This window comes from Leucoraja erinacea, chromosome 5 (assembly GCF_028641065.1).
Source record: "Leucoraja erinacea ecotype New England chromosome 5, Leri_hhj_1, whole genome shotgun sequence".
Taxonomy (NCBI): domain Eukaryota; kingdom Metazoa; phylum Chordata; class Chondrichthyes; order Rajiformes; family Rajidae; genus Leucoraja; species Leucoraja erinaceus.
The window spans coordinates 20,068,513-20,129,772 of record NC_073381.1 but is presented as its reverse complement, the minus strand read 5'-3'; the positions used below and the strand labels follow the sequence as shown (position 1 = coordinate 20,129,772).

Here is a 61,260-nt window from a genome sequence, read left to right as displayed (position 1 = left end):
GGGGTGTGAGGGGTCTTTGATGATCAGCTTGAACCCTTATTCAGCATTGCGGTAAACCTCCATACCGGCATCTAACTGTTGGCAGCGGCCAGTTCCTCATAAATCAATGCCTAGGCTAAGCGCTGAGACTTCGGGCAGCGCTGGACGGGATAACGCGTCAGCCACAACGTTCAGCTTCCCTGCCACATGCCGAATATCGGAAGTGAATTCGGAAATGTAGGCGAGGTGCCATTGCTATCTGGCAGACAGGGGGTCAGATACCTTGGTCAAAGCGAACGTTAATGGCTTGTGATCTGTGAATGCAGTGAAAGCGCGCCCCTCCAGGAAATAGCGAAAATGGCGGATCGCTAGGTAAAGTGCGAGGAGCTCCCGGTCGAAAGCGTTATACTTAACTTTGGGGGCTCGCAGCTGCCTGCTGAAAAATGCCAGCGGCAACCAGCGACTACCTACACACTGCTCGAGGACGGCGCCTACCGCGACGTCGGAAGCGTCTATGGTGAGGGCCGTTTGGGCTGACGCTCTCGGTTGTTCCAGCATAGTGGCATTGGCCAATGCGATTTTAGCCCCCTCGAATGCACGGACTAGAAGGGTCGATATGGCCTGTTTCCGTGCTGTAATTGTTTTATGGTTATTTATGAATGCCCTCTGTGCCTCCTTAGACCAGACCAGGTCTTTGGGCTTACCGGCCTGGCATTGGAATGGCCGCATGATGGCGGTTGCTGACGGGACGAATCGGTGGTAGAGGTTAACCATCCCGATAAACTCCTGTAGACCCTTGACCGATAGGGGCCTTGGGAAGCGACGGATAGCGTCGACTTTCTCGGGCAGTGGCTGCGCACCGTGGCAGGTGATGCTATGACCCAAGAAAGAAATGGAGCGAATCCGAACTGGCACTTCGCAGGGTTGATCACCAACCCGTGTTTGCGCAGCCATTCGAAGAGTAGGCAGAGGTGCCTGAAATGCTCCGCCAGTGAGCTGCTGGCTACCAGGATATCATCCAGGTAGATGAAAATGAACGGCTAACCCCGACCGACCTGATCCATTAGCCTTTGGAATGCCTGAGCAGCATTCTTCAAGCCAAGGGGCATTCTGAGCCGAAAGGGGTAATGGTGGCCATTTTAGGGACATCGGCGGGGTGGACCGGGATTTGATTATACCCGCGAATAAGGTCAACCTTCGAGAAGAAGGTCGCACCTTCCACATGAGTCGAGAAATCTTGGATGTTCGGGACTGGGTACCGATGGGCTGTGGTTACCGTGTTCAAACGCCTGTAATCACCGCAAGGTCTCCAACCCCCGGACGCTTTGGGCATCATGTGTAATGGGGAAGCCCAGGGGCTATCCGACCACCGGATGATTCCTAGGTCCTCCATAAGTTGGAACTCGTCTCGTGCGATGTGCAGTTTATCGGGCGGGAGACGACGCTCACGGGCGTTCTTTTGGGGCGATCGCATTTGCCTCTATGGACGATCGGCCTGGGCATTTCCCGGTTACGAACAGGGGTTCCAACATCTTCGGGCTTCGGGTCCGTATCGTTGGTGGTAGTAGCACCATCTGCGTTGACTGTAGACCACTGGCCGCGGCGATTCTTCTTCGGCGCTGGGCTGGGCTTCTTCCTCCTCTCCTCGATGTCGGCTCGGCTGCACCCGCGCCGTGACCAGGGGGCAGGCGAAAGCAAAAACATCCCGCTGCCTGTGCGCCCACAGTTCGTCAGCTTTCTCCGCGAGTTGTTGCGGGACGCTGAAATCAGCTCCGGCGAGCATTAGCTGGAGGACTTCGTCAGGCATCTGCTCCAGGAACGCCTGTTCGAAAAGCAGACATGGGCAGTGCCTGTCCATCAGGGCCAACATCTTCACCATGATGGTTGATGGTTGCCGGTCGCCGACACAGTCCATGTGCAGCAGCCTTGCTGCCCTGTCTCTGCGGCTGAGACCGTAAGCGTGGAACAGCAGGGCCTTCAGCCCTTCGTATTTGCCGATGGACGGCGGGTCCCTGATGTTGGGCAACAACCTTGAGGCACAGTCCTGCGGCAAAGCCCCCACCACATGGAAATACATCGTGTCGTCCGTCACGATGCGATGGAGGTGGAACTGTGCCTCAACATGGGCGAACCACACCTGAGGTTGATCAGGTCAAAAGGCTGGCAGTTTGAAGGCCGGTGAGCCCTGCCTCGTGCTGGCTGATTCTGCGAGAACACTCTCTTCCTGCATAATTCTTCTTGTCCAACGACGGCTAGACAGGTCGGGGTCACCAATTTGGCGGTCTGAAGAACGACAACTGGGGTTTCCAACAGATCTTTATTCAAAAGATTTCCAGTATACAGGTTCTTCAGACACGTCTGCCCACACCGGTGGTCAGCGCCGAATTAACGCGCGCAAGCATAAACCGCGCTAAACAAGCGGCCCCTCACGAGTCACGTGACCGCGGCTTCCGAACTCCGGGTTCGATCTTTGCGTATGCCAGCAGGCGCCGCTACAGTGGTATTGTATCAGGATCTTGATCAATTGGCCAGGTGGGCGGAGGCGTGGTTGCATTTTGGGATGGTTGCATTTTGGGATGTCTAACAAGGACAGGACCAAAGATCCTATAGCAAGCTCCGCTATAGGATCTTTGGACAGGACCTTCAATGTGAATGGTAAGGCTCTGGAGAGTGTTGTAGGGCGGAGGGATCTGGGAGTGCAGGTACATAATTCCTTGAAAGTAGCATCCTAGGTCGATAGGGTGGTCAAAAAGGTTTTTGGCATATTGGCCGTCATCGCCAAGGCCAAATATAATTACTGTAGGAAATCCTTATTCGTGTACTCACATCCTATTTTACTTCCGACCGAAAAAAGACTAAGTTAATTTAAGACCTTGTTTGAAAGCTAGTGTCTCTGGTATCTACCGCGCTTGAGTGTCAGCCCAGATCTATTTATGGTCAATTCGCTGGAGTGGTTCCTCAAACCCAAAAATCACAGACTCAGAAACCAAAACTAAACGTTGCCAATTGAGTCACGCCTGACAGTTACACAACAAGGGTATTCATTCAGAAAGTGGCACTTCAAGGGAAGCTACACAAAAATGCTGGAGAAACTCAGCGGGTGCAGCAGCATCTATGGAGCGAAGGAAATTGAAATAGGCAACGTTTCGGGCCGAAACCCTTCTTCGAAGCTGTTCGGTTATACACATGTGGGACAACGGGATAGAAAGAGAGGGGCTGGGATGAAAGTTACTTAGGAAAACAAAGATTCGTGAGGAGCTGAGATGAGGTTTCTTGAGGGGGAAGAAAAAGATTCGTACGAACCTGTGAGGACGAGTGGCAGGTTTCACTTCAGTACAGCACGCACATGCCATGTTTAATCCCCTGTCACAGCCGCCTGCATCCAGTGTTACTGTCCAAGCCAAAGATCCTAGAGGAGCTCCTCTAATAATACCTTTGGTCCAGGCGAGCAGTGCGCTGGGAGGCTGCTGTTGCCGGCATGGGCAGCAGGGGGCGGGCGGGCCGGCTGGCCGCGGCTCCCACAATGCTCCTGCAATGCCCTGTGTGTGTGTGTGTGTGGACGGGCTTCAACAATGCGGGTGTGCTGAGCCTCACAGCGATTCGTGCACCCACATACCAGCCAGCGCCCCCACCCCCCCTTCATGTACGTGCTTTTAATGTACAAAACAGAAGCTTAGATGTTGCATTAACATCTATTCAAAAAAAAAACTAACGACCGGATGCCTTTAAAAAAGACAACGTGATTGGAACACGTAAGTAATTTTCTTTTTCTGTAGCCCATGAGTGTGGAAGCCAGGTTATGTGAGACACGCAAAGCGAGAGAGTGAGAGTGAACCGGGGTCTGAACACAGGCCTTCCAGGATCAGCAAGCAAGAAGCTGGAACGGGTTTGTTTACTGCAACAAATCCGATACAATGTTGCGACCAGGCTTCGGCTCGGTTGCGGATCTGCACCTTAATTGCTTTTAAAATGCACCCTCTCTCTTGTCATGTTCATCCACTTGGGGCCTGGCCATTTACATCTTCAGGTAAGCTGTCTTCGTGTGTGTGTGTGTGTTACTGCAACGTCAATTTTGATGCAATCTTTGAATTGTTTCGCAGACTCTGTTTTGGGTTAGTGGCGATTTTGAAACAAAAAAATCCAACGCAAGTTCCCAGCAGCTCTTGTTTCAACAGCACGCAAACCCCAAGTGCTTGGTGTTTTTTTTAATTAGTGTTTGGTTGAGGAATGTGGTCGACTGCAGTCTCCTGTTAGCCAGTTGTGCGTTATGGGCAACAAGGATAACGGCAAAAATCATTGCACAGTTTGACTATTTCTTCTCAAACCTCCAGATACCAAGCTAACCATCATGAGTTAAAAGTTATTTGAGGTGGGCCTGTTATTTTACTTAGGCCATTGCTGATCAGCTCGTTCATCCTTCCACAGCTGTATAAATAACACAAATGTTCAATGTCAAATCCTGAAATCGATGTTGAATGATTAGGATCACTTGGGTACATCAGCAAAATAGTCAGTGGAAATATACATTTATTTTTGCCAGAAGTGTTATAGCCCAGTTCTACCTCCCGTAGAAAAAATGCACGAGAGAAGCTGCAGATGAGCATTAACAGAATTGTGAGAACATAACTAACAGGCTAGAGCTCTTCGAAAATAGTGGCTGTATCATAACCTGACAAGTTCTTTAGAATTTTAAATTGGCTGAATGTTTGAACCTGTGCACATTTTTTTTTAACTAATTGGACACAGGTATGTGAACATATTAGTGTAGATGGGTGCTTGATAGGCAGCATGAACTCTATGGCCTGATGAGCCAGTTTCTGTGCTGTGCAACCCCATCTTTATCTTGATTGGTGGTAGAGTCATAGCGTGATACAGTGCGGAAACAGGCACTTCGGCCCAACTCACCCACACTGCCAACAATGTCCCAGCTACACTTGCCTGCGCTTGGTCCATATTCCTTCAAAACTGTCCTATCCATTTACCTATCTAACTGTTTCTTAAACAATGGGATAATCCCAGCATCAACTACCTCCTCTGGCAGCTTGCCCACCACCCTTTGTGTGCAATAGTTACCCCTCGGATTCCTATTAAATCTTTTCCCCTTCACCTTGAACCTATGTCCTCTTGTCCTCGATTCCCCTACTCTGGGCAAAAGACTGCATCTACCCAGCTATTCCTCTCATGATTGTGTATACATCTATAAGGTCAGGTCGGGTGGAGTCCCCCCCCGCCACAGGTACCATGTAATCCCGTGCTTCCTGCTCTATGGCCGGATAGTTGGCGACTAAACTGTCTCTCCACCTGGTTTGCCAGGTGAGGAGGAGGCTGTGGACCCCCAGCAGGACCACAAACAAGACCTGTCAAAGGGCAAATGAGCTGCAAGCGAACCAACGGCCATCCACACTTCAGTAGAAGTTGCGATAACGGCCGTACATAGCATTGTAAGGAATGATGATAAAGCACACACACCAAAATCCTATACTTCCAGCGGCGGAAGTCCGCAGGAACTAGAAGACAGAAATGTGTGGTGCATCCGTCACTGTTTTCAACGATGATGATTAGTCTAGGCGCGGATTAGGTGTGAGGTGTAGTTTAGTTGTGAGGTGGGAGATTTAGTTAAGTTGAGGTAGGGTGAAGGTGTGAGGTGAAGTTTAGTGAGGTGTGAGGTTTATTTGAGGGGTGAGGTTTAGTGAGGTACTTTTTAGTCGAGGCGGGGTTTAGGTATGAGGAGAAGATTGGTAGTGAGGGATTGTTGAGGCGAGGGGTTTAGTCAAGGTGCAGGTGAGAAGTGAGCGTAGATGAGGTGAGGAGAAGTGTGTGTCTGACCTCAGGAAGGGAGACCGAGGTGCTGCCGAAGCAGACAAGACCATTGCCTTCTGAGGCAGAGAATTCCACAAATTCACAACTCTGGGTGAAAAGATTTTTCTCATCTCAATGCTTGGCAAAGAGACATTTCAAGTAACATATCTTTTGTAAATATTTCTTTAGCTGTATGAGGTCATTTATTGACACTTGTAAGATTATTAAGGGTTTGGGCATGCTAGAGGCAGGAAACATGTTTCCAATGCTGGGAGAGTCCAGAACCAGGGGCCACAGTTTAAGAAAACGAGGTTGGTCATTTAGAACGGAGATGAGGAAAGACTTTTTCACACAGAGAGTTGTGAATCTGTGGAATTCTCTGCCTCAGAAGGCAGTGGAGGCCGATTCTCTGGAGACTTTCAAGAGAGAGATAGATAGATAACTTAAAGATAGCAGATTATCGATTTCATGATATATATATTTTGGGGGTTATTTTACTGCTTATGTGTTAGAAAAATTCTAAGCTTAGGTTATGTAAACTACCAGCAGAAAGCTGTAGAATCACTTTCAATTTATTGAAAATGCAGGCGTTTCAGGGGGTGTTGCCCCCTGAACCCCCACCGGGACGCTGCCCCTGGACTCCATCGGGGGCCTAGCCAGCCTCCTGGACACCCGGCTAATACTTCCTACTGTTTTTCTGGAGGTGAATATCATGCTTGTGCTTATGAAAACTCTCCTGAACATTTTTGAGGAATTGCACCCCATCTCTGGTGAATTTCTGGAACTCTCTGCCACAGAGGGTAGTTGAGGCCAGTTCATTGGTTATATTTAAGAGGGAGTTGGATGTGGCCCTTGTGGCTAAGGGGATCAGGGGGTATGGAGAGAAGGAGGTATGGGATACTGAGTTGGATGATCAGCCATGATCATATTGAATGGCGGTGCAGGCACGAAGGGCCGAATGGCCTACTCCTGCACCTATTTTCCATGTTTCTATGTTAAACCCTTCACGCTATGATTTTCCCAGTCTATATTGGGAACCTTTCCCACACCACCCTTCATACCAACTTCTAGCCTCTCAAGTCAAGTCAAGTTTATTCGTCACATGCACATACGAGATGTGCAGTGAAATGAAAAGTGGCAATGCTCGCGGACTTTGTGCAAAAAGACAAACAAACAAACAACCAAACAAACTACAAACAGACCCACGTGCCTCTGTCCTGCACGAGATCCCACCCCCCTGCCAATCTAATTTAAACCCTCCCATGTCGTATTGGCAAACCTTCCCGCTAGGATGTTGGTCCCCCTCCAGTTGAGGTGCAACCCGTCCCTTTTATACATGTCACCCTTGCCCCGGAAGAGATTCCAATGATCCAGAAATCTGAATCCCTGCCCCCTGCACCAACTCCCCAGCCACACATTCATTTCCCCAATCTTCCTATTCTTACCTTCACTAGCACGAGAAACTGGAAACAATCCTGAGATCATTGCCCTACAGGTCCTGCTTTTCAGTCTTCTGCCCAATTCTGTAAATTCTTAACATACGTTATTGAATGAGGGGCAGGCACTGGGGGATGGGGGGGGAGAAGATGTGTTCCTTGTCTTTCTGTTTATGTTCTTATGTTTTCACTGTGGGGAGAGGGAAACCAGATCTAGCATTAATTAATATAAGCTCAACATAAAGCCAGGTCTGGATTTATTTATGTACAAAGCATTGAGAAAATTAAAGTTTCATCCCAGGAAAGTTGCTGAAATGAATAGTATAGCTCCATTTATGGGGAAGCGAGAGAGAGCAACAGAAGTTATGCTGATTGAAGTGGGAGGAGGATTATGGAGGATAAACACAAGCATGGATCACTTGGGCAGGGCATTTCTGTGCTGTGAGTCCAATGTGTAGCAGTGTCAGAGTTGCTCCCACGTTGGTCACAGCCAGTCTGTGCTTGAGACACAGTTCTCACTGCTGCCCAGGTGTTTAGAGCTTCCAAAAGAAAATGCAAAGCCATAGGAGTCTTTTCATAAAGGAACAATGTCAGTTCTGTGGCATTTTCCCCAAGATTCCCCAGGTGTTTTACAGCCCGCTAAGTAACTTTTGAAATGCATATGTCTGTAAGCAATGCTGACACATTCCGGGGTTCAGGAAGATATATTAAGTGATGCACTGAAGCTCAGTTCAGTCACTGCAAAGGCTCTGTGGGAGAGGACTACAGTGCATGGTACCATCACTACTGTACACTATGTGGTCTGGGCCAATGTGACCGCCTCTCCAATGCTTCATGGGCACATTGAATAAATTGGATACATAAATTATATTTCTGCGTTGTAGGAGAATGTCACGGTACAATGAATGTAGAAGAAGTCATGTCCTAATTGCATTTAATGTATAAATACGGTATTTTTGAATTAAACCTTTAAAGTGCTTTTGCTGCTATAAGATTATAAATTCAGAAGCATATTTGAGCATAGTAAATCCCACAAAGTGTGATCCAGTAATGACCATTAATCATATTTGAGTAATATTGTTTGGGGGCTAAGTTCATGTCAGGAGAATATCTTTTTTTGTCACCCTGGGGAGACACCTCTTGATAGTGCAGCATTGCTTTGCACTGTAGTAGAAATGTCATCTCTGAATGGGTGCTCAACTATTGGAGTAGGATTTCAACCAAAGCCACCCTGACTCTGATAAGAGAGTAATATCAGTAAACCACAATAATCTCAGGTGTGGAAATGAAAGCAGAAAATAAGAAAATCCAAACGAAAGTGTGGATGCTGAAAATCTGAACCAAAAACAGAAACTGAAGAAAACATTCTCTTGTGTTTTAGAGCCTGATCATTAACTGTTCTTCATTTCCACAGCTGCTGCCCAAACTGCTAAGCATTCCAGCATTTTCTATTTTCAGCCTTTTTAGCTGATACTTACAGCAAACTTGCTAGCTTCTGACTTTAATATAATCATTTGTGGGAAGTAAATATTGCTGGCAAGGCCTTCTAATGCCTCTTTAAAATGTGATGGTGAGCTATCACCTTGAACTGCAGCAGTGTTTGTGATGAAAATATCCTTCTAGAGCTGTTAGAAAGGTAGTTCTGTGCCTGTTAATCCAACAAGGATTAATGATTGGCAATATAGTTCCAGATCAGGATAAAGTGAGATTTGGAAAAAACAACTTGCAGGTGATAATGTTCCCATCTTCTTGCATATGAGGCAGCAGAGGTTATGTAGTGCCCTCCAGGCGCTGTAGCAAGTTCAATTTGCTGTTGTCGAGGGCCATGGGGTCTACCCCACCCCCCCAGGGGGGCGGAGGACAGCGCAGTTGAAAATGACGTGCTGCGCTGTTCGCTGGTCTGCTCCACACACGCAGGCTGCTGATGATCGCAACCCCCAGCGATGCATGTTGATGTTGAACCGGCCGACCCCCGTACGGAGCCGGTTCAGGGCGACCCACTCATTGCGGGGCAGGTCCGAGCCGGGTGGGGCTGTGGTGTTCGGCGCAACAGTGAAATGAAGAGGTCGCAAAGTCTGTTCCCAGCTGGTTCTCCATGCTCCTAGTGTGTTGAAATCGGAGCCACAGAGGGGATCTGCGTGACGGGAGAAGGGGCAGCAAGATGACAGGCGTTGAGGTCTCAGTTGCTGTGACTCCTGGGCGATGTGGTGTAAAGGATGTTTGCCGTCTGATGGGGCCTTGCACACCAGAATATGAGTGAAGTACTCTCTGCAAAGCTTGGCAGATGCGATACCTGTGAGCACCGACAGAAGATCCGTCGGAGTAGGGCGTAGGCTGCCGGTGATGATTCGCATGGTGTCGTTGAGGATGGCGGCTGGCCTGCTAGTATGAGCGCTGCAGCACCATGCTGGGGCGGTGTACTCAGCGGCACTGTACACGAGTGCAAGAGCACTGGTTCAGAGAGTAGATGTCCTGGCGCCCCATGGCGATCCAGCCAAGCAACGCAGGAGGTTGTTCTGCACCAAGACTTTAGCATGAAGAGTTTCAAGGTGTTGCTTGTAGGTCGAATGCCGATCTAGTTTCACCCCGAGGTATGTAGGAAATGGGTTATAGGGTAGGGGTGACCCATTGAGAGTGGCGGTTAGCTGGCGTTGAGCTTCCTTCTTGTTCAGGTGAAAGGCCTTTGTAGTGGTTTTTGCCACACTCAGTTTTAGTCTCCAGGTCTTAAGGTAGCCTGCGACAAGTTCCATATCCGCCGAGAGCACATCGTCCACTTTTGACCAATTGTTGTCCGAGTACAGTAGGACCAGGTCATCTGTGTATCCATATTGGTGTGAGGTCATGCATGGCAGATTGCTGATATAGAGATTGAAGAGAATGGGGGCTAGTACCGAGCCTTGGGAGACTCCGTTTCTTAGGCGTTGCAGTCGGCTAGATTGTCCGTCGCTGGTCTTGAGTACAAAACTGCGGTTGGCAAGGATGTTGGCAAGGAACCGCACTAAATGACGGTCAGGAATGGTGCGGGTGGAGCTTCAAGATCAGGCCCTGGTGCCACACTGTAGCATAGGCGGCGGTGAGGTCCACCAGTGTGATGCCCGCCTCGGGAGCCTTTTCGAAACTGTCATCGATGTCATTGGTCAGCTTGACTATTTGATGGGTGGTGCAGCGTCCACCACGCAATCCGGTTTGTTCAGCGGGTAGATGGGGATCGACGATTGGATCAAGCCGGGCCAGGAGAAGCCGTTCGAGGAGCTTGTACGGGACACAGTGGAGTGAGATGGGCCGATAGTTCCTTGGGTCGTCCGCAGGCTTGTTTGGTTTTGGTAGAGCAATGACGGTGGCTTTCCGCCAGATCTTCGGAATGGACTGACCAATGACGCAAGAGGAGTAAAACTCACGGAGCCAGACCAGGCATTTAGGACCGCAGTGTTTCAGGAATTCTGGGGGGATGTTATCAGGACCCTGGGCTTTTCTGCATTTCAATTGAGTGATGGCAAAAGAGAGTCCTGCAGAGGAAAAGGGTGTTGACAGGAGTAGCGTACACCTAAGATGGACACAAAATGCTGGAGTAACTCAGCGGGACGTTTGAAACTTCAACCATTCCTCTCTTCCAGAGAGAATTCCAATGAGCCAATTAAAATGCCCGGTCGGCAAAGGAGATTGCCTATGGCTGCCCTCGACTGCCTGTAACTACATAGCGACCCCACTCCACTGCACTATGAGTTAAGAAGAACAATGCTGAACAATTTTTACTCGCCGAAATTTTTTCAACAAGCTGAAAATGTTTCGGCAACCTAGCTGAGGCTGCGAGTATTCGGGAACTTCCCTCGAGAATGAAGGAGAGTTCTAGTGACCTCCTAGGACCTCGTGTCGACAATGCTGCGAGTTTGAGTAGAGGGCAAACTCTTCTACACACGCAGATTAGGTCGCCGCAGTGGGACAGCCCATTAAAGATGATGATAGGTTCCAGTTAAATGTTTGCTTTTGTTTAAGAAGGTACTGCAGATGCTGGAAAATCGAAGGTACACAAACATGCTGGAGAAAATCAGTGGGTGCAGTAGCATCTATGGAGCGACGGAGATAGGCAACGTTTCGGGCCAAAACCCTTCTTCAGACTGATGGGGGGCGGGGAGAAGAAAGGAAAAAGGAGGAGGAGGAGGAGCCCGAGAGCCAGAATTGTGAGAATTCAATGTTCATGCCACCAGGATGCAGACTCTCCAAGCGGAATATGAGGTGCTGTTCCTCCAATATACGGTGGGAGGCCCAGTACAGAGAGGTCGGATATGGAATAGGAGGGGGAGTTGAAGTGCTGAGCCACCGGGAGGTCAGGTTGGTAATGCGGACCGAGCGGAGGTGTTCGGCGAAACGATCGCCAAGCCTCCGCTTGGTCTTACCGATGTAGATCAGCTGACATCTAGAGCAGCGGATGCAGTAGATGAGGTTGGAGGAGATGCAGGTGAATCTCTGTCGCACCTGGAACGACTGCTTGGGTCCTTGAATGGAGTCGAGGGGGGAGGTAAAGCGACAAGTGTAGCATCTCTTGTGGTTGCAAGGGAAAGTGCCCGGGGAGAGGGTGGTGCGGGAAGGAAGGGAAGAATTGACAAGGGAGTTACGGAGGGGGGGGGGGGGGGGGGGGCGGAGGACTATTGTGTGTAGTGTGAGGTGGCGGAGGACTATTTGGTGTATGTGACTGCTAGTGGGGTGAAAGGTGAGAACTAAGGGGACTCTGCCCTTGTTGCGAGTGGGGGGGGGGATGGAGTGAGAGAGCAGTATTACGGGGTATGGAAGAGACCCTGGTGCGAGCCTCATCTATAGTAGGGGAGGGGAACCCCCATTCTGCAGGCAACATAAATTTGTTCAGACCGAAAGGTCTGAATGACAATAAAGGAATCTAATTCTAATTCATTCCCTGAAGAATGAGGTTTTGCTTTGTTCCGCAGCTTCAAGGGCATTGTTAGTGCTGTACTCAGCCAGGTAAATTGAGATAATATCACCATTTTCCAACTTATCACAGAGTTCCAACTTATCACAGGAAAGAGGGAAGATTTTGAGGAGACACAAGAATGTTCGAAATCTGGCCATAGCCACAGTATTTATGCAGTTGATCGACAGTAACACCACTGAGCATATTGATAGGGAACCTGGTAATAATAATTCTGTTGAATGTCAGTGGAAAGTAATAGGTGATAATTGCCCAGCATGTGATAGTTGCCTCATCAGCATAAACATGAACGTTATATGAATCGTGCTGCATCTGCGCATTTGGCCTTCTCTTATTAAGAGTCGCAAATGAAACTGAGCAGTGTGCAACAGTAGTAAGCATCAGGAGGTGAGGCACTTAGTGCACAAAGCCCAGTTTCTAACCCACCCTTGCAACCACAGCATTAGCAGGTCCTGTTGAGTTTCTAGTAACCTGGCTGTAACCTCAAAAATGCTGATGGTGGGGTTATTTGGTTATTGGAAAGCTTTTGAACATTAACAATAAATAGTTAGCCTCTCTTGTTGTAGTTAGATCTTTATCGCCTTGATATTGGGGTATACCCTTTTATAATCACAACCTAAGTGCAGGTGGTCTGAGCTCTTTTGTTAAGTGAGATGACGTTGGTGGAACTGAACACCAAAAACATTTCCAGTGTTGACCTTCAAAGGTTCAAAGGTTATTCTATTGGTCACATACACCTAGGTGTAGTGAAATGTTTTTTGCCAATGCAGCACATAAAGAATACAGGCATAAAAATAATAAAGACATTTAAACATAAAAACATCCCCCCACAATGGTTCCCATTATGAGGGAAGGCACAGTGTCCAGCCCCCATCCCATGTCCACCCATAGTCGGGCCTATTGAGGCCTCCACAGTTGCCTTTAAGGAGGCCCGATGTTCCAGGCCATTATCGCCGGGTGATGGTGCTCTGGCGTATGGAGAGTCCTCTCAGCGGCATGGGAACCGTGGAACGGCCGCTTCCCTTACCGGAGACCGCGGCTTCTGAAGCCAACAAGGCCGCGCCGGTTGGAGCTCTACCACTGGTGATCTCATCGAGAGATCCCAGGCTCCCGATGTTTCAGTTCAGTGCTGCCGCCCGCAGCTGGCCGCTCCACAGACCCGCGGCTCTGCGATGTTTATCTCGGCGGTCTCGGCATTCCGGAGTTCCAGCGCGGCGACCCGGGCAAGGCACCGCCCGCTCCGCAATAGCACTCCAGCGCTGTGCTGCCACCGAAGCCGAGGTACTGGGCGGTCCCCGCGAGGACGGGTCGAAAGTGTAGCCCGGCGAAAAGCTGCCTCTCCGATCAGGTAGGGACCCTGAAAAGTAGTTTTCCCCTCCCACCCCCCACATAAAAAAGACTAGAACTTCAAAAACAAAACACTAAAACTCACTAAATTTTTTTTTAAAAAGTGAAAAACGAACAGCTGCAGGCTGGGCAGCCATACCACAGGACGGCGCCCCCAATGTTTCCACCAGACCTTATGCTGGTGGAAACAAGGTTGATAACACAGCTGAAGGTGGCTGAACCTAGGACACTATCCCAAGAAGCCTCTGCATTATTTTCCTCGAGTTGAGGAGATTGGCCTCAAACAGCTGGAACCACTTTTTGTGCTGAATGTGGTACCAGTCGTGGGCAAATCTTCTCTTTCGATCACATTGGCGTCAGTTTTGTTTAACCTTCATGATGCCACACTCAGTCAAATGGTGCCAAGTTGTCAAGGATAATCACCCTTGCCTTATGCGTGTGGTCAGATTCATTTTTCAATTCAATTTGGGGTCCAGGCAGTATGAGGGCGTAGACTAATGGCAGCTTTTCACTTAACATGGCTGTATGGTAACTCAAATTTCACTGTACCTTAATTAGTACATGTGACAATAAACTGACCTTGAAACCTTGATTCAGTTGCCTGATAACAGCTGGAAAGAAATGCAGACAAAATTTTCTCCATGCTACTGCAGGCCTGGGAGTTGTGCTCTGTGTTACTCAGACTGACCTAAACGAGTCGGTGGAATTTAACTCTTCGGTGTGGGGCTGGGGTTATCAAAATTTCAATATTTTAAAAAACAGCTGGCCAAGATCAATAAGCATGCCATATCCTACCCTACATCAAGTGCCTCCGCCACAGGTATCAGTGGTCACTTTGTACTTCCTCCTCAACATGGCTAACAGAATGCCCAAAGAAGTTGGGGCACAGTTATACCTGTTCAAATGCAGCAATTAGTAATCGGTGCTGTGGCTTGTGTCGCTAATACTGTAATCTAATTGTTGGTCACTTTGCTCGGGGTAAAGAGCTGATTTTTATTTAGATTTTTATTTTATTCACAAGATGTGGATATCGGGAGCAAGACTAAAATTCATTGCCCATCCAAAATCTACTGTCTAGTGATGTTTTTTGAGTTGTCCTATTTCATAGGGAGTTCTGGGTTTTGATTCAGAAAAAAATATGGAATAACTTCCAAATCAGATAGAAACATAGGTACAGGAGTAGGCCATTCGGCCCTTCGAACCAGCACTGCCATTCAATATGATCATGGCTGATCATCTAAAATCAGTACCCTGTTCCTGCCTTTTCCCCATATCCCTTGATTCCTTTAGCCCTAAGAGCTAAATCCAACTCTCTCTTGAAAACATCCAGTGAATTGGCTTCCACTGCCTTCTGTGACAGAGAATTCCACAGATTCACAACTCTCTGGGTGAAGATGTTTTTCCTCATCTCAATCCTAAATGGCCTACCCCTTATTGTTAAACTATGACCCTTGGTTCTGCACTCTTGCAAGGGATTGCAGAGAAATTTGGAATGTTGGTATTCCAATGCACTTACTTTACCTGGCCCTTTAAGAGACAAAGTGCACAGATATGAATGGATGAAAATTGATAAGAGAGCTAGATGCTATTTAATGTTTCTTGTAATGTAACAATTTAGAATTCATGAAATGGCGAGAAAATGTATAATGCCTCTTTTGGCACGTTTGGCACTTTTCTCCTAGTTATTGGCACCACAACCTCTTCCCCACACACACACACACACACACGCACACACACACACACACACACACACACACACACACACACACACACACACACACACACACACACACACACACACACACACACACACACACACACACACACACACACACACACACACACACACACACACACACACACACACACACCATAATTTGCCAAAGATTGGGTGTTTTTATAGCTGTCATATCGTTCTTCTCACATTCTGTTGCACATATTGTATTTCTGGCTATTTGCACGGCAGTGGTGAGATGGTGTTTGATGCATGGCAATAGCATGTTCTTTTACATGTTATTTATTTTCTGTGCATGAATAGAAACACACTCCAACTGGAAACTGCATGTGATGCATATTATTCCCTCTGTTGCCAAACCTTCCATCTTGGTGGCAAGTTTCTTTCCTTTTGGATTAGGAGGTTCAGGGTGATAATGCCAGTGCATCACTGAGTGGATTCTGTATTGTTGGGAGGGTTATCTTTGGTGTGAAATTACAGCGACTGATCCTGTGACACTAATGGGTAAAGAATGTACCAGTTCCAGATATTCTGACCAATATTCATGCTTCAACCAATTTGGTTGTCAGTCTGAAAAAGGGTGCTGACCTGAAGCATCACCTCCAGGGATGCTGCCTGACCCGCTGAGTTACCCCAGCACTTTGTGTCTTTACTTGGCACTACAGATTATCTATGGGCCTGCCCCACTTAGGCGATTTTAGGCGAAAAACCGGCGACTGTCAGACACACACACACGCGCGCACACACACGGTGGGATGCGCTGTCTGAGTGAAATTCACATGGTGCAAAGCCAATGTAATACAGACACACACTGCGATCAACAGGAAGGTTGGCGCTGTAATTAAGATGGTGAAAGCACAGTGTGCGGGAAGGGTCACGTAAGTCCTTTAAAAGAGGGGAGGGGAGAGAAGGAGTGGAGACAACTTTTAAGAAGCCAGAGATACACGGCTGTGAAGCTCGGCGGACATTAACATTACCAGTCGGTTATCCTTAGTTCTGAAAACTACTGCTTACGTTTATTTTTCCCGAATGAGCCAATGACCCACCGGTCAGCACCGGCTACAACCTACGAGAACCTTCGACCTCCTGGCAATCCACTAGGACGTTCAAGAAGGAACTGCGGATGCTGGAGAATCAAAGGTAGACAAAATTGCTGGCGAAACTCAGTGGATGCGGCAGCATCTATGGAGTGAAGGAAATAGGCAACGTTTCAGGCCAAAACCCTTCTTCAGACTAATCTAGGACCTCCTGGCGACCCACCTACGGCACGAGAATGCTCGCTACTCTCCATGGCGGCTTAATTCTGGTCGCCGCTAATTTTTCAACATGTTGGAAAATTTGCAGCGACCATAATGAGGTTGCGACTAGTTCCCAGAATGCGGGAACACTTCACGACCACGAAGGCGAACTCCCCGCGAACATGTGGCGACCACACAGTCACCTACAAAATCGAGTAAGTGGGACAGGCCCATTAGGCTTCTGTCTGTGGAAACTTGGTCTGTACAAGTACAAATTGAATTCCAAATCAAATGATGAGATTGCCTGTGCTTTAAAAATACTTTTCACTAAATTGTTCCCCCGTGTGTCAGACGACATATAGCTCGCTGTTGGCTTCTGTTGTCGTCCAACATGTGGACAGAATTTGTCGCCCGACGCGTCATAGAGTGCATCGTGTCGTCGTTTCCGGGGATCGCCACGAGGGGGCTTCTGTCATGATCACCTTTCACTAAATAAGGTTTTGTTTTCTTTGTGTGATTGCTCCCAGCAACCATCAGTACTTCTCCCTATTATTCTCCCTGAAGTTGTAGCCGTGTGGACTTCCTAATGTTATCCATATCCCTTCAAACAAAATCTCACCTCAAGCCGTGTTAGAACAGCTGATCAAAAACGGAGTCAAAAGAGCTAAGGATAAATTAGCCTCTTTGAAGTGAGAGATGGTGTCAAAGAGAGGTGAGGTAGGGAGTTTCAGAGCTTGAAGCATTGGCAGCTTGGCACACAGGAGCTGGTATTGAAGATGTGAGTGGAATTAGACGTGTCCAACGTGGCTGAATTGGAGAATCGACAGTTGTGGAGTTGAAAGAAGTTTAGTTATAATTTATAGCAATAGGAACTGTGTTACTTGAAGGAAAAGGTTGAAAAGCTAGGAGATAAACAAATAAGTGGAATAGTACCATCATTAGTGGGAAGCTAATTAGTGGCAAATTTAAATTTGCAGCTTCCAATATTTGTGTCTAATAACAAATCTAAACCCATATTTGTAACAAATTATTTGAAATGTTGGCAGGAATTGTACTTGGACGTTATGTCTTTAATGTATTGCTGGTAATGTCACGTGACGAGGTTCTGGTTGTCTGAAATCCGAGCAGTCCAGTGCGTCAATGTATTAGCATTGAAGAACTCTCAGCTTGATACCAGTTTGTTGATGTATCACAGCTGTGTAAACTGGAATAAAATAGCTAGCAGTTCAGAACAGCAGTGTGCAATGTGACTAATTTATGGTAATGAATTCTGCCTTTACTGTTGTCAGGATTCCCAAAGGTCTAATTTGTTGAAGGACAGCAGCAGAATGACTTGACAATTGTTAATTCACTTAATACAACCACAGTGTTTAATAATCATGAACTTTTGAATGTAACATCTTCTCCTGGGTCTCTGTTTTAAGATTTTTGATTTGAAAATGTTGCCTGGTGCTGGCTTCATTGCTATGCATTTTGAAATATATTTTATCTTTGTCATAGGTTTTCGATCAAGAAACCTTGAGTGAATACAATTTAGAATATGTTCTCAATGGAGAACCTAGGAACGACCAGAGCAAACTGATTTGTGTTTCCATTTACTGACATCACTACTGAACTATTGCATAGTATAAATAAATTCAAAAAGTTAAAAACAAATTTTAACCATAATCTAAATGCAAATTACTGGCATTATTGTAAAAAGAGCCCACCAGCAGACTGCAGTTGGTTCTGGACATAGCACCACTGAAAGGATAAGAATACGGAATAACATCAGAGCTTGGATGTTAAATTGCCAGTTGAGTTCACTTGAATCTGCCTTGCCTAAACTTTCGGTTAAGTGGTCTAATTTTAGATACAAGAGTTTTATGGCATAGTGAAATGGATGAAGGGAGTTGACACACAGAGATGAAAAGTAGTCTTATTCTCCGGAACGAGGACTCAATCTTAAAATAATAACCAGAGAAATGTTGGAAATATCCACCAGAGAATAGTGGACATTTTGAACTTTTACTTCATCCCATACAAAGACCTGTGTAAAATTGGGATCAATATATCTTTGAGGCTGACACATTAAATCTGAGTATATGTTGACTTGCTAGATATTCTTGCAGTGAATGTTCTTGCATTGAAAATGTTTGCTGTAAAGTCGGCACTTGTCGTGTTATGACTGGATCCTTGATGTCTATCGGAATTCACATGGTGAAGCCCCATATGCTAAAGATCTTGGAACGCCATCAAGTTCTAATTAACTATTATAAAATTTTCTATGGGATTTTCTTCGTGCATCTCTCAAAGACACTTACTGTTTTATTTTGATTGTCTCCATGAATTGTCTTGCATGCAATGTGAAATTCTTCATTTTGGCAGTTGCTTTCGAGCATTGGCCATGGATGTTTTGAGATCTGTTCAGTAACGCACCATATGTTTCTTTTACTGCTGATTAAAATTTTCCAGTGGGAGGTTTACTGTAGAGGTTCAGTCTTTTACTTGTATTTTGAGAAGAAGTATCTATATCGGTTGGTTCATTTTGAATATCTGTTCGGGTACAGAATTAAAATTCAACTCCCATTAGTGCCAATCCCAACACAACCCAACTCCATGAACTTACAATTACACTTGTTTGTCTCGTGAGAGTTGACATGGTCATCTGTGTAAATATAACAATCACAAACAATTTCTTAATTTATCTGAGAATAAAATGTCAAACATTGATAAAGAGTAGAGAACATACATTCTCCCTTAATCTCACCTTTTCTCTCACTCTCTTTCTCTTTCTCTCTCTCTATCTCTCTCTCATGTAAATGAAAGCAGTCATGTTTAGTATTTTGTTACATATCCTTTACATGCAATGACTGCTTGAAGTCTGCGATTCATGGACATCACCAGTTTTTTGGGTGTCTTCTCTGGTGATGCTTTGCCAGACCTGCATTGCAGCCATCTTCAGCTTATGCTTGTTTTGGGGCCGAGACCCCGTCAGTTTTTCTCTTCAGCATATAAAAGGCATGCTTAATAGATCAGGTGATTGATCTTTGTCTTGCTGGAGAAAGAACCGCCGGCCAATGAGTTTTGAGGCATTTGTTTGAACTTGAACAGATAAGATGTCTATATTCTTCCGAATTCATTATGCTACTACCATCAGCAGGTGTATCATCAATGAAGATAAGTGAGCCAGTACCTTCAGCAGCCACACATGTCCAGGCCATAACACCCTCACCACCATCAGATGAGGTGGTATGCTTTGGATCTTGGGCAGTTCCTTCTCTCCTCCATATTTTGTTCTTGCCATCACTGATATAAGTTAATCTTTGTCTCGTCAGTCCACAAGACCTTTTTCCAGAACTGTGGTTGCTCTTTTAAGTACTTCTTGGCAAACTGTAACCTGGTCATCCTATTTTTGCAGCTAGCCAGTGGTAGTTTTTAAACTGAATAAGGGGGGTGGGGTGTCAAATGGGATAGTTGAAGATGGAGTTAAAGGGAAAGAGTAAAGGGATGGTTAATGACCCCAGAATTAACGGGAAAGGAAGCTCACAAAGGGATAGGAAAGTATGGCCAAGTGTAATAGGGATATATGTGAAAGGTGAGATGCGTAAGGAATTAAAAGTATTGTATATGAATGCGCGAAGTATAAGAAGTAAAGTAGATGAGCTTGTGGCTCAGTTAGAGGTTGGTAGATATGACATTGTGGGGATTACTGAGACATGGCTGCAGGAGGATCGGGCCTGGGAACTTAATAATCAGGGTTATACATCCTATAGAAAGGACAGGCAGGTGGGCAGAGGAGAGGGGGTAGCTCTGCTGGTGAGGGATGGAATTCAGTCCCTTGCGAGGGAAGACATAGGGACTGATGAGGTAGAGTCACTGTGGATTGAGTTGAGGAATTGTAAAGGCAAGAAGACACTAATTGGTGTTATTTACAGAACCCCAAATAGTAGCCCGGATGTAGGGTGTAAGTTGCAGCAGGAGTTAAAACTGGCATGTAACAAAGGTAATGCCACTGTGGTGATGGGGGATTTCAATATGCAGGTAGACTGGGAAAATCAGGTTGGTTCATGACCCCAAGAAAGAGAGTTTGTAGAATGCCTCCGAGATGGATTCTTAGAGCAGCTTGTAATTCATAGCAAAAGGATTTGAGTATAGGAGCATGGAGGTTCTACTGCAGTTGTATAGGGTCTTGGTGAGACCACACCTGGAGTATTGCGTACAGTTTTGGTTTCCTAATCTGAGGAAATACATTCTTGCCATAGAGGGAGTACAGAGAAGGTTCACCAGACTGATTCCTGGGATGCTAGGACTTTCATATGAAGAAAGACTGGATAGACTTGGGTTGTACTCACTAGAATTTAGAAGATTGAGGGGGGATCATATAGAAACTTCCAAAATTCTTAAGGGGTTGGACAGGCTAGATGCAGGAAGATTGTTCCCGATGTTGGGGAAGTCCAGAACAAGGGGTCACAGTTTAAGGATAAGGGGGAAATCTTTTAGGACCTAGATGAGGAAAACATTTTTCACACAGAGTGGTGAATCTCTGGAATTCTCTGCCACAGAAGGTAGTTGAGGCCAGTTCATTGTCTATATTTAAGAGGGAGTTAGATGTAGCGCTTGTGGCTAAAGGGATCAGGGGGTATGGTGAGAAGGCAGGTACAGGATACTGAATTGGATGATCAGCCATGATCATATTGAATGGCGGTGCAGGCTCGAAGGGCGGAATGGCCTACTCCTGCACCTATTTTCTATGTTTCTATGTAATGGAGCCGACCAGAGAAAAGGCAATTCTGGATTTAGTGTTGTCCAATGAACCAGATATGATAAGATAACTCGAGGTAAGGGAACCGCCTGGAGGTAGTGATCATAATATGATTAGTTTTAATCTGCAATTTGAGAAGGGGAACGTTAAATCGCAAGTGGCAGTGATGCAGTTGAACGAAGGGGACTATGAAGGCATGAGAGGGGAGCAGGCCAAAGTAGACTGGAAAGGGAACCTAGCAGGAATGATGGTGGAACAGCAATGGCAAGAATTTCTGGGCATAATCCGGAAGACGCAGGATCATTTCATTCCAAAATGAAAGAAAGATTCTAAGGGGAGTAGGAGGCAACCATGGCTGACGAGAAGTTAGGGATAAAATAAAACTAAAAGAAAAGATGTATAACACACCAAAGAGTAGCCGGAAGCCAGAGGATTAGGAAACCTTCATAGGACAACAGAAGGAAACAAAACAGGCAATACGGGCTGAAAAGATGAAGTACGAGGGGAAGCTGGCCAGGAATATAAAGGACAGTAAAAGCTTCTTTAGATATGTTAAGGGAAAAAGAGTAGCAAAGTCAAATGAGGCTGTCAGCAATATCTGCACATCTAGATGTGAGTAGTTTGGAGGAAAAAAAAACATTCTCCTCTAGAGATGAGTTGTGCAGACTGAGCTGTAAGTAATCAAATTGGATGTCCTGTTTCTTTGTGGACATACATCCTGTGGAATTTACCACACCAATAGAAATCAGTGTTGTAACTGTATTGGAACTGCTTTGTGATGGTGTAATTAATTGTGGGGTTCAAGCCCAAGCTGCAGTGCTTGGGTGATGAAAGGAGCCACACTTTGCTGAATCCCGTGCTCTTGGCGATTTCCATTGATTCACGGAACTAAATGAATCGTACAAAGACTGGCTTCTCGGATGGTGGTGGACCATGGCAAAGGAACTTCAAGGGATCATCGACTAAGTTTTTGTAAACCATTTGGGCTGTGTCTTTGTGCAGTCAATGATGGGGCTGCTTCTGATCTTGCTCCCTAGTGTTTTGTTGTCCATCACCATTCACAGTTAGATGTGGCAGGGCTGCAGTACCTTGATCTGATACAAGTTTGAGATGTTTCACTGTCATTTACACCCCAGGTTGAATGTGGCCCTTATGTTAGCGCCTCATTTCTGGGTGTGCTCGGTGCTACTGTTGGCATGTTCTTCTGCATTCCTAATCGTTGCTTTTGGTAAGTAGATTTGTAGCCTGTAACTTAATCACCATTATTCCGCTATACGCCACTGTGCGCTGAATCTTTGTCCAGAAATTCAATTGCATTTCAATGATTCAGCTTTATGCAATTGATTTCCCCCCCCCCCGTAAAATATGACAATACCTTTTCATCACACTAAAAGCAAATCAACTGATAATTTCCATTATGAGTCATTTTTGTGATCCTGATACTATAATTTTCTGTGTCAAGGATGGACATGATGATGTCATCCCTCTGCATTATTCAGTAAATTCATGGCTGATCCAATTTTGGACTCAACACCACTTTCCACTCGGCATTTGTATCCTTTGACATCCTTGCTCATTAAATGTCTGTTAATCTCAATCTTAGGTACATTCAATGGCTCTGTTCCCTTAATTCTATGGGTAGAGATTTCCAAAGATTTTTGAGCCTTTGAGAGAAGAAATGCCACTTACTTTCATTGGAATAGTAAACTGCTTGTCCTGATAGAGATGAGGAGTAATTTACAAATCTGCTCTTTCTTGTTAATGCCCTCTCTGCTAAATGAAATGGGACTTTCCCCTCTTTTGTATGCCTAGATTAAATGTCTCCTTGTTTTGCTAAAGCAAACCCCAGGCTTGTAACTGTATCTCTCTAGGCTGGAAAAGCATCCACGCTAATTCCTCTGCATGTTGTCATATCCTTCCAGTTGAATGGTGATCATAACTGTACGTAATGGCTTCTCAGTGGCTTTAATTAGTGTTTTATATTGCTCCAGCATGACCTCCCTTCTGATGAATTGTATCCATTGGCCATTAGAGGAAGGTTATGCAAATGCCGTCTGAGATACTCTGGCTCTCCTGCTACTTTTAGGGATCTACAGAGATACATTCCAAGTTCTTTCTCTTGCTCTGTTCCCTGGTATCCTACCGTTTGCTGCATTCTCTTGCATTCTTTTCCTTCTCTCAACACGTTATCTCAGGATTAAATTATGTTTGACATCTTGTAATCGTCTAACCAGTCCATTCATCTTATTGACAGATTGTCAATTTTTGTATCATTTGCAAATTCTTTTTTGTAAGAGCTTGAGGATCATTCTGATATTTTTTTTCTGTTTTTTACCTGGCAATACATTTTCATGTCTACTCTCTGTTTCAAATTGCCTTTCTAACTACATGTCATGTACTCATCCGGACATTTTGCGGTGTTGGGCTCTCGGACATCTGTTTTTAGCATGCTATTTGCTCTTTATCTTCCCCTGCTATTCTTCAATATTCATAACATCTAAATTTAGTTTACCCACCCCTTTCTGTGTACTAATAATATATTTGCTTAAACCTTCACTATCTCCTTCTTGAAATCCTCTCCCTGCATTGATGCAGATTTACCTCAACACTGTACCTCGGTGATTGCCAATCACCCCCCCCCCCCCCCCCCCCCCCGGACACTCCTTCCACCAGAAAAAGAAAAAAATGCACTACTATGACTGTATGCACGTAAATATATTTATTTATTGCTCATATTCTATGTCGCCCTTCTAGGGAGATGCTAACTGCATTTCGTTGTCTCTGTACAGTACACTGCACAGTGACAATAAAGTTTGAATCCGAATCTGAACCAATCTAGTAATTTCAGTCCATTTTTACTAAATTGAACTGTAGCCTGCTAAAATTTAGTCTTTCCTAATTTAGAATTTTTATTCCTGATTGGTCATTTCAATATCTGAGTCTAACAGAATAATGATTGCTGCTTCCATCAAGTGTTTTCCTCCTGCGCTGTTTAATTCTCATCTGCACACGTATGGTGAGGTATAAGCACAATGAATATCTTGTTTGCAGCAGCATCACAGACACATAGACTCAGATGAAAAGACACAAATTATAAATTATACATTGTACAGAAAGTGTGCAAAATTTTGAAAGACGGTAAAAGGAAAAGACTGCAATAAACTTTAGTGCAAAACACATTTAAAAAAATAAATAAATAAATAAAAAAGTTTAGGATAGTGCAAGGGGTGGCTAACAGTGTTCTGTTGTTGAGATTGGGTTTGGGTTGTGCGGATTGGTTCAAGACCTGATAGTTGTAGGAAAGTACTGAACCTGGTGGTGAGCAACTTAAAGCTTTTTGCTTCCTGACAGACGGTAGCAGCAAGAAGAGGGCATGACATCTCCAACTGAATAGTCACCTATTTCTTCTCTCCAGAATGCTGCCTGTCCCACTGAATTGCTCCAGCATTTTGTGTCTATCAACACCTTATGTGGATGCTTTTGATGGTTGAAGGGCTGTGCCTATGATGGACCGGGGCTGAGTCCAGCACTCTCTGCAGCTGAGATAGTGGGGAATTTGCGAAAAAATATGGAAGGGTCATCCACTCAGCATTTCTGGCTAAATGTAGCCGTGAATACATTAACTTTGCTTTCTGGACTTGCATGCTGACCCCATTGTCATTGTCAATGTAAATGTTTTGGCTACCAGAAAGAGTAGTGGTGGCAAATAGTACAAATGCATTTAAGAGAAACCTTGTTTAGTATTTTTGGAGAAAAGAAATGGAAAAATAAAAAAAGTCTGGGTGGAAACTTTGTGGAGGGTAGCTATCAGTGCAGATCCTTTCATCAACTTATTTTCCTTCTAGAAATTCCAACGTCATTTTGTATAAATGGAGATGTCGAACGAGTTAGATTTTAGAGCAGTGCCAGCAAAGAGGTGCCTTCTCATGCTTGGGTTCAGAATACTTACCGAAGTTTGCTTCCTACAAAACTTGTTGAAGCCTATAGTCAATTCCCCATTTTAGACAGAATTTCAATACAATATTTACAATACAATACAATATTTATTGTAATTTGAGCCTCAGTGAGGCTCAAACAAAATTCCGTTTCCACAGCCATACAAACAAAGACAATTTCCTACAGACATACACACAATTTAATTCACACAAACATCCATCACAGTGAACCCACAGTGAACCCACTGTGATGGAAGGCAAAGTCTTTTCTCTCCCCTGTTCTCCATTTCTCTCCCAATGTCGAAGCCCCAGGCGGGCGATGATAAGTCCCACGGCCATTTTAGACCGTGCCAGGCGATGTACGGCCCCGCTCCGGGTCGTTCCAACCCCGCAACACGGGCTGGAGAAGTCGCGTTGCGGGAGCTCCGGGAAGCGGTCTCTCCACCCGGACCCGCGAGCTCCCGATGTCCCAGTCCACCGGACCTGCGGCTGCGTTGCTGGAGCCTCCGAGCCCCAGGAGTCGAGTCGCAGCAGCGAGTCACCACCGCTCCCCACGCTCCGAGGCCGGCCAGCCCCACGTTGGTGAGTGAGTAGTCCGCAGCTCCGCAGGCTCCCGAGCCCCCGGGTCGTTCAGGTCGGAGGCCGCTCCACGGTGCTAGGCCCCAACGACAACGGAGACCCGACAGGGAAAAGGTCGGGTCTCCCGGACAGGGAAGAGATTTTAAACAGTTCCCCCGCCCCCCCACATATACATATTTAAAAACAGTATTAAAAAACACCAACACTACATTTAACTAGACAAAAAATTAAAAAAAAAACAGACGGGCTGTAGGGGCCGCTGCAACGGGTGAGTCGCGCCGCGAATTTCTAGTTGCAACACGGAATTGCAGATGCTGGTTAATACACACATGGGCATAAAGTAACCCAGCATGTCAGACAACATCTCTGGAGTATGTTGCTAGGTGACGTTTCATCTCTAGCTTGACCTTCTGAAGAAGGGTTCACCATGAAATGTCACCTTGCCATGCTCTCCAGAGATGCTGCCTGACTTCTTGAGTTACTCCAGTACTTTGTGTCCTTTTATGAGAATTTGTTCCTCATTCTGCAGATGAGATTTTTGAGAAATACTTTGTTATTCTGTGAATTTTAATGTTATACTGTCAATTTGTAAAAACTGGTTTAATATATGATTTGTAAACAGATTCTGAACAGGGACGCAGACATTATTCAATGAACAAATTTTATTTTTAGGAAACAAATCTTCAGGCAGAATGTTCTAGTCAAAATGGTATAGAACATAGAAACATCAGGAGTAGGCCATTCGGCCCTTCGAGCCTGCACCGCCATTCAATATGATCATGGCTGATCATCCAACTCAGTATCCCGTACCTGCCTTCTCTCCATACCCCCTGATCCCCTTAGCCACAAGGGCCACATCTAACTCCCTCTTAAATATAGCCAATGAAACTGGCCTCAACTACCCTCTGTGGCAGAGAGTTCCAGAGATTCACCACTCTCTGTGTGAAAAAAGTTCATTCATCTCGGTTTTAAAGGATGAGATTTGTGACCCCTTGTCCTGGACTTCCCCAATACTTTGTTTCCTGCATCTAGCCTGTCCAACCCCTTAAGAATTTTGTAAGTTTCTATAAGATCCCCTCTCAATCTTCTAAATTCTAAACTGGTATAAACCAAGTCTATCCAGTCTTTCTTCATAAGACAGTCCTGTCATCCCAGGAATCAGTCTGGTGAACCGTCTCAGCACTCCCTCTATGGCAATAATGTCCTAGTCAAATTGGGATGTAGGATTACTGTATGTGATTTTCAAATTCCCATTAAATGGGAGACACTATTTAATGTGCAAGCCATTTCAAGTTACTGTGATTTTATTAGGTAGTTGCGGTGATTAGGTGATGGTTAGCTGTCTGCCTTATGTTTATGTAGCCAGTTCTGTGGGTGTGGACTTAATTCCCAGATCACTTCCATCCTGCACAAGTTGCTGTGATTTGGTGGTGGTGAACTGTCTTCGTTTTGTTTATGTAACCAGTTCTATGGGTGTGGATTTAATTCCCAGCTCACTTCTATTCTGCCTGCGCAGTGTACTTGTCAGTTGAGCAGTTCAGTTGTACCCTGCATTGTGACTGAGGCTAAAACAAGTATGGGATTTATTTAAAATGCAAATGTTCCAGAACTGATAAATAGGATTATGATTTGGGGCCTTGAAGGTATTGAACAAGACTGAGACTGCCACATGTGCCATCTTTTGGATAAAAAGTTACACCAAGATCCTTCATGCCTTTTAAGTATAACTTCAGGATAGTTACAAATTGTTTCTTTGCCTGACCACAGATGTTGAAAGCTCCGTCTTATGCCCCCTATAATCTTCAGCTTTTGTTAATTAGCTTCATGTCCTTCAGCCAAGATTGTATTTATCCAGGAAAAATTCACTGAATTAGTCTGCATCCTTGGAGAGATGTAGCATGTTTTCCAAGAAGTGCTGATTCTTATCAGAACTAGCAGTTCTCTAGGTGGGCCACATGTGAAATGTAAGCCTATTCATTGACCAATTCCTGGGCTTCTGCAGTAATATTTGTTAAATCCACCCCTTTCTATCTGCGTATGTCTTGCAGTCTGCTACATAGCTGCCAATTCTGCAAAGTGACATGCAAAGTAAATATTGAAGTATGGAGTAAACATGTAGAATCTCAGCCAGTTTATGAATTGTAGATTTACAAAATAATAGTTTCATCGCTTTGCATTGTTCGTCAGCATATTGAACATGACCACATTATGTGAGGCGTTTCCCCACTCATTTGATTGTCAGTGCTGGGAGCTGGCACCAGTTTCTCAGTTGACAGCTGGAGAGAAGAACCTTGTGGTGTAAAGGGACTGTGGAGCAAATATGGTCTCACTGTCATTTGGCACAGTTCTGTGACTGGATCCCATTAGATCAGGGCAGGCACAGACAAAGAGAGATACAATATCTCCCCTACCTGTTTGTCATTTGACTGTCATTGTATCTACTTGCATCTTGCTTTGTCTGATAACCAAATATGAAGGTACAATACTTTGTTATGTCTTAAGAAAGTACCCAAGAGGATTTGTGTAGGAACATTTCATTCTTGCTGGATTCGATTGGCAAATGGGTGGGCAAAGGCCAGAGACGGGTAGAAGACAAAGGGCTCTGAGGGAAGAGGTGCACAATGTGGTCAGAGGAAGGGTTATATCATATAAGTAGAAGGGGAAAGGATTGTTGTTGGTTAGTTACCTAAAATTTGAGAATTAAATGTTCATACCATTAGGTTGTAAGCTAAACAAACAAAATATGAGGTACTCTTCCAGTTTGCATGTGGTCTTGCTCTGGCAGTGGAGAAGGCTCAGGACAGAAAGGTCACTGTGGGAAATGGAAATGGTTAACAGCTGTGACATCCAGCCGGTCTAGACAGACCAAGCTCGAGTGTTCAGCGAAACAATAGTTGCCTAGTCTAGGCCTGGTCTCGGTGATGTAACAGAGGCCACATCGGGAGGATCGCATATAGTAGATTTATACTGTAGATGAGGTTAGAAGAAGTGCATGTGGAAGGACTGCTGGAGTCTATGGATGTGAGGGAGCAGGTATAGTGACAGGTGTTCCATCTTCTGCGGTTGCAGGGGACAATGCCTGGGGAGAGGATCATTTGAGTGGGAAGGGATGAACGAACCAAGACATTGAGGAGAGGGTCTTCTCTGCGGAAAGCGGGAAGAGATGGAGATGGGAAGATATATCTGGTGGTGGAATCATGTTGGTAAGTGGTGCAAATATCAGAGAATAATGTATTGAATATGGATATTGCTGGCATGAAAGGAAAGGTGGGTGATTGAGAGAAAACTATGGATCACACAGGACGCAAAATGCGGGAGTAACTCAGCATCTCTGGAGAGAAGGAATGGGTGACGTTTCGGGTCGAGACCCTTCTTCAGACTGAGGCCATGCAGGTGAGATATCCATCTGTGACATCGGGGGGGGGGGGGATTATGTTTGTTAAATGTTAAGGGGGGAAAAAAAGGGGGAAATCTTTTAGGACCGGGAGGAGGAAAACATTTTTCACACAGAGAGGGGTGAATCTCTGGAATTCTCTCCCACAGAGGGAGGTTGAGGCCAGTTCATTGGCTATATTTCGATGTGGCCCTTGTGGCTAAAGGGATCAGGGGGTATGAAGAGAAGACAGGTACAGGATACTGAATTGGATGATCAGCCATGATCATATTGAATGGCGGTGCAGGCTCGAAGAGCCGAATGGCCTCCTCCTGCACCTATTTTCTATGTTTCTATGTAGGACCTCTGGGATGTCCTAAAATGCAGAGCATCATCTTGGTGGGCAGATGCACTGGAGATGGAGCAATTGAAACATGGGGATAGCATCTTTGCAAGAGGTAGGGTCTGAGAAGGTACAGTCCAAATAACTATGGAAGCCATTAGTTTGTCATAGATGTCAGTCGATAGTATGTCCCCTGTGATGGGGACAGATCAGGAAAGGGGAGCGAGATATCAGATAGTCCAAGTGAATTTGGGGACAGGATGCAAATTAGTGGTAAAGTTAATGAAATCAACAATTTGGAAGAGAATGGGCAAATTGGGGAAAGTCAACGTGGCTTTGTATGTGGTAGGTCATATCTTATGAACATGTCTACCTACTTATGAACATGAGATGGTTTTTGAGGAAGTCCTGAAGGTATTCGATAAAGGCAGCGCAGATTTTGTCTGGATTTTGGAAAGGCATTTGATAAAGTCCCACATGCTAGGCTGACCCAGAAGATTAAGATGCATATAATCCATAGTATCTTGGTCGTCTTGGATTCCGAACTGGCTTACTCATAGGAGACAGGGTTGCTGTGGATGGATGTTATTCTGGCTGGAGGTGTGTGACTAGTGGGTTTCTGCAGGGATCTGTGCTGGGGACTCGTACTGTGTGAAATTATGTGGAACCTGATAGTTTGGACAGCAGGGGAATGAGCCAATGGATATGTATTTAAAAATAATTCTCATTCTGATGAATTCCATCTTCTGTGCCCTCACAAACTTATATTACTTCCTCCCTCATATTCATCTGATCTCTTAATTGCCTCAATACAGTCTGCTTTATTCTTTCTGAGTTCTGCATTGATTTCTCTTATTTAACGTAGCTAACCAACATTAACCCTTTTCCATTGCCCTGTCCCCTTTAACTTATGTTCCGCACATTCACATTCCGCATTTACATTTTCTTTATCTCCTTGCCTCACAGCCTTTTCTGGCGTTTGTCCACTCATCTGCCAATCCCCCCTCCCCCTCACCTTCATCCACCTATCACTTGCCAGGCTATAACCTACCTTCACCTATCTTCCTGTTTTCTGTCCTCCACTACAATCAGTTTGAAATGGAGTCATGACCAAAACGTCACTTATCCATGTTCTCAAGAGATGCAGCCTGACCTGCTGAGTTACTCCAGTGCCGCCTCTTTTTGTAAATCAGCGTCTACAGTTCCTAGTGTCTGTCTTCCTTTTGAAAAGGGATGTGGACATTTGTCTTGAAAGAATCAACCAGAAGATATGCTAGAGAACATTACCAATCACTTTATGGACCATTTGCTTTTCCCTAATGCAATTCACACGAGACAAGATTGCAAGAAAAACATTCCCAAGCATTGAGTCCAAAGAATGCGGTAATTATTTACATGGAACACAGCCTGGAAAAACAATGGAGAATTCAACAGCTAGACCCAGCTGATGGCTGTGAAGTGCTCTGGGGATAGCGGTGGGCTGAAATACAAATTGCACTGACGTTTGAACTGCTTTCAATTCTCGCTGTGTTTACAACCTGTAGACTGACAGATCATCTTTGACAAAAAGAGGAATATGCAATAGAGAGAAGGCAAGAGTAAATGATATTTGATTGGGGGGTGAGGAAAGCTGAGAGGGAGGAGAGTGAAGGGAGGCAGGAAGGAAAGGGGTAAGGAGAATAGCTGAGTTGGGAAAGAGAATGAGAGAAATGGGGTAGAAAAAGAGGATAGAGTGATGGAACAGCAAAGCTCAGGCAGGTGAGAAAGGGAAAGGAAATAAGTGATTGAGAGTTGGTGGTTAGTGTTGATGTAAGCAAGGAAAACAGTGAAAGGAAGAGTAGAACCAGGGTGAGAGGAATTGTAGATGAGAGAAAGCCACTGGAGAAAATCCGCAGAAAATAAAAATGCAAAGTGCTCTGGTGGTTCTCCGAAAGAGATTTCAATTCACTACCGATTTCCCCAGAGTTATTTCGAATGTATGTGAAATTCCCTCATCTATTTGATGATCGAAATGAGAATACACAAAGAATGTGACAAAGGGAAAATAAGTAGCCATCCATTTAGTAGAAATGACTCTCCATGTCGGCAACAAATGGGAGATTTTATATTCTGCTTTCATGTGTTGATGTGTTTACAAGTTTGGATAGTGTCACAAATCATTATTATGATTGATAAATAAGGCATATCTCATGTTTGCCATAATCGGTTAAGTACAAGGATCAGGAAGTCGTGTTGCAACTGTATTGGTCTATTGATGAAGCCGAGTTTTAGTTAAAAATATAAGAAGATATTAAATTGGTTTCTGGGCTAGCTTACAGCTTATATTTAGTGTCAAATTAGGCTTGCCTTATGTTGCGGTGTGTGTGAGATAATAAATCCTATAACATTGTCTCCCAAGTGAGGAAGTGACAGAGAGGAAGAGAGACATAGCTAGTCACATCTTTGTAAACAAATGACCTATGTTTATGAGGGACCAAATGACAGAGGAAGCAGCGAAAAGAGCTATGGTGGTCTATTTGGAGATAAAATGACCTAAAGCAAATGACCAATGTTTTTAGTATATCTTGTACCATGTAAACAAAAGGTTTGATGTGATGCATTCTGTGGAAACCTTTTCCTGTACCTCTGACCATGACTAATGTCTGTGGAATGTGCTAAGGGGACAAAAAAAACCCTATTTAAGGCAATGTAATTCTGTTGTTCAGAGAAGGTGGCTGAGCACAGTTAAGTGTCTACATTGGTCACTTAGCTGGAGTTCTTCCTCCCTTCCATCGGCCGATGTTAAGTAAAGTTTTGCACTGGTCTACCAAACAGTTTGTGTGGTGTCTGTTTATTAAGAAGCGAACCTGGTTTAGTACTTATAAAAGTAACTTTTTCACTATGATTAACCCACAATTGGAGTGTTGTGTGCAGTTCTGGTTGCCTCATTACAGGAAGGATGTGGGAGCTTTGGAGAGAATGCTGTAGAGGTTTATCAAAACTCTGCCTTTATTAGACGGTAATGGACAAATTTGGATTTCTCTGGGTCATTGGAGGCTGATGTACGACCTGATAAAAGTGAATAAATTTATGAGTGAAATAGATAGGGTAGGCGGTCAAAATGTTTTACCCAAGGTAAAAATGGCGAAGACTAGAGGGCATAACTTTAAGGTGAGAGGGACAAAGTTTAAAGGAGGTGTGTAGGGCAAGTCCTATGGGACCTTGCTGGTGGTTAGAGACGATACAACGGTCTTTGTTAAGGACCTTGCAAACTCCTCATACCTCTTTCAATAACCTGGGACAGATATCATCAGTCTCTTGGGGTTTAATGCTCTTCAAGATCGACACACCACCACCATACTGATCTCAAAATGCCTTAGGCTATTAGTATTCCCTACACTGATCTCACTGTCTTCCTTCTCCTTAGTGAATACAGATGCAAAGGACTCATTTCGTATCTCGCCTACATCCTCTGACTCCGTATAAATTCTCTCCTTTATCCTTGAGTGATCTTACCTTCTTCCTGGTTACGCATTTTGTTTTTTAATGTTTGTATAAAAAGTCTTAGGATTTTCTTCAATCCTAAGATTGGTAGACAAAAAATGCTGGAGAAACTCAGCGGGTGAGGCAGCATCTATGGAGAGAAGGAATAGGTGATGTTTTGGGTCGAGACCCTTCTTCATGACCCCTTTTGGCCCCTTCCAATTGCTCGCATGAGTTCTTCCCTGTGTGCTTTTTATCTTTCTCAAAGATTTAATCTTTCTAAAGCTTACATAATCTTCCTCTTTTTTTTTTTTTTTACCTCTTTTACCACCTCGTTGGCATCCAGGGTCCCCTTACCTTGCCATCCTTATCCTTCCTCTTTCTCAGATGCACCTGAACTCTGATCAGTGGCCTTCAAACAATCTGTACATATCAGATTTGCCCAACAACTACTGTCAATTTACTCTCCTTGGCTCTTGCCTAATAATGATGTAAATATCTACCATACTCCAATTTAATACCTTCCCCCAAGATCCAGACTTGGCTAAGATTCCTCGTCTCTGTCCTGCTCTTGTAGTTGCAGTTTCTGGTCAATGATTAGTCCCATGATATTGATATGAGGGAATGCAGGAATGGTAATTCCATTGAATGTCAAGCGGTGGTAGCTGGATTTTTTTCCTTTTTGGATATTGTGATTGTCTGCCACTTGCATGGCATGAATATTACCTGGAAACCGTCATTGCCTGCCACATATGCAATGTGAACATTAGCATCATTTATAGGCTCAAATTTGAATATTGTCCAAATCTTGCTGTAAGGAAAAACAGGACTGTTTCATTATCTGATGCTGAAATTGGAACTGCGAGTTCCTCATTCTCACCAATGAAATGGTCTAAATTCGTTCCTCATTCTCACCAATGAAATGGACTAAATTCGTTATTTGCTTTGCTATAGACTATCTCATACTCGTACACTAGTTTTTATATTCCCTGCAAATGGAAATGCTTTAGCAACATAAACCTTTTTAGCCCCTTCAATTTTAAAGCACTCCATCATGTTTCCTTGGTCTTCCCTTTTGCAGAGTAAATAATCTTATTTAGTATTAATCTTGTATGTTTTTATCAACTTTTCATGACATTGCATATTATTTGTGGATATGTGTTCAAAAAGCTGTTGCTTTTTAAATTAGACTTGTTCCTTCCAGGCTGTGCATTGTGTCCCTTTCCCAGGGGTTCTGCTTACAAGCTCTGCAATAATAAATGAGTCTTACTCAAAGTTTTGTATGATTGATCAGAAATAAATTTTGATAGCATTCTGTTTCAAGGCTGCCTTACCAAAACAATGACTTTGTAGCACATTCTTCTCAAGCAGTATTCGTGCCAGCAAAAACAATGGTGCAACGAGTAGAGCTGCTGCCGCAAAGCTCCATCAATCCTGGTTGAGTCCTGACCTCTGCTGTGTGGAGTTTGCACGTTCTCCCTGTAACCGTGGAGGTGCTCACTTTCCTCCACATCCCAAAGATGTACTGGTCCGAGTGTTGGTTGTCCACTGCAAATTGCCCCCAGTGTATAGATGAGTAATAGAATCCAAAAGGAGTTGGTGGGAATGTGGGGTCAATAAAATGGGATTAATGTAGGATTACTGAAAATGGTTATTTTACGGTTGACGTGAGCTGAAGGGCCTGTTTCCATGCTATGTATCTTTCACTTTCTATTTTACAAGCTGGTGCTATTTATGTAATGGCAAAGCATTGATAAACTTTTTGGGTGGCTTTATTTGAAAGGATATATTTGGGGAGGTTATCTTGAGTAAAGATCTGGAAAACAGCTTTGAACAAAGTTATCATTAAATCACACACACACACACAAAGCCAACTCCTTGAAAGAACAGTTTCCTCTTATTCTTTCTCTATGTAGGCCAACATTTCATTTCTCTCCAAACATTTCCCATTTGAATGTTTGCTATTGTTTCCACCATTCTTTGGGACAATGCACCGCATTTTTTCTAGTTCTTGTTATCAGCCGTCTTGATAGTGGAATGAGTATTTCTTGATTACCACATAATTTGGCCCTTAATCTCTGCGCAAATTGCAGGTTCTCAAATTTCTCCACATAACTGAAGACCTTCAATTGTGGCACCATTCTACTAAAGCAGAGACTAATGGAGAGACTGGAATCTATTGAGATAAAGAATGTATTGATATAATGCAGTTCTGTATCAATATCAATAGCTTTATATGGAGATTCAAGAGAAGGCATATATGCTGAAGCAAGGAATAAACTGCTGGAGAGACTCAGTGGGTCTGGCGGCATCTGGAGGCAAGGGATGGTTGACCTTTCAGGTTGAGACACTGCATCAGGTCAGAGTGTAAAGAGATGCCAGCCAGGCAGTATAATAGGTGAGGGGAAGGGGTGAGGCATGAACTGGCAAGCGATAGGTGGATCCAGATGAGGAGGTAAAGGGCGGATGGAGCAGGTGGTGATGATAATGGTTATTTGCAACGGCACGGCAGACAGTCAGGGTGGGCAGTAGGACATCAAAAACCATAGCCGTGAGCACTGGCTCACCCCAAGGCTGTGTCCTAAGCCCCCTTCTGTTTAGTCTGCTGACACACGACTGTACTGCCAGACTCAATAACAACTTCATCAACAAGTTCGCTGATGACACAACAGTGGTGGGTCTCATCAGTGACAACGATGAATCGGCGTACAGGATGGAGGTGGAGCTGCTCATAGGTTGGTGCAAATCCCACAACCTCATTCTTAACGTGGGAAAAACTAAGGAGATGGTGGTTGACTTCAGGAGGGCGGGGAAACAACACCATACACCTCTGCACATCGACGGAGCTGATGTGGAAAGGGTCAGCAGCATGAAGTTCCTAGGACTACATCTGTCTGATGACCTGACGTCCACGGCCAACACCACAGCTCTGGTCAAAAGAGCCCAGCAGCGACTTCACCCTCTCCGAAGACTACGTAAAGCAGGCCTCCCCACTACACACCTACGGACTTTTTATAGGGGGACTGTCGAGAGCACATTGACCTACGGCATCACTTCCTGGTTCGGGAGCTGCAAGGCGTACGAATGGCACCAACTAGACAGGATAGTGAAGACCGCCAGCAGGATTATTGGTGCTCCACTCCCCTTCCTGCTGGACATATACAGGAAGAGATGTATCAGTAGAGCCATCTCCATCATCAAAGACCCTTACCACCCATCGCATGACATTTTCTCCATCCTGCCATCTGGGAAGAGGTACAGGAGCATTAGCTGCAAAACCAGCAGGATGCTCCTCAGCTTCTTCCCACAGGCTATAAGACTGCTAAATGGACTTTGCCCCCTGCCAAGTATCGCGCACAAACCCCCACACTGCAGCAGAGCCACTGTTGTGCCGCTGCCGGTCGGAACGCCTGTTGAATGTTTAGTAGAGTGTTAAATTTGTTCATGATACATGTTTTTTTTTTTTTTATTTCTATTTATTTTTCATGCACACTGAATGGACACTGGTTGAGCAACGTTTTTTTGTTTCCTCTGGGTATGCGAATACTCAGGAAATGACAATAAAGATATACAATACAATACAATAAGGGTGGAGGTAGCGAAACAGGCTGGGAATTGATTTGTAGACAACAGCCTGCTGCATTAATAGAATCTAGATACATAGAAACATAGAAAATGGTTGCAGGAGGAGGCCATTCGGCCCTTTGAGCCATCCATTGTGATCATGGCTGATCGTCCCCTATCAATAACCCATGCCTGCTTTCTCCCCATATCCCTTGACTCCACTAGCCCCTAGAGCTCTATCTAACTCTAAACCAATCTGATGAGAAAAGATGATGAATAGAACCAGATAAAAGAGAGATAGGCAGGTGAGAACATATAAAGATATACAAGGACATATTTAGCACCTCACCTACATTCTCCAACTTAAAACAACGATACCCTCCTTTATCTTTGAGCGGTCTACATTCTCCCTGGTCACCCTCTTTTTAAACATGTGTATAAAAACCTTTACGGATTTTCCTTAATCGAACTTGCCAATTACATCTCATGGCCCCTTTCTCTGAACTCAAACCTTCAATCCTTACAAGGGAATAAATGTCTGTTTTAATCAGAAATGAGAGGTAAACAATTATTTTATGCTTTGCAGTACTATTTGACCACATGATAGTTGAGAGTATAACTACATGGTGAAGTAATTTCCACTCTCTGTCTTTTAATGTCTTTAGAAACCAGCTCTGGGATGTGATCATAAAAGAGCAAATGTATCTCCTGAACTCCCATGTTAATTCATTGCATCCTCGTTAATCATTCTCAGAGATTCTTTCTTGATTTGAGTCTCATTTGTTGAAAGCAAAAGTGTATAATCATGCCAGTAGTTGTGACATTTTAATTTCCACTTTCATGTTTTTTTCCTCCCTACCCCCACCCTCCTTCCCATTTTTCCTCCCTTTGATTTTTCCATCACATCTTTTTGATTCCCAGGCAGAATCAATGTAAAATTGGCAGGCCCAAGCACTGCAGGCTGCCAGTCCATGGGTAGCACATTTTATCTTTGTCTGAAGATTATTTAAAGTTCTGAAAGGATTCAATAGGTGATGTGTGGAGATTTCTATTAGCAGGTGAGACTAGAACTAGAGGCAGTAAATATGTGCGATAAAAGAACTTAACTCTAACAAAGAACACTGGGGGAAGCACACTATAATTCGGGGTGCAGGATAATGCGCAATATTCTTTTAAAATATTTTTAATTCCTATTTATTATTTTCTTTACTGATCTTGTGTATATGTGAGTCAATGGCTGTTGTGTTTTGTTCTTTTTAAATCTTTTATCCTGTGCCTTCTATGCACACACCGAAGGAGATGCAATGGAATTTCGTTGTACAATTGTTGTGCAATGACAATAAAAAAATTCTAATTCTAATTAGTGACTGATAACTTCAGCAAGATATTAGAAAGTGGAAATTGGTGTCAGAGGAAGTGGCTGTGCTGAATAGTGCAGACATATTAAAGAGGAAACCAGATAAATACTTGAGCAAGAAGCAAATACCAAATTTATGTTGAATTATAAAGACCAAGACCAAGACATAACTTTTAGATTTTCAACTATCTGTGATTCCCATCTGCATATGCTTTGTATTTAACCTCATAAATACCATTTTTTGCACCTCCTTGCCTTGACCATGTGCCTGACCATGTTTTCTAATTACCAGTAACTATCTCCACTGATCTTCTCTAGAACACTCTTGTTCTGAGCAATAATTCTCTCTCCAATTCCATGTGTACTTCCACTACATGAATCCACAATTTCACAGATCGATCATGGTATATTTTCTCATGTGTCCTGCAGACATGTATTGTGTATTGTCGGGTACGGCAATTTGGGAATGTCCATGTTTGATTAAGAGGAATGGGAAAATTCTAAATCCGGCTACAAAGGCCAACATAAGCAATCTGTCACAAATGGCCTGTTTCTGTCCTTCAGATTCTACACCATACATGGTGCTTTTAAAACAGTAGCTGATTACTATCAAGTAAGACAGAACGGCTGACTTTAAACATAGTTCCTGACCTCTCTTCACTGTGAGCTGACCACATTGAGACCAGCCCACCATGCAGACTGGGTACCAAACATTGTGGTATTCATGGTCTGTGCTATGTGTTTACATAGGGTGTGTTTCCAAACAAGCGTTGCCTCTTTCCCATTGCCATGGTTTGTATGAGACTATGTGAGTGTCTGGCACTCTCAGCAGGGAGCACTCTTGATGAGTCAAATGCTCTTATGTTACTAAAGTTCGACCTTTTAGTAGATTGCTCCAAGAGTATTGCGATGGTGATGCATGGTTGGAGGTTCTTCTGGTCTGCCTTGACATGTCCATGTAGACGTTACAACCATTATATCCCTGCAAAAGTAGTGTGGGGGTGGGGGAAGTTCCTATTGATGTCTTAGCCAATACCTAGCCAACATTGCTGAATGAATGTTTTTGCTTTGTTAAAACTTTATGATTTTGAGAAACAAAAGTGACCATTGCAAAGGAAGTCAGGGTCATACAGCATGGAAACAGGCCCTTTGGCTCAACTCACCCATGTCGACCAAGATGCTCCATCTGGTCTAGTGCCACGTCAGCATTTCACCCATATCCCTCCAAACCTTTCCTATCCATGTATCTGTCCAACTGTCTTTTAAATATTGGTCTAGTACATCTCAACAAGCTCCTGGCAGCTCGTTCTGTGTATTGAGTCAGAAATGGACATATTGATGGTTATCACCTTGGTGATATGCACCACTAGACCACATTGGGAAATATCGCCAGCTGTTCAATAACTGAGGATTAGAAAAACGACTCTTGGGTTTGAAAACGGGTGGGTTGCAGCAGGAATAGAGGGAGAGGTGGGGAGGGGGGAGAGAGAGGTGGAAGAGGTTACATTTGAACATTGAGTTGAATGATTGTTGCAAAGCTGGTGGAGGAGAGTGTGAATAACCTCCAACCACCATGTTTTTCATGTATTTGGAGACATTTCTTTGCTTCAGTGACCACTACCTTTGTGATTCAGTTCTTACCAGTTTTTGACAGAACGATCAGAAAAATGGAGTGAGGGGAACTAGCAGCGTCTGGAGCTGTTAGTTTAAAATTAGATGTGATGTGCTTGAAATTAAGCAGCTGCTCAGTGCAGATGGTCTTTGCTAGAACATGGAATGTGTGGAACTCGCAGGATTGGTGTATCTACAGGGACAGATTTTCAACAAGCAGAACAGAGAAGATACTGATGGAATTATTCAGAGAATATGAGATTTATACCAGTACCCTGCACCACTGCTTTTTTTTCTCCTTTTAAAAAAAAAAAGTCTTCTGTCTAGTTTCAGGTTACACTGAACATGAGGTAGCCACTATTGCTTTACCTCTCGTGTCCATAGTTCACTTTTAAATGACTGTCAATTTATAAGAATAAGCTCCAGAGGGAAGAGTTTGAAGCCGTTTGTATTGATCGTCCTCAAATTTAAATTAATTAAAAATTCATGCTGGGACACAGCGTATGAGTAATTGGAACGTAACTTGATTAAACTTGATCATTGCTTCTTTGCGTGGAATGTGAGACAACAGAAATGGGGAAATTCAACCCAACAAGTCTATGCAAGTGTTCATTTATTCTTCATGGTGCCTCATAAGCAACAATTTCCAGCATTTCTTTGGAGAATGTTGAGTCATTGGTCAGGGCTGCCAACGTCACGCATTTCAACCAATTCTCATGCCCTCACGCTGATGACAGAATTCTCACACTGTCTGCAGTCCTTGCACAGCAAAGATCCTACAGCGGAGATATACGATCTTTGCTGCACAGTTTGTCTCTGCGCCACATGACGGCGATCTGTGCGGTCTGGGGAAGCGCGTCGGTTCCGGGCAGCTGGTGTCAGCGCCTCTGTATGCAAGTTTAAATGGGGCATCTTGATCTGCATGAACAAGTTATGATGAAGGGCCTGTTTCCATGCTGTAAGACTATGACACATTGTATAAAGGGTGCAATTGCTCTGGAGAGGATCCAGGGGCGATTTATGAACATATTGGCAGGGCTGGAATTTTTTTTCACTTTGACGCAAGATTTGATAACTGGGATTGTATTCTCTGCAGCAACGAAGGTGAAGGAAACATTTAGTTGAGGGGAATAATATCAGGACCTGTTTTGCTTAACAAATAGTGTAGGTAGGAATTGCAGATGCTGGTTTAAACTGCAGATAGACACTAAAAAACTAGAAAAACTCAGCAGGACAGGCAGCATCTCTGGAGAGAAAGAATGTGTGATGTTTCGGGTCGAGACCTTCAGACTGAAGAGGTTGAAAACCAGCCATAAAATACAATGACTGGGGATGTGTGTTATCCAACTAAGGGCAGAAATCAGAATCAAGTGTTCATCTTTATTGATGTGGCACCATGATAAATATATTACAGAAAAAATAATTTAATGGGGTGGCACGGTGGCGCAGCGGTAGAGTTGCTGCCTTACTACCACATGGGTTTTCTCTGGATATTCCAGTTTCTCCCATATCCAAAAGGTTTGTAGGTTAATTGGCTTCTGTAAATTGTCCCTTGCGTGATGGATGGAACTGGTGTATGATAGATTGCTGGTCGGTGGGGACTTGGTGGGCTGAAGGGCCTGTTTCCATATTTTTTACATATATCTTAATTTAATTGAACCATATATGATTGAATATGTGGCATTATTTTCGTCTTGTTTCTATATTCAAAGGATAAGGTTGATTGATTTATTTGTGTAGAACAATGATGGAAGTCCGACGCCTTCTTTCTCTGTGTTTTTCTGTATATATATATATATATGCATAACAGCATGAATATAATTTGATTTCCATACATGAATATAGTCATTCATGTGCTGCACCTGTTGATCAGAGCCTGGCTCTATTGTGGAATGTAATTAGGAATGTAATTTAGCCTAACCGTATTCATATCTAATCCAATTTAAAGCATAAATGCTGCATTCAAGTGTAAGTTAAAAGACTCGCTGTATGCACCAGATTGCACAATTTCAAGCTGAAAAATGCAAAAGCTCCCTCCCACACCCTCCCCCCCCTCGGTCGCTAGGCTCCCTCGAAATTTCTCACTGTCAACTCACACCCAATGTTGGCAGCCCTGCATTGGTGCAATTATAACATTTGGGTGTATAGGAAACCCGCTAGTTAAATGCAGAAACGTCGTAGACTGGTGGAGAAATGGAGAGTAAGAAGTGAGGGGTGCAGCAAAGCCACGGAATTATTTGGAAAAAATAAGGTGATTAATCAAACGCTTTTACAATTTGGGAGGAGATGGGATTGTGGTGGTGCAGGTGTGCTAACAGAGGGTTTGCTGCTGTATGAATGGTATATGATGCAGCAAAGATTTGGGTGAATTCAAGTTTGAGGAAGAAGGGAAGTAAGCCAGGAGTGCATTAGAATAATCAAGTCGAGTGGCAATAATGATGAGTAACAGGTGAATTCAGGTGGGATCAAGTGATACAAGAGGTGCCAGTAGGTATTTTGACAATAAAGCAGCTATGTGGTTGGAACTTTGGCTCAGGGTAAAAATAGAATTCCTATTTGCAAGCAAGAAACATACCATCCTTTGCTAAACAGAACTTTTAGGATTTCTCCTGTTTTATAATTTAGTACTGACTGCATATTGTAGGAATAGACCTTGTGTCATTGTAATAAACTCATTAAATGGGAACATAATGTAGATCAGACAGCACATCTAAAAGTGACAACATTTTCATGGTGTATTGTATTTTGATAATGTATGAGGTAAGTTGTCTGCAATCAATTGTAATCTATTTGAATTGTGGAGAGGACATTAAGGGCCAAATTATATGCAGCTTTATTTGTTTTCTGTTTAGTGGTAGCACTCTGGGTTAGAAAATTATGAGTTGAAGTGCCACTGAGGTCATTCGAGCACAAAAATCTAGGATGAATCTGTAGGTACTGTGGGAATGCTGCAATGTCTTAAATAATTTGGATGATATGATAAATCAGGGCCTCAGCACCTTCACAGATGAATGTATAGAATCCCATGGCACTAAATGTTAGACTCTTATGTGGACTAGTTTTCAATCTCTAACATCATTCCTTTTAGATAATCTGATAATGATCACATTAGTGCTTGCAGGGCATGCTGTGTGTAATTTGGACACTACATTTCATACATTGCAACAGTGACTGCACTTGAAAAACAAATTGCAGTTTATTGACTATAAATAGCTTGATTCTAAGATTGTGGATGGCGCTGTGTGGAAGAAATTAATTTAGAGGGAAATTTAAAGGAAAATGAAAAGCGGAGACTTCCCAGGTTTGCTTGAAGATACTTTATTGCATGATATCATGGAGATGGCAGCAGTTAATTGCTCACCAGTTCTCTAACTTCACAGCAGAATTAGTCGACAGTTATACTGTCCAGTAACTAACTTTTGTTTTTTGTTAGATACAACTATACGAAAATCTACTACATGGGTACCAATTATTTCATTAGTCATATCATATCTTTTTGCTTATGTCAATCTTATTCAACAACAAATGGTTAATACAAGCCAAACACAATATAAGGGCATCTTGACATTATTCTATCACCTTTTAGGTGGCCTGCGCCACCATCCCCTCTCCGAGCCAATCATAACCCCCTATGTACTGCAACGTATCTACACCACTAGCGGTAGGGGGCAGGGGTGGTCTACCATAACACACTGCTGAGAGAAACAAGCCTTCTTATCTCCGTCTACTGTTTCATGTTTACATTAACCATCCACCCTTCACCACATTCCTAGACAAGAGGTATTACGTCTAATCTTACTTTGCTGATTCCCACAAACCTCTTCTACACCTGGTCAACGAGAGATGCCACTTGTCACCTCCAAACACCCTTTCGTTACCTTGTTCAATTCCAATCAAAATGAAGTAGGAAAGGATATTAATATTTTCTTCCACACTGTAAATATATTTGTTTCTTATACATCTATTATATTCAGCTGTATTAAATATGTAATGGTTTTTTATTGTCATATATACTGAGACACAGCAAAACGTTTTTGTTTGCATGCTATCCAGTCAAATAAAAAAACATTACACATGTGTACAATCAAGCCATGTACAAGTACAACGGGTTTGGCAAGGAATAATACCAGCAATGCAGAATATAGTGTTACAGAATTATAGTTTTACAGTTACAGAGAAGTGCAAGGTCTGCAATGAAATAGGTTGAAAGATTGGAACTACTTATTGGAACACAAGTCAGTATTCTGATAACAGCGGGAAAGAAGTTTTTCTTGAATCTGACAGTCTGTGCTTTGAAGCTATTGTATTTTCTGCCTGACGGAAGAGACAAGAAGAGGGAATGACTGGGGAGATGGTGATGAGGCTGGTCTGTGCGATGGACTGGGCTACATCCACAACTCTGTAATTTATTGACTTCTTGGGCAGAGCTGTTACCAAACCAAGCTGTGATACACCCTGACAGTATGCTTTCTATGGTGTAAATGACACGCTGAACTTCCTTAGTCTTCTGAGGTGCATTGGTGTGGTATTTTGACTGCAGCTTCAACATGATTGATCTAGGTCAAATTGCTGTTCATTAGTGAAATCAATTGTGCAAAGTCAGGCTTTAACAATCAAATCCCGACAATTGTCTATAAGATATTGAGGGCTGTCCTTCTGGGTGAGTGAATTCTCAATAATAGATTTATTTTCTGTCCATGTCACGCAGCAAAAGTAAAAGCAATGGGTGCAGAGGCTTTGTCACTGGATTGAACTCATTTTATGATCCATCCTAATACAGATATGCCACATAGTATACCATGACTAAAGCCTCGTTTTGATTTGCATTAATATAGGTTTTAGACCATGATAGGCTGTAGTGACTACCTGATTGATATTAAAGAGGTCCAATTGGACATCTGTGATTTAATTTTTAATGTGCCTGTGCAACCTCTAATCCTGATAGTTATTGGAGTTCTTGAGCAAATTTCTCAAATTACTGGAGTACATTTTATCAAATTCTTCATTTCATGAGTGACAGAACATACCTACCTCGCTAGCTTTCCTTGATTAAACGACATACTGAAAAGGGCAAGGGTTTCCTTTGTATTTTTACATGGGATGAGGTTCATGTTTTAGAAATTTTGAGTGAAGCATGGTGAGTGTGAGCATAAGAGAGTATCTGTTCTCTACGGCTCAGTGGGATTATGTTCGTGCAGAAATCTTGGGAGCATCGTAGGACTGGAACAGGTTTGAGATACAAGGAACAGTGAACAATTTGAACCACAGTATGAGAATAAAATTTAATTAATTCTCAGCTTCATTGATTTATTTGTTTAAAGAAATGATTCCAGTGATGTATAATTGCTTGATTTGTTTGAAGCCTCTAACCTGAAATCTCTCCTATTGCAGATGGTGATGCTACCACCAGAAGCCAAAGTGATATGAAGTGAGGTGGGGGAAAAGGACAAGATTATCTATTGCTTTCTACTGTGGCCGTGAATGGTGATTATCTGTTGGACTGCTAATTCAAGATGCTGAAAGTCACTGATGGGGACAACCAACTTGACAGGAATCCGTCAAGGTCCTTGGAGACCCTTCATCATCACCAGCAGTGGCACCTCCAGTGGAAACAAAGTTGAAAGTGAAAATTCAATGATATTAATTGGTTTGGTAGTCTTCAGAGGGGAAAAAAACATTTTGAGAAAGGACGAAGAAAGAAAATGAAATTTCCATTTTATTGGTAAATTGCAAATAGCTCCAGAAAATATTGAAGGGAAGTATGTGATGGCCCTTTGGACAACGAGTGCAATGTTTCCCTATCATGGCTTCTGATCAAACGTGATTGAGAGAGGGTTTCATCTCCCCTCTCCCTTTTTTAATTTAAAAACATTTTCCCCCTACCTCTTGCCAGTTTATAACATGCTACGGAACGGAGGTGTTGGGAATGTTGGGCAACCGTGCATGCTACGATGGTCCAATCGCATCCGGTTAACCTGGCTCAGCTTCACCCTGTTCATCATACTGGTCTTCTTCCCTCTGATTGCCCATTACTACCTGACCACCATCGACAACCTTGATGACTCTGGCCCGCGCATCTTTGAGCCGCGCTCCGGTAATGCCCTATGCGAGGTCAAACATGTACAGGACCTGTGCCGGATTCGGGAATCGGTCAGCGAGGAGCTGCTTCAGCTTGAGGCCAAGCGGCAGGAGCTCAACAGTGAAATCGCCAAACTTAACCTGAAGATTGAGTTGTGCAAGAAAAGCATTGAGAATGCCAAGCAGGACCTGCTTCAGCTCAAGAATGTCATCAGCCAAACCGAGCACTCGTACAAAGAGCTGGTGGCGCAGAACCAGCCCAAGCTCTCGTTGCCAATCCGCCTCTTGCCAGAGAAAGATGAGACCAACTTCCCATTGCCAAAGTCCCCCAATAGCTGTCGCTTGTATTCTTGTTTTGATTACTCTCGGTGCCCACTGACGTCTGGATTTCCAGTTTATATCTACCCACTGGATCTGTATCAATTCAGCAGTTTTATCGATCCATTAATTAAACAGGCATTCCAAGCGACTGCTCGGACTAACGTCTATGTTACAAACAATCCCCATGTTGCCTGTGTCTATGTTGTCTTGGTCGGGGAAGTACAAGATTCCTCGGGACTGAAATCCATTGAAATTGAAAAGCAGTTGCACTCCCTCCCTTACTGGCGATCCGATGGACATAATCATCTTCTCATTAATCTATCCAGGAGGTCCCAGACTCAGAATCTGCTGTATAACATCAGCACAGGCAGGGCTATGGTTGCCCAGTCTACTTTCTATGATGTTCAGTATCGGCCTGGCTTTGATATCATCCCATCACCCCTTATCCATGCCATGTCCGAGCCCAACTTTTTGGAGATTCCGCCCCAAGTCCCCGTCAAAAGGAAGTATCTCTTCAGCTTCCAAGGAGAGAAGCTAGAATCGCTCATGTCCAGTTTGCAGGAGGCTCGTTCGTTTGAGGAGGAGATCGAGGGCAATGCTCCAGCAGATTATGATGATCGGATTATCGCCACCTTGAAAGCAGTTCAGGACAGTAAGTTGGATTTGGTCCTTGTGGAGTTCACCTGTAAGAACCAGCCTCGACTTGCTTTACCAACTGAGTGGGCGCTTTGTGGTGAGAGGGACGATAGGCTAGAGTTGTTGAAATTGTCCTCCTTTGTATTAATCATAACTCCGGGAAACGCCCACCTTGTTGCCTCTGCTGGTTGTTCCATGAGGCTTTTTGAAGCTTTGGAGGTTGGTGCCATTCCAGTAATCCTTGGGGAACACGTGCAGTTACCCTACCATGACATGATACACTGGAGTGAAGTGGCTCTGGTGGTGCCGAAACCACGCATTACTGAACTGCATTTCCTCTTGAGAAGCATCTCAGACAGCGATCTGCTTAACATGAGACGTCAGGGCCGCTTCCTGTGGGAGACTTATTTTTCCACTTCAGACAATGTACTGAGCACCATCCTGTCCACTGTGCGGACACGGATACAAATCCCTGCAGCTCCCATTGCAGAAGAGCCATCTAAAGAGATCCCTCATAAGACTGGAAAGGCTGCTGGTACTGATCCCAACATGGCCGACACAGGTGACCTGGACTTGGGGCCCGTCGAGACTGAGCCACCTTATGCCTCCCCTAAATACTTGCGGAACTTCACAGTCACGGTCCGGGACACTTACCGAGCCTGGAATGCTGCACCAGGACCTTTCCACCTCTTTCCGCACACGCCACTTGACCCCACCTTGCCCTCTGAGGCCAAGTTCCTCGGATCTGGAACCGGATTCCGACCGATAGGTGGCGGAGCTGGAGGTTCTGGGAAGGAGTTCCAGGCTGCTCTAGGCGGGAATGTTCCCAGGGAACAATTTACAGTCGTAATGTTGACCTACGAGCGTGAGGAAGTCCTGATGAACTCTTTAGAGAGGCTAAATGGTCTTCCTTACTTGAATAAAGTCATTGTCGTATGGAACTCTCCCAAGCCACCATCTGAGGACCTTGTGTGGCCTGAGATCGGAGTGCCTATTGTGGTAAGAATATGTTCCTTCCACTGGTTTATTGTTTGTGATAGGAAACTATCTTCTACATATGTGCTATATCAGTAATGTTTTATGCAGCTAGATTTTTTTTTAATTGATTTCTTAAAACCTTAATTTCAAATTTGAATTACCCGTACTTGTAGGAAGTATGCAAAGAGGCATGCATGTTTTAAAAGTTATTTATATTCCACTGTGTTGAAATCTGCAAAATGAATTATCTTTATCTTTTTTATCAAATCTCCATGTTTGATTCACTGTTTGACATATTATTGGCTTTAGTAAAGCTCCTTGGAACTATGATTGGATTTGAACATTTAATGGCAGATTGTAATTTTGACACACAATGTTTTCCTTTCTTTCCTCTCATGACCAAAAACTGTTTTCCTCCCGCCTGGGATTCCAGACCCCAGGAAATGAATGGAACTTTGGATAGGATAGGTTTATAGGGATATGGGCCAATTGTGGGCAAATGGGACTAACTTGGTGGAGCATCCTTGTTGGCATGCACTGGTTAGGGCAAATTGTCTATTACCAGACTGTATGACTCTGTATACCTGACTAAAGTAGCTAAGTGTTTAATATGTAGCTAAATTTGATGTTAAGGCTACATACAAAATATAGATCCTCATGTCCAAATAGCACTGCGACCAACCACCAACAATTTGGCCAAATTATTAGGTTTTAACACCTAAGAGAGGGAGAATGGTTGTGTTCCAGAATAATATTGGAAGTGAGGGCCCGTTGAGCAGAAAGTGTGACCACTGGTGTTGGTGATTAAAATAGGTGATCTATTGAGGTGAATTGGAGGAATGCAGAGATCTTTGAGGCTTGTAGGACAGGAGGAAAAAGTAATCGGAACTGAAATGAGTAGAAACGTTTTCATTTAGAGGATAATAAATAAATGTTTGCAATTCGCTACCCCAGTGAGCTTTGGCAGCTCAGTCATTGATTGTGTTCGATATAAATAAAGATCAATAAATGTCTAGATATTTCTAAAGGAATTGAGTGATGGAAACAGAAGGCAGGAAAATGGTGTTTATGAAAGAATAACACCCATGATCATATTGGAAAATGGGGACCAAATGTCCTGCTCTTATTTCTCAGTTCTCAGTTATTGCCCTTGTACTGAGCTTTAATGGAATCTGATACAGTGCTGTGGGCCTGCCGTTGTGTATAAGCTAGACTGGGTAAGGATAGCAGATTTCTTCCCCTGAAGGGCATTGAATCATTAATGACATGGTCAAATTACTCAGACTAGCTGTATTTATTAAGCAGCTTTAAAATTCACAGCTGTCATGGTGGAGTTTAAACTATTATTTGTGGATTGTTAGCCTTCAGGATGATTAGCCTGGTAACTTAACCATCGCTTCAACACTGCCCTTGATTGTGAAATGCCTTGGAATGGCCTGAGGTTGTGAAAGTCATGATACAAATGCAAGCTTATATTTTTCTCCTCTTGCACAGTGAAGCACAAAATAACAGCCTTTTCACAAGTGCAGAAAACATCTAGGTTACCAAATGCTCAACTTAGTAGGACAAGTGCAAGTCATGTGTCCATAGCAACATGGGGAGACTGCTCAGCCCCACAAATGTTCAATATATTCAACTAAATCTTTATTGATCTTAATGAATCACATGCACTTCCATTTTTTGCATATCGTTCAATACCCTTTCTCCGCAAAAATATCCTGAGTGTTCCTGATATTCCTCTTTGTTGCAGGAATCTCATTTGACTCCTGACTCTCGTGCGCATTCCAGAGCAGTGGTTGCCGGCACAGTGTGCCAGGTCCCCAGAGTCCCAGAGAATTGTCAGGAGAGCCCCAGTCCTGAAAGCACCAGTGGGTGTTTTTTGGGGGTTTGGAGGCTGCATATTCCACCAAGCGTGAACAAGAGAGACTTTCATTCAGGTTGGAAACCACCGTGATAGACAAACAGGAAATGATTCGTTTGACCAAGTTGGGTGTCGTTTCTAGTGGATGTTTGACATGAATTTGAGTTGTTGATGGTGCGGTGGATATATTAATTTTTATTCATTGCTCCAGATAATTATTGCCCAGATGCCTGCAATAATTATCCAGCAACAGCAGAAGGCAATTTTAAACTATGTTAGTATTTTGGAATATGAATCCAGCAGCACCATCAATGACTAGAGTAAAATAAAAATCCATCTTGTCCGTTACATTTAGTTATTTTAGTTTAATAATTGTCACATGTGCAAAGATATGGCAAATTGCTTGTTCTGCATATTATCCAGTTAAATCGTACTCTCCCTGAATGCAGTAGATCCTCTTCTGGAACAGCACACAGATGGTCATTATGTTCCAGCGACATCTTGCAAGTCTCTGAAAAGTTCAATCCGAGCCCAAGGAAATATGCAATTTCTTATTGTCACAATTTTAGGCCTGGTGTCCTGGCGACTCTGAATCGATGAAGTAGGTGTGGGACTGACTTAGTGCAACGCCATTGACTCTTTCTTTGGTTACCTATGCAGCTGCCGTAGGCTGCGCTCAATCTACCCGTTCACGTAACTGCTGCAGGGTCGCCCACGGCTGCCTCCACCAACACCACCACCTGTGACAAGAACAAATGCACCGTTTGTTGCCTCCAGCAGCAGCCCCTCTTCTGAGATCGCCATGTAAAGCTTCCCAAGAGGAAACCCACTTTCCTGGGTGTGACGTTCCTAGAGGCCATGGTGGTATATTTGAGAGGGAGTGGCCCTGATGTTTCCCCTTAAGCAGATATTTCTGTCATAGGTTCATGTGGTTGATTTGCCTAGACTTTTTCCCCAAGGCCCCCACCATTACAGAAACTAGACCATCGGATAGAAACATAGAAAATAGGTGCAGGAGTAGGCCATTCGACCCTTCGAGCCTGCACCGCCATTCAATATGATCATGGCTGATCATCCAACTCGGTATCCTGTACCTGCCTTCTCTCCATAACCCCAGATCCCTTTAGCCACATGGGCCACATCTAACTCCCTCTTAAATATAGCCAATGAACTGGCCTCAACTACCCTCTGTGGCAGAGAATTCCAGAGATTCGCCACTGGATACCTGGATACAATATGTTTGGGTTCTTTACTGTACTACCCGTCTTCATATCTCATTGCAAGCTTGGTCCACACACGTTAAAAAAAAAAAAATGCTTCAAGACATTCATAAGTCCTGATAACATCAAACATAACTTAAAGTGGTAATACATTTTCCATTAGCAGGTGTTAAATGCACAACAAAGGGCTATATTTGTAAGGATTGTGTCTGATTCCATCATCCTGTCTGGCAGCAATTTCCTGATTTGATCTACTCTTTGTAGTCGAGGAGGGAAAAAAATACTTGCCTTCCTTACACCTTAAACCTATGCAGTCTTGTTTTGATACCCCTGCCCCTACCCTTCCCCTGAGAAAAAATTCTGACTATCTACCCAATCTATGCCTCTTATAATTTTATATAGCTCTATCATGTTGCCCCTCGGCCTCCTTTGCTCAAGAGAAAATAATCCCAACATCCAATAACTCCCTATTTGTAAAGACCTCTGATTCAGGTCACATCCAGTGAATCTCCACTGAATGCACTCTCTCTTCCTCAACCACACCCTTTCTGTAGTGGCACAAGATAACCCAGTGCAGTGTTTTGTAAAGATACACCACAATATTTCGACTTTTATATTCTCTGCCCCAATCTATGAAGGCATATGTCTTCAACATCCCATCAACCTGTTACCAATTTCAGGGAACTGGAGATTTTAACCCCATGATTCTGCTGTTCAAAAAAATGTATCCGCGCCCTACAATTTAATGTATATATCCTCTCTGTGTTTGCCTTCCCAATATACATTATGTTGCATTTCTTTGGGTCAAGTTTAATCTCGCAATGCTCTGCCCAACTTTCCATCTGATCGATACCCTGCTGTACGCATAGACAAACATCCTCAATGGCTACCTCCCCACCAATTTTTGTGTTATCCTCAAATTTGCGAATAATTGCTGCAACATTCACATCCAAGTCATTAATATGTATGACAAGCAATAAGGGTCCCAGCGCCATTCCCTGTGGTAGACGACTAACATCCAATCTGAAGAGCATCTCTCCATTAACACCCTCTGCCTCCTATTACCAAAAGTTCAGTAATTTTGTGGTATCTCAAAAATATACTGAAAATATTTATACCAAACTATATTTTTGAGATTCCACAAAAGTACAGAGCTTGAACTTTGGAGAGAGTCCAAAATAGGAAGCAAATCGACATGTCCTTTAATTATTTCTCCTGACTAAAAACTTTCTACAAACCAGACACCCTCTTACAACGCTAGAGTCAGTTATTAAAGATGGGATAGCAGCACATTTGGAAAGTGGCGAAATCATTGGACAAAGTCAGCATGGATTTATGAAAGGTAAATCGTGTCTGACGAATCTTATAGAAGTTTTCGAGGAGGTAACTAGTAGAGTGGATAAGGGAGAACCAGTGGACGTGTTATATCTGGACTTTCAGAAGGCTTTTGACAAGGCCTTGTGGTCATGGAGAGAATGTGTAGCTTGCACCAAAGTAAGAATCAAACCCAGGTCAAAGGTGGTACGAGGCAACAATAATAATTCTTACCCACTGTGCTGCAATGAGTTAATATAGAAGATTGGGAAACAATTTCCCCTTTTCACAACTACGTGATATGGCACTAGAAGTCCAAAAGCAGGAGAAAATCAAGACCAAGCAGATAGCAAACATAAAAGAATGATGGACCGTCTTATCACGTCACCTTGTTGGTTCAGATATTTCCTAGGAGGAGACTCATGCGGTTTGAATTGTGTAATTAATTGCAATGCTTTGTACAATTCTCATGGATGCTGCTCTGATTTTGAAATGCAAATCATTGGATTGAGTATGAGAGTCTAAAAAAACCCTCCACTGAAGTGGTTTATTCTCCTTTTTAGGTTGTTCACACTGATAAGAATAGTTTAAATAATCGTTTCCTACCTTGGGATACTATTGAAACTGAGGCAATTCTTTCTATTGATGACGACGCCCATCTTCGTCATGACGAGATCATGTTTGGCTTTCGGTGAGTGGAACACATTTTCATAATTGTCTGTTTGATGACCCTGTGGAGTGTTGTATCTGTCCTAAAGACTGGGGCACTAAACTTCCTTGTTTCACCATGTCAGCATGGTATGGCAGCTGCACCATGGCAGACGGGGAGAGGCTTCAGAGGGTAACTAGGACAGCGCAGAGGATCATTGGCTGCCCTCTCCCCTCCCTGATGGACATCTACACCTCCCGCTGCCTTAGCAGGGCAAAGAAGATCATCAAAGACAGCTCCCATCCTGCGTTTGGACTGTTCAACCTGCTGCCCTCTGGAAGGCGCTATAGGTGCATCAAATCCAGGACAAATAGACTCAGAAATAGTTGCTTTCCGAGAATTATAACTACTATTAATTCTAATTCACACATGCACTGACTTCACTGCCCAACACCACGGACTTCCATCTGTATATATGTATATATGTATGTAGCGCCGCAGAAAATGTGCACCCATCCCCCCCCCCCCCCACCCCCCTCTCCCTTCTGTTTTTTGTTTTTCTGTTCCTTGTTTTTTGTGCTAAATTATATGTATGCACTGAGTACGAGCAGCTTTCAGTTTCACTGTACATGTATAGTGACAATAAATGGCATATCATATCATATCGTCTTCCTCAGGGTTTGGCGAGAGGCAAGAGATCGAATCGTGGGTTTTCCTGGCAGGTATCATGCCTGGGATATGACCCACCAATCCTGGCTGTACAATTCCAACTACTCCTGTGAACTCTCCATGGTACTGACGGGTGCTGCCTTCTTTCACAAGGTACCTTCTCTTCTCCTCCTACAGTGTGATTCATGATCAGAAGAGGAAATTGGATGAGACATGGGGAAATTGCCAAAAACCTTTATATGGGACGTGAATTGATCAATTCACAAGCCCTGCCTTTACTGTTTACTTAATGGTGAACCTAGTTATTAATAGTTCTGCAACGTACTGTGCTTTAGAGATCAGTAGGTCCATTCGTGTTAATCATCTGTATCAAGGGTTTGGATGAGAATGTACATAGCATAATTAATAAGTTTGCAGATGGCACTTAAAAAAAAAAAAAAGTGGTATCAGGGACAGTGAAGATTGTTATCAAGAATTACATTGGGATCATGATCAGCTGGCAAGTGGGCATTTCATCATTTCCACACCAGGTTCTATTTTTGATTTCTACTTTAGTCTAAACTACATTCTTCTCAGCTATCCCACCAGCTGGGACTGTTGAAGTATGAATCTAGAGCATGGATCCAGGAAAAATATTAAGGAGAAAATATTCGAGTAGTTTAGAGAGGGAATTGTAGAATTTAGTTCTGGCATTGCCTCAATAGAAGTTCAGCAGCTCCATTATCCTTTCACTACAGGATGGGCAGAGTTGGAATTAGCCCATCAGAGTGAGGTCAGTCCGATTGGCATGGTGTCAAGGATGGTCTGTTCAGGTCACTTTTAAAAATAACTGTGGTATTTGATTGCATAAAAGCAATATCAATTCTTTTTCTCCAGAGAAACTGTATGACCTGCTGAGTTACTCCAGCTTTTTGTGTCTTTGTTCGGAGTAAGCCAACATTTCTGCAGTTCCTTCCTACATACTATGTTAATACTTACCCGTAGTCAATTGTGCTGGACCACCTTTGCTAAATATAATTTACTGATTATATTATAAATTTGCATTTGAAGTTCTGCTTCATTAGTAATAATTTCTGTTCTGCTTCATTGGTAATCATTTCCATTGATATAGTCATTGTGGTTTAAGAATGCATTTTCCAATAAAAAAATTAACAACGAGTCAAAGGAAAAGATAATGAAGCAGGAGAGCAAAACGTATAACATGTAACAATTAGCTTGGTCAAAGAGAGAGAGAGTCAGAGGTTAGGGAGAGAGCTTCATCTCGTATCACACCCATCCCTTCCTTCTTTCTCCACTTGACTTGCAGGGGAATCGCAGGCTGCCATCTGATAATTTTTCTCTTCTCTTGCAGTACTATGCGTACTTATACTCCTATGTCATGCCACAGGCCATCCGAGACATGGTGGACGAGTACATTAATTGCGAGGATATTGCCATGAACTTCCTCGTCTCCCATATTACCCGGAAGCCACCAATAAAGGTTGGTGTTATTGGGTTTGGAATAATTACCTGGTGTCCTGTGATTGTCAGTTCATGGGACCACCTCAATAAAATAATGGAATAATCGATATTTCAAACTATTTTGGGATGGACAAGATCAAGGATCAAGGAATAAAGAGTTCCTCCAGCAGTTTGTTTCTTCTCAAGAATCCTGGAGTAGGCATGTTAAAGAATAGTTTGGAGTGGAGGCATTTTGTATGTATTGGAAGTGTGGTCAGCTACTTTCCATTCCCATACAGACCGTTCTGTCCTGGGCCACCTCCATTGCCAGGGTTGGGCCACATACAAACTGGAGGAACATGTTCTGCTTGGGTGGCTTACAGCCCAACAGTATGAACGTTGAATTTTCCAACTTTAGGTTACAACCCAACCCCACCTCAGCCTTTTTTTCTTTCCCCTCTCTTCTCTGTACCTATACTCCTATATCATGTCGCAGGCCACCAAATTAAAGTTCATTAATCGAGAGGATATTGACATTTCTTGATTAGTACAGGTGTCAGAGGTTATGGGGAGAAGGCAGGAGAATGGAGTTAGGAGGGAGAGACACATCAGCCATGATTGAATGGCGTAGTAGACTTGATGGGCCGAATGGCCTAATTCTACTCCTATTCTTTATGGCTTTATGAACTTCCTAGTCTCCCATATTACTAGGAAGGCACCACAAAGGTTAGCTTTACTGAGATTTAATTAATTAATTGGTGTTACGTGGCTGTTAGTTAATGAAACCACCTCAATAAAATAATTGAAATAGACTGACACACGTGTATTTCTTGTACTATCCTGCCCGTCCTTTTGCCCACCCCACCCTGTTCCCTTCCACCTATATCTCTTCCTTTGGTTTCATGTTTCACTCTAATTCTCTCTTTAACTTGCAGCTGTTTTTTTTTTCACCTCTGGTCTTTATCCACCCAATTGCCAACCAAACTCCTCTCGCCTTATCCACCTATCACTTGACAGGCTTTGTCTCTTTTCCAGCTTTCTGAAGAAGGGTCCAAACCTGAAATATCATCTACCCGTGTCATCCAGAGTTGTAGCCTGACCCACTGAGTTACTCCAGCATCCCATTACTCAGCATTTTTCTGTAAATTCAGGCACTTAAATTAAGCATCACTGAAGTGAGTGAAGGAGCATTAATTTACAGTAATAATAATAATAATAATGTTTATTTATATAGCACCTTTCAACAAAATCAATTTGAACCAATGACAGTATTGTGCAGGTTTTATCATAATGTGGTTTCTGGTCACAAACCAGAGCACGTAATCCAAGCTGATATTTCTTGGTGCCACCGCTGGAGTTGTAGTCTTTTAGATAGGGTTGGGGGAGTAATGAGAAAGGGGTTCTGGGAGTACTTAGCATTGTAGAATTCAATGTTAAATTGCCTCCTTTACTGTCACAGTGATGCCACACACAAACTGGAAGAACAGCACCTCGTATTTCACCTTGGGTAGCCTACACCCTAATAACCCGAACTTTGAATTCTCCAATTTCAAGTAAAACCCTTGACCCCTTCCCCCTCTGTTGAACCATTGAGAATCTGATGGATTTGTGACCTGATGAATTTGTTCAGATTCATTTAACTAACTGAATGCCCCAGTTTCCATATAAGATTAGAGTTCATCTTTGGATTATTAGTCCAGTAAAAAATCTGCAGTCCTACAACATGTCTCTATTTTCATTCATGTGCTAGATAACCTTCATTCATTCATTCATTCATTTTTGTTACCTGCCAAATTTGCTACTTCCTAAATTGACCATTTAAATTATCTTTTGACTGGCCTCCCACCTTGGACTTTCTGTAAACTTGACCCCACTGCTCTTAAGCCTTAAACATAAGCCTGCTGCATGTCTTGCCTTGCGCCTGGTCTATGCTCTGGGTTTTCATTCCTAAACCTAGTTATTTCTTCCCTTCTTCTCTGACACAGAATCATTGTGCATAGAGAGATACAGCATGGAGTCTTCAGCCCACCAGGTCTGCACTGGTGACAGACCATCCATTTAAACCAATTTTGCATTTGTCCCATTTTTTTTTTAAAATTCTCCCCAATTGTCTCAGTTTTCCCCAGATTCTACAACTCTCCCTTGCTAGGGGAAATTTGGTGACCAATTAATCTATCATTACGTACTACTACTACTGGATGTAGGAGGAAATCAGAGCACTGTGATCAAACCCCAGTCATTGCAAGGAGACCTTGCTAATTTAACACAGACAGCACCCGAGATCAGATTGAATTTGGGCCTCTTGCACTGTGTCTCAATGTGTCTCAACTGCATCATCTTTGGCCATCTTTCCTTATATTTCCCACATAGGTTCCGATTATACTTGTATGGAGCACCTTGAGATGTTTTCCAGTTTTAAAAGTAGATTACATTTACCACATTATACACATAATAAAATGTCACAACCATAATTTTAAATGGAAACCTGCTTGCTTCTTGCATGTAACGGGAGTGGAAAGTTGTGGGTTACAGGATGGAAACAGTAGAGGATTCATTGTCTGACTTTGCAGTTGGCTTTACAGAGACTTTAGAGGTTGTAGCAGTTTGTTTATGTTCCTCCCTTCCCACAACAACCCTTCCAATTGAGAGTCCACATCTGTAATCTGTCCGTCTGCTCTCCTTCCAGGTCACATCACGTTGGACATTCCGTTGCCCAGGTTGTCCCCAGGCGTTATCGCATGATGACTCCCACTTCCACGAGAGGCACAAGTGCATCAACTTCTTTGTGAAAGTATATGGGTACATGCCGCTGCTTTACACCCAATTCCGTGTGGACTCTGTATTGTTCAAAACACGCCTACCACATGACAAGACCAAGTGTTTTAAATTTATCTGAAGAACCCTGCCACATGAGGTGGGAAAGGGCATGAAACTTCTTTCCAGCCCATATGGTTCCATTTACACCAATGTAAACCTGACGGTAAAGGAGTGGGAAAAGTTCACTCAATTCGTGTTCACCCTCAACCTAATCTCATGGCTAGTTACGACGGGCTAGTTTTATATTTAAAATTAAAGACTTGGTATGTATAGTCTAATGAAATGACATGCAAAGATTCACCGTGTGGAAATTATGGTGCATGAACTTGCCCCTATTCATGGAGAGAGGCCATATTTGGTTTGCTGACTTGTAATTGTGGCGTAAAATGAGATTACATGAACCAAATTGAAAGAGATTACATGTCAGCGAAAGAAGACTTTCTATTCACCAAATGCCAATTCCATGCTGGCCAAATCTTGAGTGTGATGTCTTCATCTTTTTCTGGTGTGTTCTTTATCGGTTCTGTTTAATATGAGACAATGTTCATCAGGAATAGGCTGAGGTGCCATGAGGAGAGTAGGAAATGTAAAATTGTACTGTCATTTCCATCATTTCTCCCAATCTCATTGACATTGTTAAACATTAGCAGGCCAACAATTTAGTCCATTACATCAGCTGGTGGTATGATGATAATGTCATTTCACTGCCACACAGACATTACACTGTTTCTCCTAAAGATATTAAACTTTGGATTTTATTTACAATGTTGTTTTTTTCTTTAATTATGTTGTTTATAGTTTGCAGTTTTATTTGACTCTTATCAATGCAGTCAGTGATGTCAAATTAACCTTCTACAAGTGATTAGTTCATTCTTTGAGCAACGACATGTAGGCAAAGTTTCAAGAATTTGGTGTATGTGAAAAGACAGAGGCAGGCATAGATTAACCATCACATAATAGAATTAGACTATTAGGACTACCTTCTATTGGGACTAGTTTCACGTGGGATATATTGGTCAGCATGGACAAGTTGAGCTAAAGGGCCTGTTTCTGTGCTGCAAGTCTTTGATGCGATAACTTAATTCGAGAGGCTGCATGATCTCCTGTCTCTGTTTTTCCCAGGTTTGTTGATTTTATATACAACATATCCATTGACCCTGGGAACAGTCCACATTCCAGGTTGTGACAATCCACAAATATACCATGACATGCAAATCCTTCAGTGGACACAATTCTCTTTAGCTCTCTTATACTACGAACATCATTTTTGTTTTGTGATGCGGGCAACAATGAGAAAATCACCATTTGTTTCCCTTTCCCATTTGCTCAGAGAAGAGAGTAGTGGAGCACTAGTAGCAATTTTGTGCAACCTGCTGAGTCACTGCTCCCTTGAGCAGTTAAAATTACCTTGGGACCAGAATCTATACCTATTACAGGAAATAGTCTGGTTATATACCTGAAGAGAATTAATGAACTTGTTGGGTTTTTTAACAACAGTTCAAAAACCTTAGTCACTTTTACTGATACTTTTGTTTTACTCTTTTCAAAAATTAAACAAACTCACATTTTCTGGATTATCTCTATTTTTATAATGGATGTAATTAAGTTGCTTGCAGGATATCTGATATAAATGTGGTTATAATAAAAGCCCTTGCATTTATCACATTTCTAATCTGACAACAGGTCCAACTAGTTGAGTGTATTGCCTTGGTATGGTGCGATACAAGTACAATGAAAACCTTGCATGCAGCAGCATTGCAGATGCATAGACTTGAACAAAAACATCAGCTATACATAAAATTACATGTGGGGAAAAGTGTGTGCACAGGGGGGAAGACAAAGAACAAGATAAATGTGAAGGTGGGTCGGGGGGGTTTGGAGGAGAGGAACGTTAGTCCAAGTAGGTTTAGAGAAACATTTTACAACCCAGGCGATTAAGGTGAGCGGGGCAGAGGAGAATTCACTAATATTCCTCTCCAACCCAAGAACAGACATAGGCTCTGCAGCTCACAATATTGGTGCCAAACGTGGTGCCAAGTTACTAATCTCTGCCTGTATGTGATCCAAATTCTTCCCTTCCATGCACATCTATTTAAATGCCATATTGTATCTGACTCTGTTCCAGACACCCATCACTGTGTAAAAACAAAGACTCTGCGCATCTTTTAAACCTTTACCCCTCTGACATTTTAAGGTATGCCCTCTAATCTTTGACATTTCCACCCTGTGAAAACTTTCTGTCTACACTATGTCATCTCACTATGTGAGGTACTATGTTAGATGATAGAAACCAGTCCAGGAACACATTCTGAACAGGAACTGACTGGCTCTGTGACATGATTTCACCATAAATTCCTTGTTTAAGCATTTACATCTACTCCAGTTCAGAGGACTTTGAGGTGACCCATTGGGTGTAATTGTAGGAACCAATTGGGTCATGAGTATTCTTCCACTTTAACAGATTAATGAGGTTGAGGTGTTCACATTTAAACTATCCAAGAATAAAAGCAAGCAAGATAGTTGGTTGAACTTTTCCATTGGCCAGATACTTGAACCATGTGTTGCTGTGTTTGGTGTCGGTACTAACTCAACCTCCAAGGGACCTCTTTCAATTCCCAAGTGGGCAAAGTTGTAATGTGCAGGAAGTAAATTTTCTTTAAAAAGATAACACCCTATGATCTTCTGGACACGTCTTAATCAGAAGAGGGGTCAGCGTGAACATTTTCAAATAAATATGTGTGTGCCTTATTGGGCCTGGTTATGATGAGATGAGAGAAACTAAGATTCTGTTGCTGCTATAGTAATTGATGGAATAAACATTATGGTTCATTACCCGTCTGTCAATTTGTAAGTTGATACATTTTATGGAGATGAAATTTTGGGGTGGGTAGGGTGTTGAAAATTATCAGTGCCCACACATTTGGGTGGAAAGAAAACAGAAACATAGAAAATAGGTGCAGGAGGAGGCCATTCGGCCCTTCGAGCCAGCACCGCCATTCATTGAGCATGGCTGATCGTCCCCTATCAATAACCCGTGCCTGCCTTCTCCCCATATCCCTGGACTCCACTAGCCCCTAGAGCTCTATCTAACTCTCTCTTAAATCCATCCAGTGATTTGGCCTCCACTGCCCTCTGTGGCAGGGAATTCCATAAATTCTTGTATATTTCTAGTTCATGGATAAAGTTCACTGACTTTTCCCCTTCAGATGCTGTTGAGTCCCTGAATCAGCAATTTTTCAAAGTGCATTAGCAGTCTCATCGCTCCCAATACAAATTGACTGGCAGATTCCGTAAAAGCCACACTCCCAGCATAGCAGGATGCTGGTTGCCGAGAGAAGAAATTGTCCCACAGGTTTTACGTTAGCTTAATTCTTCGCAGTCAACCCAAATCGCCAATTTCACACACAGGATTTCCCATTCACGAACCAACGTTGAATGAATGGTCTGTGGTAATCATGAAAGAGGCCCCTGTAACCTCTGCACTTTCCAATAATCTTGTGAATTTTTTACCTTTCACATTTCAAACTATTTAGAATTCCCTGGTGCCATCCAAGTTCCCAAAGCAATAATGAATGGGTATCCTATCACAGTAAACACTAGCTCCCAAGATTAGAATTCCATGCATTCCACACACTGGATCTCCTTTGATGTGGAATCTTGATTATGTTGACAGTTTTCAATACTTGGCACCGAGACTAAACAACAGGCATGGCAGACCAGGGAATGGGGCCTTAGAAATGATTTGATTGCTGTGTTACATTGCTTTTCTGGGTTGAAGCCTTGCCCTCCTCTACGCTCAGGCCCTTGCACGCTCTCCTCATCTTTCCATGTAA

At 43.4% G+C, this 61,260-nt stretch overlaps 1 protein-coding gene across 2 annotated transcripts; it reads left to right on the top strand.

Annotated features, from left to right (window-relative positions):
* The first annotated feature begins 3,505 nt into the window (after positions 1-3,505).
* extl3 (exostosin-like glycosyltransferase 3) lies at positions 3,506-58,192 on the top strand. Of its 2 annotated transcripts, none has more exons than XM_055635190.1 (6): positions 3,506-3,731; positions 44,836-47,478; positions 52,416-52,543; positions 53,179-53,323; positions 54,522-54,650; positions 57,297-58,192. In XM_055635190.1, exons 2-6 carry the CDS (start codon positions 45,346-45,348, stop codon positions 57,504-57,506), a joined length of 2,745 nt encoding a protein of 914 aa, XP_055491165.1. In that variant the 5' UTR covers positions 3,506-3,731; positions 44,836-45,345; the 3' UTR covers positions 57,507-58,192. The 2 variants fall into 2 exon arrangements, with proteins under 2 accessions (XP_055491165.1, XP_055491166.1); XM_055635191.1 differs by lacking the exon at positions 3,506-3,731 and adding an exon at positions 3,780-4,006.
* The last annotated feature ends 3,068 nt before the right edge of the window (positions 58,193-61,260 follow it).

What these genes read in the sequence shown, in the direction of transcription:
- extl3 (XM_055635190.1), top strand. Translation starts at nt 45,346, where the DNA reads ATGCTACGGAACGGAGGTGTTGGGAATGTTGGGCAACCGTGCATGCTA. An exon ending in GTGCTGCCTTCTTTCACAAG is followed by an intron (nt 53,324 to 54,521) that starts GTACCTTCTCTT and finishes CTTCTCTTGCAG; the next exon opens with TACTATGCGTACTTATACTC. An exon ending in CCCGGAAGCCACCAATAAAG is followed by an intron (nt 54,651 to 57,296) that starts GTTGGTGTTATT and finishes CTCTCCTTCCAG; the next exon opens with GTCACATCACGTTGGACATT.